The sequence below is a fragment of the Humulus lupulus genome, chromosome 1, assembly GCF_963169125.1.
Source record: "Humulus lupulus chromosome 1, drHumLupu1.1, whole genome shotgun sequence".
Classification (NCBI taxonomy): domain Eukaryota; kingdom Viridiplantae; phylum Streptophyta; class Magnoliopsida; order Rosales; family Cannabaceae; genus Humulus; species Humulus lupulus.
In genome coordinates, this window is record NC_084793.1 from 150,394,887 (window position 1) to 150,466,975 (window position 72,089).

Here is a 72,089-nt window from a genome sequence, read left to right on the forward strand (position 1 = left end):
TTTTGCTGTTTGGGGAATTGATTTGGTAGGATCCCTCCCGACCAGGAAGGATGGATTGAAATATGCCATTGTAGCCATTGACTATTACACCAAGTGGGTCGAGGCAAAACAATGAAAACACTCACCTCGAAAAAGGCCCTGGACTTTGTCATCAAAAATATTGTGTGCCGATACGGCCTCCCTCACAAAATTGTTTCCGACAACAGGAAGCAGTTTGATATCTTCCACTTCATCGACTTCTGTGAATCACATGTAATCGTCAAAAGCTTCTCCGCAATTGCAAGGCTTCAAGAAATGGGCAAACAGAGGTCATGAACAAGATTTTGAAAGGGACACTGGAGAAAAAGCTCCAAGCCTGCCAGAGCAAGTGGTCGGAAGAGTTTCCCTATGTCCTATAGGCATACCAAACTACAGAAAGAACTTCGACCGGACATACTCCCTACTCAATGGTTTACGGATGTGAAGTATTCATCCTAGTAAAAACTGCAGTCCTATCCCACAGGTGAGACACATACGATCCCGTCAAGAATCATGCCTTGCTCCAGGAATCCCTGGATATCATCGAAGATATCCGGGAAGACAAGTGCAACTGAAGATGTATCAGGGAAATATCGCAAGGCACTTTAATTCTAAAGTTAAGAGCCGAAGGTTCAGGACAGGTGGTCTGGTCCTAAGAAGAGTTTTCCCTACATCTCAAGATTCGAGAGTGGGGTTCTAGGACCTAACTGGGAAGGACCATATGAGATCAAAAATGAAGTCTATCCAGGAACATATCACATAAAGCGTCTAGATGGAACAAAGGCCCCAAGGGCCTGGAACGGTGAACACCTCCACAAGTACTACTAGTGGTCGGGAGGATTTAGTCGTATCTTGTCTTTTTAACATTTTTATTTTCATGTAATGTATGCCCCATTGGAATTTCTTATTTAATGAAAATGGTGTGAACAAAACACCATAAAGAAATGTTTTAAGAAAATAAACAGTTCATGTCCATCTTTAATTTTTATACGAACAAGTTATGTAAGACTACACTCTTTGGTCACTTGGGGGGTAGGACCATCTACATATTCTAGGATAAAAAAGGATGCAAGGTCAAAGCTTAGTCCTAATCTAGATTCGTATGGACTAGGGGATTCAAAACCCAACTCCCAAAAAAATTAGTCCAGACCTAACATGGTCCGGGATAGTATAATCCTTATTTATTGTTTCCCTGTAACGATCTAGGACCGTTGAACTTGAATCTTAGGTTCAGAACCTTAGGATCCAGACAAATTAATCAAATTCTATATGATAATTCCTTAATGGTCCAGGTAGTTGGAACCTAAACCTTGGGTTCGGGATAAGTTAATTAACTAATTTCTACCTAAGAACTCTTTAATGGTCCAGACTGTTGGAATTTGAACCTTAGATTTAGGACAAAGCATTTAAATTCCATATGAAGTCCATAACGGTCCAGGGTGTTGAAACCTGAAACATAGATTGGGGATAAATCAATTAAATTATATCTGGTAAGTCACAAACGGTCCAGGCCTTTGAAACTTGAACCTTGGTTTCAGGATAAATTAATTAACTTCCAAAAATTTTCCCCTAATGGTCCTGGCCATTAGAACCAAGATTCCACGTTTAAAAAATTCATGCATAGTGGTAAAACACTTATTGAATTCTTAAAGAAATAAATGAGTATAAAGCGGGAAATAAAGATGTGTAAGGAAAGAAACTGATATGATAACTAGATAATAAGATAAATAATTGTCTTAAGCGCATCCGCGCCCATAAAAAAGATTACAAAAAAATTATGTTCTGCCAACTGAAGGCAAATCAAATAGTGGTATTCCTGGTTCATGTAGATGATATCTTATTCATTGGAAACAATGTTAAGAAATTATCAGATGTGAATAATTGGCTGAGCACTCAATTCCAGATGAAGGAATTGGGTGAAGAAAGTTATGTTCTAGGTATCCAGATCATCAGGGATAGAAAGAACAGACTTTTAGCTCTTTCTCAAGCAACTTACATAGATAAAGTGCTTGAACGTTTCTCAATGAAAAAATCCAAGAAAGGACGTTTACCGTCCTGCCATGGAATTCATCTTTCAAAGAAGCAGTCTCCCCAGACTCATGAAGAGGAAGATGCAATGAGAAAAGTTCCTTACGCATTTGCAGTTGGAAGTCTGATGTATGCCATGTTGTGTACTAGACCAAATATTTGCTATGTAGTGGGAGTAGTGAGCAGATATCATTCAAACCCAGGACTGGAACATTGGATAGCAGTTAAGCATATCTTGAAGTATTTAAGACGGGCTAGGGATTATATGTTAGTCTACAAGGGTGGTGTTCTGAACCCTGTCGGCTACACCGATTTTCAGACTCATGTCGATGACAAGAAGTCTACTTCTGGAATGGTTTTTACTCTTGGGGGTGGAGCTGTGATATGGAGAAGCGTAAAGCTATTTGCAATCTCAGATTCCACCATGGAGGCTGAGTACATAGCCGTGTCAGAAGCAGCTAAGGAAATAGTCTAGATAAATAAATTATATTCGGATCTTGGTGTTATTCCAGAAATGGATAAACCGCTTGTGTTGTTTTGTGACAATACAGGAGCGATAGCCAACTCAAATGAACCTCGTAGTCACAAGAGGAGTAAACATATAGAAAGGAAGTATCACATTATTTGAGAATATGTGGTCAGGGAAGATGTGAAGGTTATGAAGATTGCATCTGAAGACAATCTTGCAGATCCGTTTACGAAGACACTACCAGAAGCTACATTTGATAAGCATATCAAGGAAATGAGATCAGTACAATTCAGACATTAGTTTCAATTAGTGCAAGTGAGAGTTTGTTAGGGTTTTATGCCCTAATTAAAACTCAATTTCTTTGTAATCTCATTTATTATCAATAAAAGAATAGAAATTATTTTTTGACTTGGTCAATCACTTTGCTCACATGTGTTTATTTTCATGATTGTTTGTTTAATATAAACTTCTATTTAATCGCTAGCATATAGCTTGTACACCCTAAATATCCACGGGTTATTAGCGAGCTAGAAAAGGGCATAATTCTATCAGCCACGTGGAAGCCACCTACCCGGAGCTGTTGTTACGGGTCTCTACCTCTCTAGCTCGAGATAGCCAAAGGTTTAGTGAGATTACTAAGGCATTCGATCAGCAGCGTGGACACCACGAGCTAAGATTACATCAAGCTCGGGGTACGAGCTTGAGTTGACACCTCCGTCCCTTTATAAAGTCAACCACGCAATGTAAACGTGCATATATCAGACATCACGTGTCTACTCCATTCTTGAATTCTCGGACACGCGGCATAAACGTGTGTGTTCAGACACCCCACGACTGGTTTGGGCCATGCGGCCCATTATCCCCCTTACCTATTGATTAGACCACACTTCATTGTCAGGTTTTAGGAATTAATCATGAATGTCGCAGAAGTGACATGATGGGTAAGAAGGTCACGGGATGACCTCCTTTGCCAACACCCAGGTGTCCTCTCCCTATAAATATGGAAACCCTGGGAGTTGCAAAGGGTTGGCTTCTAATTTGTAAAGAAACACCCTGTAAGGAATATCAGAGATATATCAATAATATTGACTGGTGGACTAGAAGGATTTTAACCTTTGAACCACCTAAAAAAAGTATTGGTGTTATAGTCTTCCTTTGAGATCATTCATCTATTACGGTTCATCATTTAGCACTAATCCCTCTCCTTATTTATATAATTATCTGTTGCCGAAGAACCGCGTCAACAGTTTGGTGCTTTCATTGAGAGCTTTTAGATTGGTGCTATCGCAAATACCTGATAAGTATATTTTTGTATATAGTTTACCTTTCTACTTATCAGATTTTGTGTTCATAAGTAGTGTGTTTGGGGATAGTTAGAATCGTTTTGTTAATTTGTTTCATTTAATCTAAATCATTATTTTTAAGGATAATTGTATATTTTTGATGATTTTTGGTTGAATGATGATTTTGTAGGATTCTAACCATTGGAGTAAAGTGTTAAAGAGAAGAAAAATCGAGAAAAGAACAAAAGTACGAGAAATCTGAGAGCTTGCCGCTACAGGGAAAAGTCCCTGCCGCTACGAGGCAAGTCAGAGAGTCTCGTGCCGCGGCAAGGAAAGTTGCATACCGCGGCACGCAAAGCCCATATCGCATATCTGAAGCCTCGTGCCGCGGCAAGGAAATATGGCTGCCGCGGCACGCGTTTGAATTCAGAATTAAATTCGATTTTTCTTAATTTTTGGACGGGAAATAAAAGGGGGATTAGGTCATATTCGTAAAAAAGTTGGAGATACACGATTTTAGAGAGAGGAACACAGAGAGAGCGCAGGAGAAGAAGGACGATCGCATTCAACTTTTTCAATAGTTTTCTTCTTCTCTAAACTCTTTTATTCTTTGATTCTGGTTATGTTTTTCATCATGATTGTTGGCTAAGTTTCTTTTAGGTTAAGGGTTATTCAAAACCCAGACATGAATGTTTGATTTCAGATGTGAATATTGTTCTTGATTTCCATAATGTTAAATTGCTTCTATTCTTCTATGCCTATTGTATGAAATATTGTGATTCCTTGTTAGGGTGTACAACTAATTAGGGCTTGCATTATTTTACTGTCATCTTAGAATTTCTATTCACCTAATAGTTTAGGATTCTAAGTGTTTGTGATAAATTGCAATTGATGATGTGGTCAAAAGCATTGTTGATTGTGATGAAGAATAGAACCTAGGTTAAATGAATTAAATGCTTCATTGATTTATTGCCTAGATTAACCTATCTCCACTGTTGTTAATGCTTTTCCTAAATTGAATGAATCGTATGCTTAATAGGTTTGTTGTTTGGTAAAAAGAATTGATTATTGAGCGCTTAGCCGTAATTGATTGTGATAGGGAGATTGGGATAATTGACTGCTTAAGCGTTATCTACAGGGTTAATAGTTTAATTGGGAATCGGAATAATATTCATTATTGATATTCATGCATGATTGTCTGAGGTGGAGAATAATTCTTAACCATCTTTAAAATCGTTGTTAATCTCTTCTTGCTATCATTTGTTTTCTTAATTCTTGCTTTTACTTTTACTTTCCAAAACCCCCCTTTCCAATTTAACTTTGTTAAGCTTTTGTGAATAATAAACTGAATATAGTTCCCTTGGGTTCGACCTCTATTTGCCGTTATACTAAATAATTGGTTTTAGAGTAAATAAAATATTTGTTAAATTTGGTACGCAATACGACACGCATCAAATTTTTGGCGCCGTTGCCGGGGAACTATTTAATTCTTTTTATTATTCATATTGGTTTACGCTTACTAACTTGATTTCTCTTGGCATCTCAGAGTTATATGTCTGGCGAAGACACTCAGAATAGGTTGGAGGCAATCAAACAGTATCTTGCTACTTCATCTTCTTCTCGGACTTCGCGGACTATTACTGATAATCCACTCTTTCAACGTCTTACTCATCAAGTGGATCCTGTGAAAGTGCCCTTATTGTCTCACGACTCAGATTCAGACGATTCTATTACATCTTACAGAGATATGGCACAAAATAGGACGTTGAAAGAGTTGGCTGCACCGGATATTGATCAACAACCACTATGCATTCAATATGCACCTCTTGATGTGAATTTTGAGCTTAAATCGGGCCTCATTCATCTATTGCCATCGTTCCATGGGCTGCCTGGTGAGGATCCGAATAATCATCTCAAGGAGTTCCATATTGTATGCTTCAGTATGAAGCCAGCCTCAGTGACAGAAGAACAGATAAAACTCCGAGCTTTTCCTTTCTCTCTAAAGGATTCAGCAAAGGAGTGGCTGTATTATCTCCCCCCTGGTACTGTGGAGACCTGGAACACTATGAAGACCTTGTTTTTGGAGCGGTATTTTCCAGCGTCTAAAGTGGGGAGTATAAGGAAAGAAATTTGTGGCATCAGGCAGGCTGTGGGAGAATCACTCTATGATTACTGGGAGCACTTTAAGCGGTTGTGTGCTAGTTGTCCTCACCATCAGATCAGTGAGCAACTATTGATTCAATATTTCTATGAGGGATTACTGTCGTTGGACAGAAGTATGATTGATGCAGCCAGTGGAGGGGCACTAGTGGACAAGACTCCTGCAGCAGCCAGGAGCTTGATTTCTAATATGGCAGCTAATTCCCAACAGTTTCGTACTCGCCAGGAGCATATGTCATCTTCAAGAAGGGTTAACGAGGTGCAAACTACTGTTGATAATCAACTTGGTCAACAGATAGCTCAACTGACTTCAGTGGTACAACAATTAGCTTTGGGCCAACAGGTGCGGCCATGTGGAATCTGTCAAGTAGTGGGGCACCCTACTGATACGTGCCCCATTCTAGTAGAGGGAGAAACTGAGGGTGTTAACGCTGTAGGAAATTTTCCTGGTCAATTACGTCAGATGTATTATGAACCATTTTCACAAACCTATAATCCTGGCTGGCGTGATCATCCAAACCTTCGATATGGGAATCAACAACAACTAGCTCCACAACCAACAGCAGCAAGACCACCTGGTTTCACTACACAACAGAGGTCTCAAAATAATTATGTACCTAGACCATCACAACCACCGCAGGCTGCTCCACCACCAAATGCTAAACCTTCTACTGAGGATTTAATCAATGCCCTTGCCACAAATACTCTTCAATTTCAGCAAACCACCCAAGCTTCCATCAAGAGTTTGGAGAATCAGGTGGGACAATTAGCGGCATCATATAACCGGTTGGAGGCTCATCTATCAAATAAATTGCCTTCACAACCTGAGATGAATCCCAAAGAGAATGCTAGTGCAGTAACTTTGCGTAGTGGGATGCAATATGATCCACCTAATCCTCCAATGCCCAGTAAATTGCCATCCAAGCCCCAAGTTGATTGCTCAGTTAATGAAGATGTTCCTCCAAATCCAACCACCCCTACACAACTCAACCCTAAGCCTACTATTGTCATTCCACCTCCATTCCCAAGCAGACTGAAAAAGACTAAAAAGGAAGAGGTTGACAAGGAGATTCTTGATACATTCCGAAAGGTAGAAGTGAATATTCCTCTTCTTGACGCTATTAAACAAGTGACGCGCTATGCCAAGTTTCTGAAAGAGTTGTGCACTAATAAGCGTAAGTTGAGGGGTAATGAAAAAGTTAGTGTGGGGGAGAATGTTTCCGCAGTTCTACAAAAGAAGCTTCCACCAAAGTGTAAGGATCCTGGTACTTTTACTATCCCTTGCACTATTGGGAATAAAAGAATTGAGCGGTGTATGTTGGATTTGGGAGCCTCTATCAATGTCATGCCATTCTCCATTTATGCTTCATTGAATCTCGGTCCACTTGAAAAAACAGGGGTGATTATTCAACTTGCTGATAGGTCGAATGCTTATCCCAGGGGTGTAATAGAAGATGTTTTAGTTCAAGTAAATGAATTGGTGTTTCCGGCTGATTTTTATGTTCTCGATATGGAAGATGAATCTATTCCATGCTCCACTCCAATTTTGTTGGGGAGACCATTCATGAAGACTGCAAGAACTAAGATTGATGTGCATGACGATACGTTGACCATGGAATTTGATGGGGAGACCATTCGATTTAATATTTTTGAGGCTATGAGGTATCCAAGTGATGTACATGCTGTTTACTCTCTTGATGTGTTGGATAGTCTTTCTCAACGAGTTTTAGATTTGCATAGTGAAGATGATTTGGAGGTTGTGTTGAGAGAGCATCTTGTGTTGACCGATGAAGATTTGTCTCATGAGATCATGGATGTCATAACCACACTCAATAGTGGTTTTGACAAGACTTTTAAGAAGGTTGCATTTCTTAATTTGCCGATTTCTAATGAGAAATTGCAGCCATCAATTATTGAAGCTCCTACACTTGAATTGAAGCCTCTCCCGGAGCATCTCAAATATGTTTACTTGGGGAAGAACGAGACACTTCCTGTTATAATTGCAAGAAATCTTAACCAAGGTCAAGAAGAAAAATTAATGAGAGTACTCCGAGAGTATAAAACAGCCATTGGTTGGTCTATTGCGGATATTAAGGGGATTAGCCCTTCCATGTGCATGCACCGAATTTTACTTGAAGAAGGGTTTAAACCAACACGTGAGGCGCAACGGAGATTAAACCCACCAATGATGGAAGTTGTGAAGAAGGAGATTCTGAAGCTCCTTAGTGTGGGTGTGATTTACCCAATCTCTGACAGTAAATGGGTGAGTCCAGTTCAAGTGGTACCCAAGAAGTCTGGCATTACTGTGGTGAAGAATAATGAGAATGAGCTAGTTCCAACTCGAGTTCAAACAGGGTGGCGGGTATGTATTGATTACCGCAAGCTAAATTCGACAACTCGGAAGGATCACTTCCCCCTACCATTCATTGATCAGATTCTCGAGAGATTGGCTGGCCACTCCTATTACTGTTTCTTAGATGGTTATTCGGGGTATAATCAGATTGTCATAGCCCCAGAAGACCAGGAGAAGACGACCTTCACATGTCCCTTTGGCACATTTGCTTTTCGGAGAATGCCATTCGGTTTATGCAACGCTCCTGCTACATTTCAGAGATGTATGGTTAGTATCTTTTCAGATTACATTGAGAGCATTATTGAGGTGTTCATGGATGATTTCAGTGTATATGGCGATTCATTTGATAAATGCCTGCATAATCTTACTTTGGTTCTCAAACGCTGCATTGAGACCAATCTCGTTTTGAATTGGGAGAAATGCCATTTTATGGTACAGCAGGGGATTGTTTTGGGACATGTTATCTCGGAAAAAGGAATTGAAGTGGACAAGGCCAAAGTTGATCTCATTCGGTCTTTACCACCTCCATCTAGTGTCAAGGAAATACGGTCGTTTCTTGGTCATGCGGGTTTCTATCGAAGATTTATAAAGGACTTCTCTAAAATATCTACACCACTGTGCAAGCTCCTCCAAAAAGATGTTAAGTTCGAGTTTGATGAGAAGTGTCTACTGGCCTTTAACATATTAAAAGAATCTTTGACTACAGCGCCTATTATCCAGCCACCGAATTGGGAGTTGCCTTTTGAGCTTACGTGTGACGCTAGTGATTATGCAGTGGGTGCAGTCCTAGGGCAACGAGTTGACAAGCTTCCTCATGTGATTTACTATGCTTCTAGAACTCTAAATGATGCACAGTTAAATTACTCTACCACTGAGAAGGAACTATTGGCGGTTATCTTTGCTTTGGAGAAGTTTCGTTCTTATTTGATTGGGACGAAAGTAATCATATATACCGACCATGCTGCTCTTAAATATTTGCTAGCAAAGAAGGAGGCAAAACCAAGACTTATTCGGTGGATTTTATTGTTACAAGAGTTTGACTTGGAGATAAAAGATAAAAGCGGCTCGGAAAATCTAGTGGCTGATCACTTGAGTCGGTTGATTCGGGAGGAGGAGTTCTTACCATTGCATGAGCGGTTTCCAGATGAGCAACTCCTTGCCATGCAAGAAGTTATTCCTTGGTATGCCGACATTGTAAACTACCTTGCTTCAAAGGAGTTACCAAGTGATCTCACACAAGCACAACGGAACAAGATTAAGCATGATGCTCGCCACTATATATGGGATGAACCTTATCTTTGGAAGTATTGTACTGATCAAATCATTCGTAGGTGTGTACCGGAATCTGAATTTCGTTCCATCCTTGCTTTTTTTCATGCTTATGCTTGTGGTGGACACTTTGGACCTAAGAGGACAGCTCGTAAGATATTTGACAGCGGTTTCTATTGGCCCACAATTTTCAAAGATGCTTATGCTTATTGTAAGGCATGTGATCGTTGTCAACGAGTTGGTAACATAACGGCCAAGGATCAAATGCCTCAAACTCCCATTTTAATTCTTGAGATCTTTGATGTTTGGGGTATGGATTTCATGGGACCATTCCCATCCTCTTTCGGCTATGAATATATTTTATTGGCGGTAGACTACGTGTCTAAATGGGTGGAAGCAATTGCAACTAGAACGAATAATTCAAAAACAGTAGTGGATTTCATTCGCTCCAACATTTTTGTGCGTTTTGGTACACCTAAGGCTATACTTAGTGATCGAGGCACTCATTTTTGTAACAAGAGTATAGAAGCATTGTTTGACGCTATAGGGTAACTCACAAGGTGACAGTTGCTTATCATCCACAAGCCAACGGGCAAGCGGAGGTTTCTAATCGTGAAATCAAATTGATCCTTGAGAAAACTGTAAATTCAAACCGGAAAGATTGGAGTACAAGGCTTGATGATGCCTTGTGGGCGTATCGAACGGCATATAAAACACCTATCGGTATGTCACCTTATCGGTTGGTGTATGGTAAACCTTGCCATCTACCGGTGGAGCTAGAGCATAAGGCGTGGTGGGCTGTAAAGAAGTGTAACTTGGACACGGTTGCTGTAGGACAACAAAGAATGCTTCAATTGCATGAGTTAGAAGATATACGCAATGAAGCATATGAGAGCTCGAAAATCTATAAGGAGAAAACCAAAGCTTTTCATGACAAACATATTCTTCGGAAGAGCTTTGTGGAAGGTCAGAAAGTTCTCATGTATCACTCTCGCCTTAAACTCTTTCTTGGGAAGTTGAAGTCTCGCTGGTTAGGTCCGTTCATTGTTACCAAGGTTTTTCCTCATGGAGCGGTCGAAGTTGTAAGCCCAAGCACGGGGAAGTCTTTCAAGGTGAATGGCCAGAGACTGAAGCCTTATTATGAGTCAATGGCGGCGGATGAGCAGGTTCATGTGATGTACCTTGAAGACCCAATTTATGTTGATGAAGATTGAAGTTCTGAGTCGAGCTAGCGACGTTAAACGTAGCCATCTTTATTGTTTTCAGTTTTAGTTATTTTCTTTATTTTTTTTTATTTTTTATTTTATTTTTAAGTTGAACATTTAGTATTTCAATTTTATGTACTCTGATTCTCTCTTTAAACCGTGAAAAACGTGGAAAAAGAAAGAGGCACTCTTGCCGCGGCACATAAAAGCCTTGCCGCGGCACGTACCAAAACCCCGCAACCCGAGAGCCTCTCGACGCGGCAGCAATAAAGACCTGCCGCGGCACGAGGGGAATTCCCCAGGACAGGAAGGAGTTTGCCGCGGCACATAAAAGCCCTGCCGCGGCACGTGAAGAACCCCAGAACCCGAAGCTTACCTGCCGCGGCACGTAAATATGCGTGCCGCGGCACGTGCCCAAAAATCCCTAAAACCCCTTTTTCTTTCATTTTTCCCATTCACTCACCCATCTCTCAAAACACAAACCTATCTTACAATCCCCACTCTCTTCTTCTTCTCCTCAACCCTAAACATCACTCCCATCTCCATTAAACCTCATCACCCTCTACTCTAATCCTCATCCTCCTCAAACCTCATCACCTTCATAAAACCATTATCATTGCCTCACCCCACCATACCCATCATCCATTCCCATTCCTCAAGTTCATCATCATTTGCCACCTACTCTTCTTCTCTTCAATTCATGCTCATTTGGAAGTCTTTGCAAGGGATCAAGGAGTAATCAAGCACATTATCACAGTGTTTAACTGGATTCAAGGTAATATTCTCATTTGCCCCCCCTTTGTTTGAGACTTGGCATCATTCAAACCCATTATTAGAGTGGATGGGTTTTGTTGGATCTCTTTTGTGATAATACTTCCTGTGGTGAAACTGCTTATCTGTTGATTCAATCTGTATCTGGGGGTAATTGTTCAAGCTATAATTTTGTGATCCTTGGAGTTTTGAAGTGTGCACACCACCTGTTCGACGAAATGCATCAGTGAGTTGCATAGTCACATTTGAAGGTTATACATTGTCTGCTCTGTGCTATAATGTCAAGCAAGCGATCACGAACCGAAGCAGGGCCGTCGAACACAGCCAAAGTCAAATATGATAACAAGAAATTCACCTCCAAAGAAGCTTTCGAAAGTTATAAAGAGGCAATTGATAAGAAGAAAGCTTGGGTGGCTGAGAGGGGCTTCGATCTAGACATGCATCACCCTTATCCGAGGTTGATGAGTATAATTGAACAGAGGGGCTGGCAAAAACTATGTGCTCAACCACAGCCTGCAGTAGTATCCGTAGTTCGTGAGTTTTATGCCAATGCCATTGATCGCAAGAACTTACAGGTGGTGGTTCGGGGTGTTCCTGTTGCTTATTCAGCTTCTGCTATAAACTGTTACTACGGTTTGTAGGACATTCCAGATGATGAATTCAATGCCTCTGAACATAACTTGGATCCTGATGCCATTATTCAGGCTATTGGCATTCGAGGAGCACGGTGGAGGACGACAGAGAATGCCTTGTCACACAAACTGGAGTCCAAGTATATGGACTATGAACTTAAGGCATGGCATCGTTTTGTTGGGGCAAAACTATTCCCAACAAAACACTTTGGGACAGTGGACATGGCGTATGGGAACTTGTTGTATGCCATTGTCACCAACAAGTCTATTGACGTTGGCAAGATCATTCACGCCTCTATTCTGAAGAGTATGGCTAGCACACAGTACGGGTTCTACCATCCTTCATTAATCACAGACCTATGCAAGAAAGCCGGTGTGCGCTGGAATGATAATGAAGAGGTCTTAAACCCAATGCACATTATTGACAGAAATACTATTCAGAGATTTGACAAGCCCACCGCCACATCATCCGCACAACCCGATAATGTTCCTAATGTACCTGTGCAGCCTCACACAGGCCGATCCAGGTCACTTACTGATCGGGTTGCCGCCATGGAGACGGAACTTTACCGAGCTCGCATTGACATGCGAGCATATCATGAAGAGATGGTGGCCCACAATCAAAGAATGATGGAGTTGGCTAGCTATCAAGACCTATGCTTCAGGATGCAGCAAACCCATCTAGGGGCAGATATGTCTGCATTCCCACCGGCTCCAATGTGGCTGCCACCGTATCCTCCAGCTGTTTCAGTGCCGCCGAGTCACACTCAGGAATATGGAGATGCTGATGAAGCAGCTGGCACAGAGGAGTTCAACTATGACGAGGATGACACATTTAGTCGCAACTGATGAGGGAGTTTTCTTTTTTCTTATTTTTCTTTTATTTACTGTTTTTGTCTCAATTTGTACTTATCTCCATTGCGGACAATGTTCAATTTAAGTGTGGGGGACGGGTAACAAATTGTTTGTGTGTGTGTTGTTTTGTTTTGTGTCTTGGGTGGTCTTATTGAATGCAATGGTCGGTGATGAGTTTATGAGTGACACTAAACTTTAATGCTAGAAGATGATGGATAGATTATGATTCGTGTGATTGACTCCTGTTTTGATGACTACTTGAATTTGTGATTTAAATAGCGATTTATTACAGTTAGATTTGCTACTCACTTGTTTTAGGAATAGTTTATGCATGTCGGAAAAAAAAAATAAGAAAGAAATATAGATATATACAACTTAGCCCCCGCCACTCTAGAACACACTAGTTAATTGCTTGAGGCGAAATCATAAGTGCACAGAATTAGGAAAATGATAAAGGCAATTTCTTTGGATCGTTTGAGCCTTTCAAGCCTACCTTATTAATAATGTATCATTAGTTCCCTGTTTTTGAGCCTTATTGACCATATATTTTTTCGATGAAAACTCATTACTTAACCCTAAACTTCTTTCTTTTTCTTTATCTGTGTTGATGACCCATTGTACCATGGCTTAGCTAGTTAAATTTCTACTATGGGATGAGAGGTTATATGAAAAAAAAAAAGAGAAGAAAGAAAGAAAAAAGAGAAGTATAGTAAGAGTTTCTGTATATGATGTGGTTATAAGTGTAAAGATCTCCTATTTATCCCCAAGAAATATGTTAAAAGCAAAAAAAAAAAAAGAGAAAAAGAAAAGAAATTTTTTTTCTTGCATGAAAATAAGTGTGGGGGAAAATAGAGAGATCAACAATGTATGAAATTTATGAGGGAATTGTTGAAGAAGATCCAAAGTAGAAATAGAAAAAGTATATATATTAGGTAGGCTATGGTGCAATATGAGCCTAAAATGTATCCTTCTCATCTACCCTGTACCCTAGCCATACATTATAAGCTAATAAAGACCTTTTGATTCTTGATTCTGTGTGTTTATATTAGTGGAGAGTAATTGGTTATTGTCTATGGAGTGGTTGTCCTTTATATATATATACTCATTTTCTGATGAGGGGCTAGTTTGCTAAAAAAAAAAATATGAATAAAACGACATGTATAAATTCATCTTGATTCAAGTGAGCTGGTAAGTATGACTGTTATAACTCGTGGTTCAAGACAAATTTCAAGTGGTTCATCGATTTGGGAGTTGAAAATCTGATGGTTATGAAATTCAAAGTCACTATAGCATAATATTTTAGTGAAATTCTCTGAGACAATCATCATATTCAGTGAGACCGCCTTTGTTTTAGTTTTTAGTTTTGTTTAGAGTCTAGTGGGTTTTCTAAGGGACTAGCAAAGTTCAAGTGTGGGGGAATTTGATAAGTATATTTTTGTATATAGTTTACCTTTCTACTTATCAGATTTTGTGTTCATAAGTAGTGTGTTTGGGGATAGTTAGAATCGTTTTGTTAATTTGTTTCATTTAATCTAAATCATTATTTTTAAGGATAATTGTATATTTTTGATGATTTTTGGTTGAATGATGATTTTGTAGGATTCTAACCATTGGAGTAAAGTGTTAAAGAGAAGAAAAATCGAGAAAAGAACAAAAGTACGAGAAATCTGAGAGCTTGCCGCTACAGGGAAAAGTCCCTGCCGCTACGAGGCAAGTCAGAAAAGTCCTTGCCGCTACAGGGAAAAGTCCCTGCCGCTACGAGGAAAGTCAGAGAGTCTCGTGCCGCGGCAAGGAAAGTTGCATACCGCGGCACGCAAAGCCCATATCGCATATCTGAAGCCTCTTGCCGCGGCAAGGAAATATGGCTGCCGCGGCGTGCGTTTGAATTCAGAATTAAATTCGATTTTTCTTAATTTTTGGACGGGAAATAAAAGGGGGATTAGGTCATATTCGTAAAAAAATTGGAGATACACAATTTTAGAGAGAGGAACACAGAGAGAGCGCAGGAGAAGAAGGACGATCGCATTCAACTTTTTCAATAGTTTTCTTCTTCTCTAAACTCTTCTATTCTTTGATTCTGGTTATGTTTTTCATCATGATTGTTGGCTAAGTTTCTTTTAGGTTAAGGGTTATTCAAAACCCAGACATGAATGTTTGATTTCAGATGTGAATATTGTTCTTGATTTCCATAATGTTAAATTGCTTCTATTCTTCTATGCCTATTGTATGAAATATTGTGATTCCTTGTTAGGGTGTACAACTAATTAGGGCTTGCATTATTTTACTGTCATCTTAGAATTTCTATTCACCTAATAGTTTAGGATTCTAAGTGTTTGTGATAAATTGCAATTGATGATGTGGTCAAAAGCATTGTTGATTGTGATGAAGAATAGAACCTAGGTTAAATGAATTAAATGCTTCATTGATTTATTGCCTAGATTAACCTATCTCCACTGTTGTTAATGCTTTTCCTAAATTGAATGAATCGTATGCTTAATAGGTTTGTTGTTTGGTAAAAAGAATTGATTATTGAGCGCTTAGCCGTAATTGATTGTGATGGGGAGATTGGGATAATTGACTGCTTAAGCGTTATCTACAGGGTTAATAGTTTAATTGGGAATCGGAATAATATTCATTATTGATATTCATGCATGATTGTCTGAGGTGGAGAATAATTCTTAACCATCTTTAAAATTGTTGTTAATCTCTTCTTGCTATCAATTGTTTTCTTAATTCTTGCTTTTACTTTTACTTTCCAAAACCCCCCTTTCTAATTTAACTTTGTTAAGCTTTTGTGAATAATAAACTGAATATAGTTCCCTTGGGTTCGACCTCTATTTGTCGTTATACTAAATAATTGGTTTTAGAGTAAATAAAATATTTGTTAAATTTGGTACGCAATACGACATGCATCAATACCCAACCATGGTAGTCACTCGCTCAAGACATGGTAACGAGGCGGACCAATGTTATGGGCAGGAGGCCCACCATGCCGCCATATCCGATGATCAGAACCCTGAGGTTCAGCAGCGGCCGGGCAAGCAGCCAATGGGCCAAGACGACACTGGAAGTTCGGCTCCCCGGCCGCCCAATCCGAACCCGGATTTCTACATGGCGGTAGAAATGGAAAATGCACAGTTAAGGAGTTAGCTGGCGAAAGCAAACCAGCAGATTCAAGAGGTTTTGGCCCGATTACCCCCTCTTACAACTAACGCTAACGTGGGAAAGAGGCATGGTGAGACTCATAAGTCCCGCCGGGGTAACCGGTCCAGGCCCAGTTGGTCGGTCAGACCCCCGACATCAAATTCTACTCCCACGTCGCACCACCGGGAAACCACATTTGAGGAACTTCCTAGGGCCGAGCAGCAATTCAGCCGATCGGTCCGGACCTCAACTCCTAGCTCACTTCCGCCAGAAGGGCTCAAGGAAGCTCGCAAAGGAGACTCCTAGCAATTCGAGTGCACCTAGAAGGGCTCAAGGAAGCTCGCAAAGGAGATCCGGGGAGGGCTCGCGACGATAGCCCGCCCCGGCCAGCCGTCCTGCACCCTGCTCAGACTGCCAAGCACAAGACGCGAAGGATGGTAGAGCGGAGCGGCCGTGACCTAGCTTGATCCGCCCTGACGGGACTTGGATCGCATCCCCGGTCAGGCATCCTCCACCAATAAGATACCCATCTCCTCCCCAGCCAGTCCGAGACATTCCGGCTCATGGGAGCAGCAGGAGAAATCCTCCTTCCGCCGGACATTCCCATCGTAGCCGAGCGCCCAGGGAAGTCCCGGATCCTCACCCCCAGCGGCGGGCTCCGACCATTTCAAATGGAAGTTACTAGATCGGGAGTCATCGAAGTGACATCTCCGACGGAGCCCTGCACCATCGCTTGAGCTCGGCGCAAAGCCCTCAGGCCACTCCAAGGGGCAACCTACGAGATCGCCTAAACTCTCAAAGAGGAGACCCAGTTGGAAATGGCAGTCATGCTCGCCAAGGGGAAGGCATGTCTGAAGTACGTGACAGCGGGAACGTGCCATATAACCTATATCAAGATAGGAGGGACAATAACCCGCCTAACGTGTACCATGGAACCGGAGCTGTTGAACAGCCCCGGAACAACCATGGAAGTCAGGACCAAACCCTTGAGCGTCTGGCTCAGATGGAGGAGCTGATGAGGAAGCTCTTATCAGAAAAAGAAAAAGATGAGTACGACTCGGGGGACGAACTCAAGCTCTTCACCCCCAGCATAGCAGCTACGGTGTATCCACCTAGTTTATGTATGCCTCACTTGTCCAAGTTCAATGGGGACGGGGACCCGTCAGATCATCTGGGTATGTTCAACACCCTGATGATGGCCCACAACATCGGTCCCGAGCTGAGATGTTTAATATTTCCTTCCACCTTGACTGGGCCGGCCAGGCAATGGTTCAAGCAGAGTAAAAAGCAATCCATCAGCTCGTGGAAAACCTTTTCTGCCGACTTTAATAGGGCATTCCGAGCTTCTTAGGCTGCCCGCGTCAAGGCCGACACCCTGGCGAACATAAGACAGCAGCCCGACGAGCCTCTGAAAGCTTACCTGAGCAGATTCGCGAACGTCGCTGCTCGAGCCAGGGATGCAGACGACAGCTCCAAGCTCATGGCCTTGAGGACTGGGATCCTCGTCGGAGGCAGACTCTGGGAAGAGATACAGAGAAAGGGAGTCAGCACCGTAAACAAATTCCTAAATAGGGCCCAGGGATGGATAAACCTGGAGGAGGCACGAGCATCGGCCGCGGGAACCAGCCAGGCCCCTGAACAGCCCGCTGGAGTGGGAACGGATGTCATGACAGCGACATAAACCATTACACAAAATAACCAGTTTGGTGGAGGCAAGAGAAAAGGGAGCAGCGAGGGAGACCAGCACAGCCCAAAGAAGAACAAGTCCATAGAAAAATGTAAGCCGGTCTACGCGACTTATACCGAGCTCACACACACTAGGGAGAACATTTTCATAGCAAACTCTGCTCACCTCCCATGGAAGAAGCCGGAACCGTTGAAGCACCAGAAGGGTAAACGAGACCCTTCCAAGTTTTGTCGTTTCCACAACAACATTGGCCACAACGCCGATGATTGTAGGCACCTGAAGGATGAGATCGAGACTCTCATCAGAGCCGGACCCTTGGCTCAGTATGCACGGAATAGAGTTCCCGCCGGCCATCCAGCTCTGGAAGTTCTGATAAGTCAACCCGGGTCTCGGATAGATCAGGACATCCCTCCTCCTGTGATAGGAGGAGAGATCTCCACAATCTCCGATGGCCCCCATCTGGCTGGCATGAGCAGAGGTGCCCAGAAGAGATACGTCAACGAACTTAAGGCTCATAATGGAGTGGAGTTCGTCGCTGAGCAGCATCTACCCAAACAGCAACGATTGGAGAGGCAACCAATCATATTCACCAAGGAAGATGCCAGCCACGTCCAGTTCCCTCATAACGACCCTCTGGTCGTAGCCGTTCAGCTCGCTAATCGGAGGGTTAGGAGAGTACTGGTCTATAATGGGAGCTCGGTAAACCTATTGTTCCTATCTACGCTGGAAAAGATGGGTTTATCTGTCACCGAACTGAAAGCCACCTCCATGATGTTATACGGATTCTCTGGAGAAGGGTCGGCAGTAATAGGAACGATCAAGTTTGTGGTCATCGATTGTCCCGCCGCGTACAATGTTATTTTGGGCCGACCTACATTGATAGCGTTTGAAGCCATAACCTCCATCCGCCACCTCGTGCTAAAATTCCCCTCTTCCTCGGGGATATGCACGGTCCGAGGTGATCAACTTGCTGCCAGGGAATGCTACAGCATTTCTATGAAGGGAAAATTAAAACCCGGGCAGTTAACGATGACCGTCCAGGGCGGGAATGAGGAATCTCAGGAGCTTGTGCCTAGTCCTGAGATTGAAAAACCTCAGAGTGCCAAAGGGGAGAATACCATCTTAAATAATGATATCGACCCCAGAATAGGCGAGGATAGATCCAAGCTCCAGGCCATCGAAGAGCTCGAAGAGGTAAACATCGATCCACAAGATCCCTCGAGGGTGGTGAAGCTCGGGAAAAATCTATGTAGCGAAAGGAAGGCGGAGCTGATTAAGTTTCTACAGGAGAATCTAGACGTGTTCGCCTAGTCTCATGAAGTCATGGTAGGGATCAGTCCGAGCATCATCATGCACACCCTCCACTTGGATAAAAGCATGCTTGCGAAATCCCAGAAACAAAGGCGCCTAGGAATAACCCGAGCTGAGGCCCTAGAAGAGGAAGTAGCCCGGCTCCTAAAGTGCGGCTTTATCCGCAAGGCAAAGTTCTCGATCTGGGTCGCCAATCCTGTATTGGTCCCGAAGCCCAACGGGAAATGGCGGACCTGCATTGACTTCTTCGATCTGAACAAAGTCTGCCCCAAAGATTGCCTCCCCTTGCCAAGGATCGACCAATTGGTAGACGCCACGGTGGGGCACGAGCTCATGTCCTTTATGGATGCATACTCGGGCTATAATCAGATCGCCATGAATCCAACAGGCCAGGAACACACTAGCTTCATTACCCTGACTAACGTTTATTGTTACAGGGTCATACCCTTCGGGTTGAAGAACGCCGGAGCTACATACCAGAGGTTGGTAAATAGGATGTTTGCCAACCAGATCGGGAAGAACATGGAAGTGTATGTTGACGACATGCTGGTCAAGTCAAAAACTGCCAATAACCATGTTTCCAATCTGGAGGAATGCTTTAAGATATTGAGAGAATACGGCATGAGGCTTAACCCCCAAAAATGTACTTTCGGGGTCGCATCAGGAAAACTCCTGGGTTTCATTGTCAATACCAGGGGAATAGAAGCAAACCTCGATAAGATCAGGTCACTACTCGAGATTCCCTCACCTCGGTCGCGAAAGGACATTCAAAGTCTGACAGGAAGGGTGGCGGTCCTTAATCGATTTATTTCTAAATCTACCGACAAGTGTTTGCCATTCTACAACCTGCTCCGGGGGAATAAGAAATTCGAGTGGACCGAGGAATGCGAACGTGCCTTCCTTGACCTGAAAGCACATTTAGTCGAGCCCCCCGTATTATCCAAACCAACGACAGGAGAGCCTCTTTTCCTTTACCTAGCTGTCACAAAAGATGCAGCTAGCGCCGTATTAGTCCGAGAAGAGGACCGATCTCAAAAGCCAGTCTATTACATCAGCAAGAGGCTTCTCGGAGCTGAATCCCGATATCCGTTGATGGATAAGATGGCTTTCTGTCTCATTACGGCCTCCAGAAATCTCAGGCCGTATTTCCAGTCCCACTCAATACACGTCATAACCGATCAGCCTTTAAGGCAAGTTTTGCAAAAACCTGAAGCATCGAGACGTCTACTGAAGTGGGCTGTTGAACTCAGCCAATTTGAGATTTTGTACATACCGCGAATTGCAATAAAAATTCAAGCCCTGGCTGATTTTGTAGCAGAGTGCACATGATTCCGAGTAGATCCTGTAGAAGATTCAGCCCAGGCCTCCTTAGCCCAGGCCTCCTTAGCCCAGGCCTCATGGAAGGTCTTCGTAGATGGATTGTCTAATGAGAACGGCTCCAGGGCTGGAATCATATTGATATCCCCGAAGGACATCGATTCCACTCGGCGTTGCAATTCGGATTCAAAGCGTCCAACAACGAGGCTGAGTACGAAGCTTTACTGAGAGGGCTAAGGGTGGCCCAGGAGCTGAAGGCCAGCTCTGTCCAATGTTACAGCGATTCCCAGCTCGTGGTAAACCAAGTGTTAGGGGAATACCAAGCACAGGGAACCAAGATGGCTGCTTACCTGGCCAAGGTAAAGAAAGAACTATCCGCATTCGAGCGCGGATCAATCGAGCAGATACCTCAGGAACAGAATGCCAATGCGGACGCCCTGGCAAAGCTCGCTACCTCTGGGGAGGCGGAGACTTTGGGGTTAGTTCTGGTAGAGTTCTTGGAAAGACCAAGCATAGAGGAAGTCGATGCGGAGGTCGAGATGATCGGCGCCAGACCGACCTGGGTGACTCCCATCCTCGAGGATCTCACAGCAAGAAAGTTACCCGAGGAGAGAAATGACGCAAGGCGGGTACTTTACCAGGCACCAAGGTATACAGTGATAGATGGGATATTATACTGGCGTGGACACTCTTTACCTCTCCTACGGTGTGTTCTGCCAGGCGAGGCGAAGACCATTTTGTAAGAGGTGCACGAGGGTTTCTGCGGAGATCACACTGGGGGCAAAGCCTGGCCCTGAAGATATTAAGGCAGGGGTATTACTGGCCCACTCTATCAAAGGACTCGATCTCCTACATCAAAAAATGTGACAAGTGCCAGTGATTTTCCACAGTTGCCCGAGCTCCCCCGGTCGAGCTGAAGATGATCTCGTCCCCGTGGCCATTCGCGATCTGGGGGATTGACTTGGTTGGTGCCCTCCCTACTGGAAAGGGAGGAGTTCGTTACGCGGTGGTGGCTATCGACTACTTCACCAAGTGGGTAGAAGCAGAGCCCCTGGAAACGATCACTTCAAAAAGAGTCCTCGACTTCGTGGTCAAGAGCATTATCTGCCAATTCGGGCTGCCAAAGAAGATCGTGTCAGATAATGGAACGCAGTTCGATAGCGACCTCTTCACCGAATTCTGCGAGAGGCATGGCATTGTCAAAATCTTCTCCTCTATGGCCTATCCCCAGGCCAATGGGCAGGTCAAGGCCGTAAATAAGACGCTAAAGGCAAGCCTTAAGAAGAGACTGGACGAAGCCAAGGGAATCTGGCCAAAACAGCTCCCCCAGGTACTATGGGCTTACCGGACCTCACATCGAACGCCGACGGGTCATACTCCTTTCTCCCTGGCTTTCGGGAGTGAGGCAGTCCTTTCTGTCGAAGTAAAGGTAGCCTCGCATAGGGTCCAGGCGTTTGACCAAGACCGAAATGACGAATTGCTCTGCACGTCCCTCGACCTGATTGACGAAAAACGAGAAAATTCACAGATGCAGCTCGCTCATTATCAACAAAAGGTCACTCATTATTTCAACTCAAACGTCAAGAAACGCGTCTTTAGCGTTGGCGACCTGGTGCTCAGAAGAGTCTTCCTAGCCAGTAAAGATCCCAAGGATGGAGTGTTGGGACCAAACTGGGAAGGGCCCTACCAAATAACCGAGGTCGTGAAAGAAGGAACCTACAAGCTAGCTCGGCTTAATGGAGAAGTAGTTCCACGGACTTGGAACACTATCCACTTGAAGAAATATTATCAATAATATCTTTGTAAGGCTTAATTGGAAAGGCCATCTTTTGTTTATTAAGTAATAACAGCTAATCTTTCACATTATTGTATATGTTTGTCGGTGTAAACTCAAGTTACCATGAAAGACCCTTTCCTGATTACTTAGGGGGGGGGCATATATCCTGGATGTAACTAGGTCCTAAAACTTAGAAGTTAGTTCAAATTGATTGATCGATGTTTTTCTTGAAAAGCACGAGATATCGATAAAGAATTGACACGAACTAAGTTTTCAAATTAATATCTTGGATATAACCAAGTCCTAAAACTTAGAAGTTAGTTCAAATTGATTGATCGATGTTTTTCTTAAAAAGCACAAGATATCAATAAAGAACTGACGCGAACTAAGTTTTCAAATTAATATCTTGGATATAACCAAGTCCTAAAACTTAGAAGTTAGTTCAAATTGATTGATCGATGTTTTTCTTAAAAAGCACGAGATATCGATCAAGAATTGACGCGAACTAAGTTTTCAAATGAATATCCTGGATACAACCAGGTCCTAAATCTTAGAAGTTGGTTCAATTTTTTTCCTAAAATCCATAAGATGTCAATCACAACACCAACAAAAACTAAGTTATCACCAAGTGCATTGAAGAGAAGTAACCATAAGGTCGGGGCAAAAATATGTAAATAAATTGAAATAAAGTTGGGGATACCAATTGTTTCGAGGATAAAAACCTCATGATGAAAAATTACAAAAAAAAAAGTAAATGATAAAAGGAAAGGAGAAAAATCCTAAGCCCCGCCAGGCCGCTCTGATGAAGTCACCCCCTTGCCATCCTGCTCGGTGGTAGTGAAAGTCTCCCCGATCTCGGAGGGCGCCTCTTGTTGAAGGCGAGCTTTAAACTTCTCCACAAAGGACCCCCACACGTCCGGCCCCAAGAAGGAAAAGTCACCATCTTGGTTGAAGGCCCAGCAGTGGTACAGCATGGCCTCCATGGAGGAGCTGGAAGCTTCCTTCTCCGCCACCAGAGCAGCCTTGGCCTCCTCGACCTCGACCTTCGCGGCGTCTAGGGTGGCCCGGGCATCCTTGGCCTCCTCGACCTCGATCTTCACGGTGTCTAGGGCGACCCTGGTGGCCTCGGCCTCCTGCAGCTTGGCCCGAGATGCCTCCAGCTCGGTCTGCGCAGCAACCGAAGCGGCCTGGGCGACCCTCTCATTTTCTCGGGCAGCTTCCAGGGCCGCCTTGGCATCCCGCTCCTGTTGTTGAGCAGACGCAAGGGCAACCTGAGCAGCCTGGTGCTCGCCCCTGATCTCCTCGATCCTGGCCCTGGATCGAGATATGCTCCGGTGGAGGGCCAAAGCCACCTGCAAGACCAAAAGATAATAAGGCAAGTGCCTTAGAAAAAAAAAAAAGAAAAACAAACAAACAGGAAGAACCAGTGGCAAAGCCAACTTACTGTGAGGGTCATCCCCAATGAAGACTCCATCACGTTCTCGGGGCTCCTTGTCTCGATCTCTAGCAAATCTCTCGGGGTGGCATTGTAGCAGTGGTCCACCATGTAGGTCGCGGTTTCGTAGACCGTCCCCCTAAAGACCTCGGGGACTTTCTCCAAGGCCTGGGGGTTAACCAAGACGCGCACACCGGGGGTCGGAGCTGACAAGGTCCCAGTGGGCACCTCCTGTTCCCTAGTAGGGACAGGAGGTCGCGGTGGAGGTGGAGCCATCTTCTCCATTGCAGGAGGAGGTGGAGGCACTTTCTCTATGGCAGAAGGGCCTTGGTTTTTCCCCTTGGCAGGAGACTTGGAAGAAGTCCTAGTGGTCTTCTTGGCCAGCCGGAGCCTCTTCACCAAAGGCCCGGAGGAGGGGTTTCCTCCCTGGAACATAGACCGCAGAACGTTGTCCCCGGACTGCGACATCTCCTCATTTGAAACGAAGACAGCAAAGCATTAATATGCATGTAAAAATATTTGTGCAAAAAAAAAAAAGAGAAAGCAGAGCTTAAGTATGTATTGAAAAGGGTCTTACCCTCCGAGCTAGAGGAGGAATCTATTGTCACGACCTCTGGCCCCGAAGCTTCTACGGGGGAGTCTAAGATAATGACTTCGCGGGTGAGAGGAGGCTCTGGCTCCAGTCAACCTCAGGACTGGACTCCTCTACATACTGCCTAAGACCCGGAGCTACTACGCCCTCCAGGAGGGAGGACCAGAATCTAAGATTGCTTCCGTACTCCTCAAAGAAGGCCGACCTAAAGGCCAGGGTATTATCTACTACTACGGTACCCCTAGGGCGACTCATGTCATGACACAGCACAAGCTGGTCAACACATTGGAGTAGGGTGATGTCGCAGTCTGGGTCGTTTTGGTGGTGGTGAACGAGTTGGCCGGGGTTAAACCTAGCAAGTCGTAGGTCTACAGTGGCCCTGTCTAAGTCCCTAAATAAATAAGGGTTACCTTGGCCGGAGGGGCCGGCTACTGCCCCGGACTAGGTCCTCTCTGCATTGACTTCCTGGGCGACCTCCAGAGCCCGCTTCTGGTGCACGAGGGGCACCTCGTCCTCCTCGTCCTCGTCCTCGTCCGCGGCCTCCTCCTCGGGGATGGGCGCCATCTCGTGAGCAGCGGGGATGGTCTGTGGTCCCCTCAAGGCCAGAGTCTGGCCTGGGGAAATTAACTTACACGCCAGCATCGTCTCATCAGACACGAGATGGCGGTAATATTTTTCACTTGGGGGGAGCCCCGCCAAGGTTTCGTATTGACCCCCAAGGGTCACTGACTTAGCCGTCCTCGCGAAAATAGCTGCATGATAGTTTTTAAGTCAGCAACGAATGGAAAGAGACTAATCAGCGACAAGCTAGCGAGCTAAAGTTAGAAGGGACTTACGAGGACGGTTGAAATAATGGTATTCGTAGTTGCGAAACCCCTTTGACATGAAGAATTGATCCTTGAAGTCATTGGGGTGGCTGGGCAGCTCGATGATCGCAGCCAAATTGGGAAAACAGGTCAAGTAGTAGAACTCGTCACCTTTCCCCCGTTGCTCCGGACTGGCTTTGAGGCAAAAGAAGTCAAGAATGTCCGCCGGCATGGGGACCTCCCATTCCTGCTTCAGGAACAAATACTTCAACCCTGCTAACAGACGATAGGAGTTAGGGGGGAGCTGGAAGGGAGCCAGTTTCACGTAATTTAAGAAGTCCGCGAAATACTGGTCCAGGGGAAGAAAGGCCCCAGCCTTGAGATGTTCATCGCTCCAGGCCGCGTACTCCTCGTCGAGCGGCGCGCAGCTCCGCTCCCCCTCAAGGGGAGGCCGGGCGTCCAAGGCGCCCTTCCCAATCTCTATATTGTGGGACAGCATTATCTTGATAACTTTCCCCTGGGTGGTGACCTTCGAGACAATCCTCTCGGCCTCGAAAAAGTCATCGGGCCCCACCTCGACCTCCTTCTTCACGGTGGGACCAAAGTTGGGGATCGGGGAGTCTGTTGCCACCTCTTTACCTTTGCTGGCTTGCTGGGAAGACGAGCTGCCAGCACTTTTCTTGGATGCGCTCTTCTTGGGTGCCATCTGGTCGCCTAACGAACAAAGAAGAAAGTTTAGAAAAGGCAACCTAAGCATAAGAAAGAATCTAGCGCGAAGGGTTTCCTTTACACGGGCTGAGGTAATCTCAGCCCGCGGCGAGTGAGACCACGCGGTTCTATGAACACGCGCCTGTGCTCCCAACGGGTCCCCGATTGCTCGGGATCCGTGTGTCAGGAGGGTCAGGATAAATTTTTCCTTGGAAGGAAAGTTTCGAAAGGAAAAACCACCTGTGAAGCGTGTCCCCTAAACTACCCAGTTTTTGCACCCTAGAAACTTGTTGTTCCAAACAGGCATGAAAAATTTTACCCAAAAAATCACCCCAGAACTTTTTCCTATGAGTCATGTTCCTAAGCATTCTCTTTCCTACGATCGATACCCCTAGGATAAAAGCCTACGCACAAAATACCAGCAAAGAAAAACAAAATACAAACAACCTACTGCATGCGACAAAGAAGAAAGTTTACCTAAGCAAGGAAAAGGAAAAACGTTTAAAGCATACAACAAACGGAGGACTTACAGAAATTTTTGCTGCATAATGACTGAAAAGAGCGTCGGAGTTGGAATCCTGTTAAAATCGTTGGCACCGGAGTCACGAAAGAACCCTCGTGTCTGAAACTCAGGAATGTCGGGAATGGTGACCGGAAGAGAGAAAAGGGTTTTGAGATTGAGAAGGAAGAAGAAAGAAGATGAGAAAATTTTCAAATAAAAGGGTAGCTCATGCGAAGGGTGGCCAAACTTATATATACGTAAAAGGCCAAAGGATGAGGGTCATTCGATTGTCTTGATGTGGGATACGAGGATCACTACTCAAAAGATGAAACGACAGCCGAAGATAGGCTAGGCCATTTAATGCGGTTCTCGGAAGACGGACCATCACCAACCACGATGCTCCACGTATCCGATACCAGTGTAATGGGTGGGATATGAAGAGTCCACAAAGAAGCCTAAAATCCCCCACTGTGGCCCCAGGTGACGTCATGTGCCACGAGCAGGGGCTTGGGGGGCAAATGTACGCCCTAAATATCCACGGGTTATTAGCGAGCTAGAAAAGGGCATAATTCTATCAGCCACGTGGAAGCCACCTTCCCGGAGCTGTTGTTACGAGTCTCTACCTCTCTAGCTCGAGATAGCCAAAGGTTTAGTGAGATTACTAAGGCATCAGATCAGCAGCGTGGACACCACGAGCTGAGATTACATCAAGCTCGGGGTACGAGCTTGAGTTAACACCTCCGACCCTTTATAAAGTCAACCACGCAATGTAAACGTGCATATATCAGACATCACATGTCTACTCCATTCTTGAATTCTCGGAAACGCAGCATAAACGTGCGTGTTCAGACACCCCACGACTATTTTGAGTCATGCGGCCCATTATCCCCCTTACCTATTGATTAGACCACACTTCATTGTCAGGTTTTAGGAATTAATCATGAATGTCGCAGAAGTGACATGATGGGTAAGAAGGTCATGGGATGACCTCCTTTGCCAACACCCAGGTGTCCTCTCCCTATAAATATGGAAACCCTGGGAGTTGCAAAGGGTTGGCTTCTAATTTGTAAAGAAACATCCTGTAAGGAATATCTGAGATATATCAATAATATTGACTGGTGGACTAGAAGGATTTTAACCTTTGAACCACCTAAAAAAAGTATTGGTGTTATAGTCTTCCTTTGAGATCATTCATCTGTTACGGTTCATCATTTAGCACTAATCCCTCTCCTTATTTATATAATTATATGTTGCCGAAGAACCGCGTCAACATAGCTAATCGTATTTTTAGTGACGTAATCACAGTGGAATATAAATATGATTATATGTTCAAGATAAGTTAGTCCTAAGATTAGTCAGTGCACATGATTTACATTGACTTGCCAATCACGATATGTTCTACTTACACATCACAGTGTTATGTTCTTTCCAGAACATTAGCAAAGTAGATAAGATCGGATGTATTTGTTACATCGGACTGGATATATATTGACAGTTGATAGGATAAGTAAACATACTGTTATTATCTATTCTAGTCATATCATATAGATGACCATAGGTCAATTCAATCTCAATTTTAAGTGGTTAGTGTTCTAACTGATTGTATTATTTGAGTTCTTTGACTTGTTCGTTACCATCTTACCCTGTGGACTAACCCATACTTGCATCTTGGGAACTCGGTAGTATAATTGAGTGGTAGTGTTAATCATAGATATGAACATCTATAGCTTCTGATGAAGAAGTTAAACGATGGTTTAAGAATTTCCCACCCTAGTCTAAGTGATTCTAAGGATACTTGGGAAGGTTGTAAAGAAAATTGAAGATCGGTTCAGTTTCTTGGTAATACTCTGCGACAAAAAGGATACAAGGGTTAGAGAAACTAAAGGAAGGACTCATTCATTCCGATGCGTATAATGTAAGTATTCTTATCATTATTTCTCTTTGAATTCAATTTTAGAAACATGTTCTAAGTTATCTCATATTAATTTGTTTAATATTAGATCCACATGAAAATAAATAAAGATCATATATGAGTTTCCCAACAAGTCGTCCATTCACACGACCATCGAGTCAGTTTACCCCTCGCACGAGCCAATCTTCATGTTCTCCTTCCTAGCCACGCCGGTTGTGGCTAAGGCTTCTGAGTTAACCGCTTTCATTCGGCCATAGTCTTTCTCCCATTTCAATCCCAGACGTTTAGCTTCGATCTCAAAAATGAAGTTGTGAGTGGCGCCCTTGTCAATCGTCACGCTTCTGGCCATTTTACCGTTTAGAGTGGCATCCACATACATCAATCCTTTTCCAAGGGTTTTCCTTACTTTCGCACCATGTTTCTTGAGAGCATTTACCATCCTGAGGGCACCCATGTGCGTATATTCTTCATCCTCCTCTTCGTTGGCTTGCTCCCCTTGGGAAAATGATGCCTGGAGGTCACTCATCTTGGATTTGTGAGGACATTATGTTGACTTATGCGGTCTGGTATAGATCCAACATGTAAGAGGCTTCTTGAATGGGGGGCTACTACCTTTGTTAGGAGAGTTAGACTCCACACTCCTCTTCTCTCCTCCCCCACTCTTGCTTTACCAAGACTTTCCCAACTTCTTACCCCCAACGTTGCTTCCGATAGGTGAAGGATTAGTCTTCTTCGATTGAATGTTCCCTGATGAGTAATCAGTAAGTCGTTCGGCAGCAGCTAGAGCAGTGGCCAGGTCAGCTACTCACTGTCTCTTGAGCTCTTACTTTGCGCAAGGCTTCAAACCTTCCAAAAAGGCCAAGAGCTTGTCCACTTCGATATCAAGCATCAACCTAGAGAATTTCTTCACGTATTCTCAGATTGTTCCAGTGTGCTTCAGCTCTCTCAATTGGCGTCGAGCTATGTATGCAACATTTTCAGGGAGAAACTACGTCTTCAATTCTCTCTTTAGATCTTCCCATGTTGCTATGGTTCATCTGCCGTTCTGAATGTCATCGTACTTCGTCCTCCACCACACTTTTGCATCGCGCGGACAAGTACATTGTTGCTACGACGACCTTGCCATCTTCTGATCCAGCTCTCACGGCTCTAAAGTAATGCTCCATGTCAAAGAGGAAGTTTGCGTCTCTAGCCCCGCCACAGGGCCTCGGCTCAGGTACTTTTACTCTTTCGTATTCCATGCCGATGGGTCCAGTTGCTGGCTGATTCCCAACTACCCTCATGGTAAGGTCCAGCTTAGTGTTCATCTCCAACATCTCGTCCTTCAACGCCTCAACTAACCCCCTACAATTCTCTACGAGGTCATTTAGTGTATCTTGTAGGTCTTTCACTGCTCGTTCCACTACCTCAATACGCTCCTCCCTCTGAGGACTATTGGATGTACTTGAAAGGTTCTCCATTTGCTCGATTGCAGTTATGCGGGCTAGTAGATTGGTCGTGTCCTACTCTAACATAGCCACGCGGTTTTGTGTGTTGTCCGAATCTGGTTCCAGCCTAACAGAGCTAAGATCCCTGACCCTCTCGTCCAGACCATCTAGCTCTCCAACGCGCCTCTCCAGCGCTTCGATCATTTGAGTGTTGCTCACCATCATGCAGGGTCACCAAGCTTTCTCTAACCTGGCTCTGATACCAACTGTCACGGGCCGCCAACTTGACTCCTCGAATTGACGGAACGTGCGACACTTGTTAGCACCCTCAGCCAGCAAGTCAGCCTAAAACTCACACCTGCGGCAAACAAACTCAATGGTTAGCCATGATACAAGTCTCGCACATGTAAGGGCAATGACGAAGCATGAACAAGCACAAAGTAAGCCATCCAAAGACAACATCCCACACAACAATTAGAGCATAAAATATAGGCAAGTGGCACGCGATGGCCCAACCAAGGTAACAAACAAGCAACACATAGATCATAAAGAAAGCATACACAACAAAACATGGATAAACATTATTTTATTCATATATGGCATTGATAGGGCAAGGGAGTACACAGCTTAAGCCCCTATCTACTGATGGCCATGGTGCTTCCCTAAGTCACCAGGTCACCTCCCCCTAAGGAACATTCTAAGGAAATAAAGTCTTTCTAGGAACATATGGGAGACATATACATAATTACAAAAGTGTCATCCCTTACCCCTGAGGTTACTTGGTGGAAGGTTTGACTAATGATCAAGCACTAAAGCATGCTCATACATACAAAATGACCCTTTGGAGGTGTCATGTTGCAGTACGTCACACTCAACACACAAGAAAGTGGCGTATCGTTATTGGTACAATTCAATACTGGATCCAACATATTTGAATTTAATAAGTATTATGAGGTATCGCTAACTAATTATTAGGTATAATCTCATGTGGTGTTGGACATATTAAGATGTCAAATAACAAATCTATATGTAAAATTTGAAGATTAGGGTAATAATAAATGGGAGAATTTCATAAAATTCTTGCGCAAGAAGGAAAATAGAGAGACATTCAAAATTGCCTCGATATGCACAATATCAATAAAGCACAGTAAAAAATTTATATAAAAAAAAAACGGGAAATAGGTTTTTTTTGTCAGAAAAAAGGTACTTTTTACCCAAAAAAAAAAAAAAAGGTCAAATAGTTGAACCATCATTAAGATGAATATCCATTCTTGTGCATACTGTTGCACATCCAACAAATCCAAACATACTCTCGATGTTATGTGCCAAGTCCTTAACGTCGACAAGGATCCAAACCTAGGGTCCCTTAGTCCAAAGCCCTAAATATTAAATTTTAATAGGAAAACACATAACTAAGTATAATTAAAATTACACAAGTATGAAAATAAATTACTAGATTATGGAACTCATATATACGAAAAAAGAAAATCTGAACAGCCTTTGAATTTATTATTGACAAAATTTAAGTTGAGCATATTTTACCAATTTACAATATTAAAAGTCTACTTTAATTGTTTAAAACTGAATTTTCAAATTAATATTAAAAAAATAAACCCAAAATCACATGAACCGTAAAAAAAAGCTTTAAATTATAAGAACATTATTTCTCTTGCTTGTCGATTCCAAAAGACTCTTTTCGATATTCGAATATCCACATGCTTCTATAAATGACAAGAATAATTAATTTTATTTATACAAAAATATAACAAAAATAATATTTCTAAGTTCTTGCATAAAAAAGGAAAAAGTCTAGTAGTAGATATAAAGTAAATAAAATGGGACCTGTCCCATATGCGAATATTTTGAACCAAGTAATGTTAAAGATAAATATACAATTTAAAGTCGAGTATTAAAAAAATCTTTACTTTCATTATGGTAAATGTACAATGTCAACCTACATTTTATTTCTTTTGGAGAAGGAATTGTAAAATATTAATTTCCCTTGTGTTAAAATTTTATTATTTGGTAGACTTTATCAAAAGGGCGACATGGATTACCGTTCGGTTCAAAAGAGTGCAGTAAAATATTAAAACCGTATGATTATAGTGAAGAAAAAGCCGTTAATATTTCATGAAACAAAGTAACGAGATAGAACATCTATTTTCAACGAGCAGCAACATAGGACCCATCGATCAAAAATAGAGCGAACCAAACAGAACAAAAACACAAACGTTTCCAACCCCAAACCCTAACTCAACAAGAGTAGCACAAAACTCTAAAATCTAACTTCTCCAGTTGCCTTCAGCGGCACCACCACCACTTGCTCTGCTGGAGTACCGAGAGCCCCCACCATCTCCGTAGCCACCACCTTCACGTCGGCCACCATAGCCGCCACCATCACCACCGTATCCGCCTCCCTCACGTCGGGCACCACCACCGTATCCACCTCCACCGCCGCCGCGGCTGTAGCCACCACCGCCTCCGTAACCTCCACCGCCACCTCCGCGGCTGTAACCGCCGCCGCCGCCGCCCCCGCTTCCGCGTGATTGGGCCTCGTTTACGGTGATGTTACGTCCATCAAGATCTTGGCCGTTCATGCCCTCGATGGCATCTCTCATCGCCTTTTCGTTATTGAAAGTGACGAATCCAAATCCCCTTGACCTTCCGGTCTCACGATCATTGATGATCTGGAACAAAATCAAATTTCTTGTTAGATCTAGACCAGAACAAAATTAAAATTAAATAAAATAAATATTAATGATAACAAAAATAAAATAAATAAACCCATCGGATCTTCGTCTTTAGATAAAAGTTGACGATGAACGTACCGATATATAGTTTGAGAAAAATATGTATCATTATAGTAACAGAATAGATCAAGTAGCAGTAGTAGAGTAACAAAACACAGATGAGATGAGATGACAGAGCAGAAGAGAACACAGATCAGATGGGATCGACAAATCCGAATCGGGTCAGATCCGATCTCTGCAACAAACCGACCTTCGATTCAACGATATCGCCAAAGGTAGAGAAAGCGTCCTCGAGAGACTTGCTGTCGGTGGCCCATGCGAGCCCTCCGACGAAACATCTGTACTCGGCATCAGAAGAAGCCATTTGGAGAAGGAAAAAGAAAACGAAACCCTAAAAAATAAACTGAGCTAAGTAGAAGATGATAGAATTGGCTATGTAAGAATACCTCTACTACGATGACCTTTATAATGGTGGGCAAGTAGTGAACTGCGGTAGAGGAACGCGGTACTGAAGGCGTGGTTAGGTTAGGGTAGGGTCCACCATCACGTGGCGCCGATAGATATTACAGAAGAAGATATTTTTCAGCGAAGAAAATATCTCGTATTTGAAATGACGGACCTGCCCTCTACTTTAATAAAATTCCTTATATAACCCTTCAGCCTTATGATTTTTTCTTTTTTCCTTTTTGATATTTGTTACCTACTCCTCAGTCCTTCTTACTCTTGTCGGTGGGTCCACCATCTTTTCTATGGGATTTTTTTGTATGTATACAATTTTTTTGGTTTATTACATATAATTAAAAAACTAAAGCTGACCACGATTGTTCGAGGTCCGGGTATTGAGGTTTTTTTCTAATTTTTTAGACTTTATTGCATATACAGTTTGAGTTTGAGCAATTTTTAAAATCATAATCTACATTCTATAGACCTCAAATTGCACCCTAATAATGTAGCGTAGTCTGATGTGTGGGTGATTTATACCTGGTCAAATAATTTAGCAATTTAATATTATAATTAAAAAATATTTATAATAAATTTCAGAATATTTAACAAAATAATTTAATATACAACAAATTAATAAATTTTTAGTAAACAATAACAATACAACAAACTAATAACAAAAAAAATTAATATAAAAGTAAAGATTTTAATTAAGAAGGAATATCTTTAGGTTGAAGTATAATATGTGTTAGTATTTTATGAAACATTATTTTTTTTCTAGATATTGTGTATATTATACTATATAAATATATATATATTAAGTTTAAATATAGTAAAATTGAAAAAAAAATACATAAAAAATTAAAATATATAACGATGCGATGCAGTGTGGTTTGAAACGTATTTATAAAATTTAAAATCGTAAATCGTACCACACTGCATGATTTGGCAAAAATGCAAACTGTAACCACACCACGCAAGGTTCCAAACTGCAAATTGCAATGCAATGTGGTGCGGTGTGTGCGGTTTTATGAACACCCCTAAAGCTAACTCTATAATTATGTGAGACTATATTTCCATCTCATATATATTAAGACTAGTGAAAATTAGTTCAAGGATGAGACTGAAATTCTTAAAATAAGAGATTTACAGTGATGGCAGTCTAACTCAAAGCTTTTCAACATCAAGAATAGAGCTTTCAAGAAGGAGTGCAACGACATAACATTCATGGAAATTGAAGCAAGGTGAGTCCACCATCCACACAACGATGCTCTTGTTGTCATGGTAAAAATTAGTTCGAGTAATATTTTTCGTATATTGGTAGATAATGGAAGCTCTGTGAATCTTATCAGGTTTTCAGCATTTCTAAATATGGGGTTGAACGAGAAGGACTTGCAACTAGTTACGTTTGTTCCAGGCCTTTTTCGGCCTACCGTCCACATCAGCACCTAACGACACATGGACATACGCGAGATATGCTTCCTGAGAAGTTCTCGAATGGGAGACTACCTGACGACATATGAACAACACACTATTTGTTGGAAATACTTATACATGATCTTATTTGTTTTCATGTAAATCATATTTTAAACAAATTAATATAAGAAAACCTAGAACATGTTTCTATAATTGAATTTAAACAAAGATAATGATAAGAACACTTACATTATATGATGCGGAATGAATAAGGCATTCCTTCTGTTTCTCTAACCCTTGTATCCTTTCTGTCGCAGGGTATCACCAAGAAACCGAACTGATCTTCAAATTTCTTCACAGCCTTCCACAGTATCCTTAGAATCACCTAGACTAGAGTGATCAATTCTCAACACATGAGATAGATACAGAGAGAATAAGAGAAGAGAATATATAGGCTTAGTGTTACACCCAGATTTCGAGATAAGAAGTTATGACCTAGAAAAATGGGCTCGTTAGGAGTGAGCTCGAAATACATGCGGTCATCATATGGTCCAACCATCGAACCTCTTTGAAGTAAACAACGACCTCGAGGATGTGTAGCCTCGAGTATTATCTGAGCTCGCAACGGCATGACACTTAATTATATTTTTCACCGATTGCCTTCAGGCGAGATAGCTTGAGCTCGGGAAGTGCAAGCTTGGATGCGATAGCCTCGTCAGCATCTACTTGTCCCGAGCATAGCGCGAAGTTGGATGGCGAGCTCATGTTTGACTCATGGCCTCGGCAAGTTTAATACCAATTGCTGATCTCAAAGATTTAATGAATCATTTGGGATAACCCATTACGTGTGAACATGTTTATTATTGTACAATCCCAATATTTAAGGGATATCATTTAATCTATTATCCGTTCCCGATCTTCATGGGACGTTTCCATGTATGTAGGAGATAATGCATTTAATAGCATTATGTTAATTGATTTACAGAATATCTTCCTGAAATATGTGGGAATGAATTCTGCAACCTTCCCTATAAATAGAGAAGGAAACACCATTTGTAGAGAACTTCTGATTTCTTGAGAGAAAACTTTAGGTAACTTATCTCTGAAAAGTTTCCAGAAAACTCCCAAGTCTTAATAATATAGACTCGTGGACTAGGCAGAGTTAACTGCTGAACCACGTAAAAATTCTCTTGCTTTCCTCTTTATTCATTTGCTACAGTATTTTATTATTTAATTGCTCTACTATTTAAGTTGACGAAAAGCGATGTCAACAGTTTGGTGCTTTCATTGAGAGCCATTAAACAGTATATGCGTGAGTCTGTTCAATCAAAGAACCTCCCGAATCAACAATGGCAGCAAATGATCCCAATGTTCCTACGGAGGAAATTTTAGATGAAGCTGACTACCCTCGACGCCTTGGAAAATAGCCCATGGTGAACTCGGACCCTGATGAGAGGAGTGGTTCATTCGACTCTTGGGGACCACCAACCCCCAGGGACAACGAGGACATGTACTACAATCCTAAACGATATGTCCCGATAGTGGAGCTCAAAAATCGTCAACTGCGAAAGCACTTGGCAGAGCCCAAGAAGAGCAATGAAGAGCTAGCAAGACTAGTTGCTGAGGCGCAGACGACTCAGGCCCCACCTCCGCCAGAGGCCCAGGCTCTGCCTCCGCGAGACGTTCATATTCCACCACGTAGGCCTCGAGGGCGGCCGCGCAAAAGCGCTGCCACCCGAAGGGCATAGCAACCTCCACCGCCAGCAGAACAGCCTACTCCACCGAGACCCCGGAGAAGTAACCGAACTGGAGGTCCTGCCAACCCAACTGCGGAGGCACCAGCCGGACTAGGGAATAACCGAGCCCCCTCGGAGGCTCGGACCCAAAATCCTGGTAACGCACAGAACGCTATAGAGCCTGATCAAGCAAACTCAGGGCCTTCTAGGCCCCGTAATGGATGGCAGCCACCATCACCAATAAGGCACCCACCATTGCCAATAAGGTATCCCTCACTAACTCAGAGGAACACACAACCGACCCATGGTGATAGGGAAAGGCGAGCTGGGCGAAGGCGTGGAAATGGGGAGACTGCTAGGGAGCATAGGGGTCCCCAACCCACGAGAAGCCAAATGTCTCGGTCTCACACTATTGAGACGAGGCAACTGGCAAGAAACCCGTCTCGAAACAACCATGCAACGAGCCATGTCAATGAAGGCTCAAGAGACACCAGATCAGTCAGTATATATGACCAAGAACGTAGAAACATTGGGAATCGAGGAAATCACCCAAATTTACGAGAACACCTGAACCATAATCGGGGGAATGATAATCCATCGAACCCAGATCTGAGGGATCATCTCAATCGGTGCAAGAACCATGTGCCGAGGCGCGAAACTGGAGTTGTAATCAACGTTAACCAGTTCCAACTGCTTCAAGTCAGACCCCCCGTAGATCCAGTCCAAGAAAGGATTGAACAGTTGGAAAGAGCGTTCAGGCTCTTACAAAATGAACGAGGTAGGGAACGGGACAAAGAGTTTGATGAAGAACTCGAGCCCTTCGCCCCACATATTTCTAGCACCCCGTTTCCTCAAGGATTCAGAATTCATCATGTCCCACCATTTGATGGGAATCCGGATCCGCACAGTCATTTAAGCACGTTCAACATAATCATGCGAGCTAGTAATGTGGGCTACAAGCTCAGATGCATGCTGTTCCTAGCCTCGCTCACGGGACCAGCGAAGAACTGGTTTGAGAAGAATAAGAGACATTTGATTGCTTCTTGGGATCAATTATCAAGAGATTTCAAGAAACAGTTCAAGGCCATGGTCGGCATTAGGCCCGAGGCGTCTGCCTTGACCAATGTTCGACAACAGCAGAATGAATCACTGAAAAGTTACCTCATGAGGTTTAATTTGGAAGTCGCCCGATGTAATGCCCTGGTTACCCCAAAACAGTTACGGTGAATTGGAAATTTGACTCGCTACCCGAGTCCTTTGGTTAAAACGTGCTTCTAAGTGTTATTAACAGGCTAAGGTGAAAAACCAATAAAAAGGAAAGGATATATTTTATTAAGTACATAAAACTGTTCATGGGCCCATAAAATATTTTACAAGCTATTTACAACTCAAAACAGTCATTATTATTTCAAATTTACAAACCCGCCGACCTAAGCGGCAAAAATAGGGTAAACCTCCTAGTTCCTTTGAGAACTCCTTGGCCGTGGTGGTAAAGCGGCTGCATATGTACACATCACCACCTAAGCTCTCCACTCAAGGCTGGGTGAGCTTTTCTTTCCCATTACTTGCACCACATAGCACCCATGAGCCAAAGCCTAGCAAGAAAACACAGTAATGCATATCAATATTAACAAATGATTATTATTATAATCACACAGAGCTTATAGCTCTTAAACAGATGAGTGATTCAACACTTGAGGTTCTGGTAAATCATAATGAGTGACTGACAAGCAAGTCACTAGCCTTAACAGATGAGTGACTGCTGGGTAAGTCACTAGCTTAAACAGATGAGAGACTGATGGGTAAGTCTCACGGGCTCAACACCCATAGTCATGCGACAAAATAGTCACTATGGCTCCAAATGACTAGCCTTTGGCTAGACAAGCGCTTATAGTATTCATCGAACTTGAGGTCGGTCCGACATTAATGCTCTTTGAGTCATCCAATGCAGATATCGATTAGATATAATCTTTATTGGCTTGCGTTGAACTCGCTAAGGTCGTTCCTGACTTATGAGTCAGCACTGTGTGATCAATGCCCAGTATCACTGCCGAACTTGACTAATAAGTCCCAGCTTCACAGTTGATACTGACACCTTTGCCAATTCTGACTAATTAGTCAGTACCATGCACAAGTGAGCAAGATTTACTAAGCATTCAATAATCAATCCATGTCCACATTTAAACATTCAACATGCCTCATGAATAACCATGCATGTCACATATGGGGTGTAGTTTTCTTACCTCTAGTTCGAGTGAGAAATAATATAAGAACGACCCTTGAGAATGATCAACCTTTAGATTCCTTAGCGGTTACCTAATCATAACCAATTAGAAACCATCAATAAAGTAAATCAATGAATGGTTCACAATCTAAACCACACTCCCGGGATCAATCCCTCACTCTCGGGACTCTCAAACTACTTAAAAGGGGTAAAGGAACCAACCCCCGAGCCTTAAAAACCATCCCAAGCCCTAAAAATAACATTCCCTGAAACTGACCTAGCGCCTAGGCGCTGCCAACTAGCGCTAGGGCGTTGCCCCAGAAACAGAGAGGGCTATTCTCTGCCCTGCATAGCGCTGGGGTGCTAGGACTGGTACTGGGGCGCCAGCTTCAAACCAGCAACTCCTCTGATTTTCCCTCCTTGCGATTCCCCTTGAAACCAACCTTCCAAACCAATCCCAAACCTTACCAAAACATCCAATTCAACCCCTAAACTTCATCTACATCACCCCCTCACCAAAACCCAATCAATCTTACACAAAAACTCCCATTGATTCCAACTATCCACATCAAAATCTATAGGCTGAAAACCAAAAGAAAAACAGAGTAATACTTGGAATTCATGGACAATTTCTTACCTCAAGCTGGTTTTGAATCCTCCTTAATAAATGAACTAAGTCTATAACCTCCAAGCTTTGATTTCCTAGCTTGATTCTTCAATTTGGGACCAAAAACTTCAAAGGAAGATAGAGGGAAGGTGATGTACGGGAAGAAGAAGTGAGGCTCTGTTTTTGTTCTGTATGTTTCTACAGCCAACCTAAATCATGTATATCTCAAGCCAAATGACCCTAATGCCCCTAGGTCATTTAAAGCTTCTAAAGTCTCCGCAAGGGTAAAATCGTCATTTTTCACCTATTTCGTTAATCATAATTAATGATAACTCTACAAAATAGAGTTATTTTACCACTTTTTATGTGTTAATTGTTGCTTAGTTCTTGAGTTTTTAATTGATTTATTAAGTTTTTAAGTAATTTTGAATTTATTAGGCTTATTTTAATTTTATAGATTTTTGTGTGTTTTTATAGTTATTTTGTTGTAAAATGTTGTAGTTAATTATTTGAATTATTATTGTTAAGTTAGTGGTAAAAAAACGTTGTATTATTGAACTCAAATATAAAATATAAATTAAGTTATAATTAATATTTTCAAAGAATTAAATTGATTTATTTTATAGTTGAAAATATTGTATTATGATTTATTTTATATTTATTTTGTAGGGAATTTATGCTCTTGAAAAACAAGAAAAATGATGAAAAAAAAGTGGCATTTTTGTGAAATATAGTAAAGAAATTTTGGCATTTGAGCAAGGGCCCAAGCATCCCCTTCAAGCCCAGCTGCCTTGCTTCCTTCGGCCCAGTCCAGCAGGCCCAACACCAACGCCAGCTGTCAACGCCAGATTGCGCCACCTGTCCCTGCCTTCACTTCACGTTTAGCCTCCAAAGCAGCCAAATTCAGCAAGTCTTCAGCATATATCACCATTTCCTTCAGCTGCCCCACTCTTCAGCAAACCATTTGCCATCACCGTGGGCCTGCTTGCTTCCAACCCAAGTCCTTCTCCCATCATCTTCAAGCCCATATGCCACTGCCAACACAGTCACAAAAAGACCCCAAAAATCACATTTTCATTCCCAATATTTTTCACTCAAATATCAATTCACTCTTCCCTATTTTTCTTACCTAAATAAACATTCTTAATGTATTTTTTTACCCTAACTTTTCACTAATCTTTTACCCAACCAAACATTTCATCTTTCCAATACTCTTACACTTACTCCATTTATCCTACCACTTTCCAACACAATTAAATTAATCAATTTATTTATTTTAATTTGATTAATTTAATCTCCACATTTTGCCTATAAATAGAGTCTTGTAAGACCATTTGGGGAGCTCTTCTTCTTCATCTTTTTTTCAACATCTTCTACACATATTTTTCTCTCTTTTCTCTACCATTTTCATCTTTTGAAGAGCATGTCAAGTATGTTATTTTGTAATTTTTATCTAGTTATGAGCTTCTAATCTTTTTCAAAGGTTATTAAGATGATGATGAAGCAAAATGTAACTAGATAGTATTTTTTTATTGTATGTTGATTTCCCATTTGTGTAACATTGTTTATGGATTTTTCTATCAAAGATATGCATTTTTCATCTATTATTGAGTGTTAAAGCATATTACACTTAGTTCTTCATTATGCAAAAATATGATATTCTTTGATTAAATGTTTTTCATTAAATTGTTCACATCTAATTCTTAGAGCATAAGTATCATATTTTGCCTAAACATAATCTCTTTGATTTCTTGTAGTTTCATTAGGTTGTAACACAACTAAAGCTTAGAAATTATATCTTGTATAAGTGAAGAAAAATCCTACCTTTTTGAAAGAGTAACTTGTGCTTGAATAGAAAATATATTTTGAAAAAAATATATAGTGTGATTTATTTCAACTATATTAAAACTTGGGAATCAATATACTTATAAATACTACTGAACTTGCATTTTGTGGATTCTAAAATCTTAATAATCTTATTTTACATATCTCATTTGAAAACCATTTTTATCATTAATATTTTTATTACTTGTTTTTTATTTTTCTAAAACAAAATCTCATCAAATATTTGGAACTAGGTTAGAATATTCTTGCTTTGTTTGAAATAGTTTCTTTTGATGTTAGTCAACTCCCATGGGTTCGACCTCGTACTTACATGAACATTATATTCCGAAACGATTTGTGCACTTGCGAGTTTAAATATTAAAACACCCTCTTTTGGGATCAACAAGTTTTTGGCGCCGTTGCCGGGGAGTTGCAAGAAAGAAACGATCTTTCTACAAGGTAAGTAAAAAAAAATATATCTATAAAAAAAGAGTAAAAAATCGAAAAAGAAAAAAAGAAAGTTATACATATATTTATTTATATTGTTATATATTATATTATATATATTTCTTGGTAGTTGATGGCATTTAGTGCCTCCTACTTACTTATTAGTTGAGTGCATTAGTGCCTCCTAACCCTTTTTTCTTTTTTTTCTTTTACTTTTTATGTTTTTATTTAGTTGAGTGCATTTGTGCCTCCTACATGCTTGATAGTTGAGTGCATTTTTGCCTCCTACATACTTGAACAATCTATCTCCTCTAGTTGATGGCATTAGTGCCTCCTAACTTTTATTTTTGTTTATTATCTTAGTTGATGGCATTAGTGCCTCCTAAGTTTTATTATTATTATCATTAGTGATGGTTGATGGCATTAGTGCCTCCTTGCTTTTATTCATTCATTTATTTAGTTATTTTGTTGATCATTTAGTTGATGACACTTGTGCCTCCTAATTTTTACCTTAATTTTGCTATGGTTGATGGCATGCTATGCCTCCCTACTCTTGCCTAATTTTGATAAACTTACTTAATTTTATCTTATTTTTATTTATTTATTTATTTATTTTTAATCATATTATCATGTAATTGTTTAATATCTCTTAACATTGTTCTCTTAATTTTATTTTATTCTTCTTTTTACCTTAATTGTCATTTAAAAAAAAAAAATAGTTTGTCATTTAGTTTACCATATGGATCATTTTAATTATAGTTGGAATTCTGAGTACAACTATTATGAGCACTCAAATTTAAATTATGGAGAAACTAATGATATATATAATATGCATGAATATTTTGATATCCATTTTGCCCCCACCTATAATCCAAATTTTTCATGGAGTCATACCCAGTCTCCAATAGGGCATGAATTCAACATGCATAATCAAAGTCATGCCCAATCCGACCTATCATATCCCATTGAACAAGAAACGAGCCCATCTTTAGAGGATACCCTACAACAGTTTATGCAATCAACCTACCAAATCTTACTAGCACAATCTCAGTCAATCTCAAAAATTGAGACAATAGTAGGACAACTTGCAACTGTTATAGAGTCGGAAAAACAAGTTTATTCCAACCAACCCATTCCCAATCCAAATAGTCAAATTGAAAATGAAAAGGAGAATGAAGTTGTTGAAGAACTTGTAATATGCATCCAACCCCCTAATAAAACAAAAGAGTTGGATGAAATAATTTTCGAGGCTCATAAGGAAAACGAAAAAGATATAATTACATTTCAAGAGTCCATAATTGAACAAATTTATATATTTACTCAAAATGAAAAAGAGTCTAATATAGATATGCAATTTTCTTATTTTATTAATATTCCATTAAAATTGCATATTTCTAATTTTCTTATAGGTGTGATGTTATCAATTATTATTTATGGCATTTGCATCAAAGTTATAACTCATCCTATTAATGAAATTTTACGCCATCGATTGGGTGTAGGCTAAAAGAAAAAAAAAAAATTAGTCGAGCTAAAGACTATAAACTAAAGCGCTTTGTGGGAGGCAACTCATATTTTTATGTTTCATTTTATATGTCACTTTTGTTGTGTGTTTTATTTATGTTTTAGGTTAACTCCTTGTTTTGATTTTTGTTTCCTTTTTGTTGCACTCTTGACAATGCTCTATGATGAGGTACGACCATTCTAAACTCTAAACTCTTTCACGCTTCAATTTATATTTGTATTTTGATACATTGAGGACAATACATAAATTAAGTTTGGGGGTAGTGGGTTTATATGGTTACTTCTTTCATGTGTTTGAAAATGGTAGAATTTCTTTTAAAAAAAAAAACAAAAAAAAAATTGGATGGTAGAGTATCTATTTTATATATTAATTATAAAATAAAATGAAAAAAAAAACAAATTTTTTTTTCTTTATTTGTTTTTTTATTTATATCTACTTTCCTTATTTTGTTTGAAAAGAAAATATTGGTGATTGTCATAAGAATTATGATTGAAATTGTTTTTAGTTCTTAGAAAAATATAATTAAATCTTAAGCTTTGTTTTTAATTTTTGAGTTAGAATTTTTTTTTATGACACTTTTCTATTCTATTTGAATTATTGTGATATTTGGACAATGTTTATTTAAACATTAAATTCTTTAAATCTCTAAAAAAAAAAAAAAATTTGAAAAATCATAGAATTGCTTGATCATCTCTTGAGATTTAATTTATTTTTGTGTCCATAAGTTTGTCTAATGTTCACATGATGATGATAGATTTGTGTTTGCATGTTGAATATCTATTTTGAAAACAAATTTTAACATTTTAATTAATTACATAAGCTTTATTTTTATTTGTGATTTTCTTGGAACTATTTCCATCATGTAATTTTTGAGTTAAACATTTGACATCACCAATTAAAAAAAAAGTGTGTGTTTTTAATTTTTCTTTTGCTTGAGGACTAGCAAAACTTTAAGTTTGGGGGTGTGATAACTCTACAAAATAGAGTTATTTTACCACTTTTTATGTGTTAATTGTTGCTTAGTTCTTGAGTTTTTAATTGATTTATTAAGTTTTTAAGTAATTTTGAATTTATTAGGCTTATTTTAATTTTATAGATTTTTGTGTGTTTTTATAGTTATTTTGTTGTAAAATGTTGTAGTTAATTATTTGAATTATTATTGTTAAGTTAGTGGTAAAAAAACGTTGTATTATTGAACTCAAATATAAAATATAAATTAAGTTATAATTAATATTTTCAAAGAATTAAATTGATTTATTTTATAGTTGAAAATATTGTATTATGATTTATTTTATATTTATTTTGTAGGGAATTTATGCTCTTGAAAAACAAGAAAAATGATGAAAAAAAAGTGGCATTTTTGTGAAATATAGTAAAGAAATTTTGGCATTTGAGCAAGGGCCCAAGCATCCCCTTCAAGCCCAGCTGCCTTGCTTCCTTCGGCCCAGTCCAGCAGGCCCAACACCAACGCCAGCTGTCAACGCCAGATTGCGCCACCTGTCCCTGCCTTCACTTCACGTTTAGCCTCCAAAGCAGCCAAATTCAGCAAGTCTTCAGCATATATCACCATTTCCTTCAGCTGCCCCACTCTTCAGCAAACCATTTGCCATCACCGTGGGCCTGCTTGCTTCCAACCCAAGTCCTTCTCCCATCAGCTTCAAGCCCATATGCCACTGCCAACACAGCCACAAAAAGACCCCAAAAATCACATTTTCATTCCCAATATTTTTCACTCAAATATCAATTCACTCTTCCCTATTTTTCATACCTAAATAAACATTCCTAATGTATTTTTTTACCCTAACTTTTCACTAATCTTTTACCCAACCAAACATTTCATCTTTCCAATACTCTTACACTTACTCCATTTATCCTACCACTTTCCAACACAATTAAATTAATCAATTTATTTATTTTAATTTGATTAATTTAATCTCCACATTTTGCCTATAAATAGAGTCTTGTAAGACCATTTGGGGAGCTCTTCTTCTTCATCTTTTTTTCAACATCTTCTACACATATTTTTCTCTCTTTTCTCTACCATTTTCATCTTTTGAAGAGCATGTCAAGTATGTTATTTTGTAATTTTTATCTAGTTATGAGCTTCTAATCTTTTTCAAAGGTTATTAAGATGATGATGAAGCAAAATGTAACTAGATAGTATTTTTTAATTGTATGTTGATTTCCCATTTGTGTAACATTGTTTATGGATTTTTCTATCAAAGATATGCATTTTTCATCTATTATTGAGTGTTAAAGCATATTACACTTAGTTCTTCATTATGCAAAAATATGATATTCTTTGATTAAATATTTTTCATTAAATTGTTCACATCTAATTCTTAGAGCATAAGTATCATATTTTGCCTAAACATAATCTCTTTGATTTCTTGTAGTTTCATTAGGTTGTAACACAACTAATGCTTAGAAATTATATCTTGTATAAGTGAAGAAAAATCCTACCTTTTTGAAAGAGTAACTTGTGCTTGAATAGAAAATATATTTTGAAAAAAATATATAGTGTGATTTATTTCAACTATATTAAAACTTGGGAATCAATATACTTATAAATACTACTGAACTTGCATTTTGTGGATTCTAAAATCTTAATAATCTTATTTTACATATCTCATTTGAAAACCATTTTTATCATTAATATTTTTATTACTTGTCTTTTATTTTTCTAAAACAAAATCTCATCAAATATTTGGAACTAGGTTAGAATATTCTTGCTTTGTTTGAAATAGTTTCTTTTGATGTTAGTCAACTCCCATGGGTTCGACCTCGTACTTACATGAACATTATATTCCGAAACGATTCGTGCACTTGCGAGTTTAAATATTAAAACACCATCTTTTGGGATCAACAATTAACATTCTCCAATTCCCGCTATTCTCGATATTCTCAAATACCAATAATTCATATCCCGTTATGACTAAACTGCTACTTAATATTCAAAGATCGTCTCATGCCGAATAGCTCGAACAAATCCACATTATAATGTGGCCTCAACAATATATCACTGACATGCATACAAATATACAATTATGCCCCCAACGGCCAAATTACCAAAATACCCCTGTCATGAAATGTGGACCCACATGCATGCATTTAACATCATATTATAATATAATTCACATAAGCATGCATATTATCATTTAATGGCATAATTAAACAGTTATGGCCCTCCCGACCTACTAATCCAGCCATTAAACCGCATTAGGGATTTCAGGACATTACACCCGAGCTCGTGACGTCAACGACAGTGGCCATTTAATGGTTGTCCAAGCCGGAGTAATGCCTGGAGGTCCTCTCAGGGAGGATATGCAGAGGAAGCCTGTAAGGTCCCTAACCGAGTTCAATCGACGAGCTCAGAGAATTTTTAATGTAGAAGAGGCGAGGTCAAGACTAAATATGACCTCTCAGCCCATAACTACAACAACAAACGTAAACTCTGCCTCGACCTCGGCGGATCCTATGACCTCAAAATCCCCTGGGGACAATCCTTCTAAAAGGAAGAAGAATGAAGGGAATAATCCCGAGGCGGAAGGGGGAAAGAAGAAGAAAGGAGAAAGATATTTCTCCGTATAAAAAGTGTATACCGATCTCAATGAGTCTCGGTAGAATATCTACCTGGAAAATGAAAACTAGGCCCCTTTCAGACGGCCCAACCCCATGAGGAACCAAAAGGCAAAAAAAGACTCCAACAAGTACTGCAGATTTCATAGAGATATCGGACATACAACCGATGAATGCAGGCAATTAAAAGATGAGATCGAAGGATTGATCTCGAGAGGATATTTTAGACAATATGTTAGGAACCAAAACCTCAATCAGGCTTCCATCAGCCAGAGGGCAGCAGCAGCACCACATGCCCAGAATAACAACTCCCGAGCAAGGGAGGATGAACGACCCCCTCCGATTGATGGAGAAGATGTCATAACCATTTCGAGGGGACCACATATTGCAGGATCGGGCAAGAATGCTCATAAACGATATGTGAATGAACTGAAAACTGGTGACAGGTCTCCCTACGAACCCGAACCCAGAGCTCCAAAACAACAAAGGGTTGAATCTCAACCCATAACTTTTACTGAGGATGATGCGTCTCATGTATAGTTTCCTCACAACGACCCGCTGGTCATCACCCTTAAGCTCACGAACAAGAGGGTACACCAAGTCCTGGTTGATAACGAGAGCTCAGTAAATATCCTCTATAAGGCTACCTTAGAAAAGATGGGACTCGCGCTTCGCGACCTAAAGGCCTGTCTAACGACGTTGTACGACTTTTCAGGAGAAGGGATTGCCTATATGGGATCCATCGAACTCCCCGTAACCTTGGGTGACTTCCCAGTCTCGATAACCAAGATGATGGAGTTTGTAGTAATGGATCTTCCATCGGCCTACAACGTACTGCTCGGGAAACCCGCCCTAGTAGGGCTGGGGGCAGTTACATTTGTAAGGCATCTGGCCATCAAGTTCCCAACTTCTAGTGGCATCACGACTCTGAAAAGGGACCAGCTCACAGGAAGGGAATGCTATAGCATTTCCATTAGAGGAAAGAAGCAGACAAGTGCACAAACACTTGTCGTAATTCAGAATAAGGATGGGACAGTCTTCGAAATAGACGAAGAGATCGATCCAAGAGTAGAAGAAAGGACTGATCTCGAGCCGCTAAAAGAACTCAAAGAAATTAAGCTCGAAGAGGTCGATCCCCCAAAAACTGTGAAGATAGGGAAAAACCTGTCGGAGGAAACAAAGTAGCAATTAATCTGCTTCCTGAGGAAGAACCAGGACGTCTTCGCATGGTCGCATTCGGACATGGTGGGGATAAGCCCGAATGTGATAAGCCATGCCCTCAACATTGACAAGAGCTTCCCCCCAAAGCAACAAAAACGAACACTTCTGGACGATGACAGGAAGAAAGCCCTGAAGGAAGAGGTCGATAGGTTAAAGGCGAATCGATTCATACGAGACACCTTCTACCCTGATTAGGTCGCCAACCCAGTCCTAGTTCCAAAACCTAACAGAACATGGTGGACTTGTATCGACTACTCAGACCTCAATAAAGAATGTCCTAAGGACTACTTTCCCTTACCTCGGATCGACCAGCTCGTAGATGCCACAGCCGGGCATGGACTTATGTCGTTCATGGATGCTTATTCTAGATATAACCAGATTGCCATGCATGCTTCGGACCAAGAGCATACGAGTTTTGTGACTGACAAAGGATTGTAATGCTACAATGTCATGTCGTTCGGGCTCAAGAATGTTGGAGCCACATACCAACGGCTCGTAAACATGATGTTCTCCAAACAGATAGGTAATAACATGGAAGTTTATGTTGATGATATGTTAGTTAAATCTAAACATAACAATAGCCATGTGGACGACCTTGAAGAATGCTTCGCCGTGCTACGAAAGTACAACATGAAGCTCAACCCCCAGAAATGCTCTTTTGGAGTATCGTCAGGGAAGTTCTTGGGTTTCATTGTGAACGCACAGGGAATAGAGGCTAATCCTGACAAGATCCAGGCATTAATTGATATGCCCTCACCTTGAAAGCATAAAGATGTCCAGAGTTTGACTGGACGGATGGCGGCATTAAGTAGGTTTATCTCGAAATCTATAGACCGCTGTCTTCCATTTTTCAACCTGTTGAGAGGGGGCAAAAAATTCGAGTGGACAGAGGAATGCGAACTAGCATTTCAGGAGCTCAAGAAGCACCTCGCGAAGCCTCCTATCTTGTTGAAACCTATCATAGGAGAAATTTTGTACCTATATCTCACTACAACCAAGCACGCCATTAGCGTTGTGCTAGTCCGAGAAGACCAAAAGGTGCAAAAGCCAGTATACTAGGTTAGCAAAAGGTTACTGGGGGCAGAATCGAGGTACCCCTTAATGGAGAAATTGGCTCTTAGCCTAATTCACTCGTCTCGAAAGCTCCGACCTTACTTTCAAGCACACCCCATCCATGTGCTGACTGACCAACCACTACGACAAGTCTTATCAAAACCAGAAGCCTCGGGCCGATTACTAAAATGAGCTGTTGGGCTTGGACAATTCGAGATCACTTATCACCCGAGGACAACCATAAGAGGACAGGCCCTGGCAGACTTCATAGTGGAATGTACTAGAATGACTGACGTCGAAGTTTCAACCCCAACCCGCGAGTTATGGAAACTTTATGTCGATGGGTCTTCCAACAAAAATGGATCGGGGGCAGGAATCATATTGATCACTCCAACTGGAAGCCGATTTCACTCAGCCTTGAAATTTAACTTCGAAGCATCTAACAACGAGGCTGAATACGAAGCTCTACTGGCAGGACTTCGAATAACCAAGGAACTCAAGGCTAAGGTTATACATTGCTACAATGACTCGTAGTTGGTGGTCAACCAAATTTTATGGGAATACCAGGCTCACGGAACAAAAATGGCTACATACTTAGAAAAAGCAAAAACAGCACTCGAACATTTTGAGTTCTACACAATAGAGCAGGTTCCCCGAGAACAAAATTCGAACGCAGACGCCCTAGCCAAGCTCGCCACATCTACTGAGGTCGACGAGCTGAATGTTGTGCCAATTGAGCATCCATCGACACCCAGTATCCGCGAGGCGGAACAGGAAGATGTCTGCATGATCAACTCTGAGCCAACCTGGATGACCCCAATAGTTGAGTACCTTGAAACTGACATTCTCCCAGCAGAATGGAACAAGGCTCGAAAACTGATGTATCAGATCCCCAGATACACTATTGTGGAAGGAAGGCTATATCGAAAAGGATACTCTATGCCACTACTCCGATGTGTGACTCCACCCGAGGCCAAGAAGATCCTAGAAGAGATACATGAAGGATTCTGTGGGGACCACACTGGGGGGCATAGCTTATCAAGGAAAATTATACGCCAAGGATACTTCTAGCCCACTATCAAAGCATACTCATTTGATTACATCAAGAGATTCGATAAGTGTCAATGGTTCACCACAATCCCACGAGCTCCACCTTCCGAGCTAACTATGATGACCTCCCCATGGAAATTTGCGGTCTGGGGAATTGACCTCATAGGCCCACTGCCAACTGGCAAAGGCGGAGTCAAGTACACAGTAGTCGTGGTAGATTATTTCACGAAGTGGACCGAGGCCAAACCTCTGACAATAATTACCTCAAAGAAAGTTTTGGACTTTGTGGTAAAAAAATATAATCTGCCGATATGGAATGCCAAGGAAGATAGTATTGGATAACGGTACTCAGTTCGATAGTGAACTATTTACCAATTTTTGTGAGAAAAATGGGATAATAAAGAGCTTCTCCTCTGTGGCTCATCCCCAAGCGAATGGCCAAGTCGAAGCTATGAATAAAACCCTAAAGAGTTCCATGAAGAAGAAATTGGAAGAAGCTAAGGAAAAATGGCCTGAGAAGTTTCCACAAGTTTTGTGGGGATATTGGACCACAGCTCGCACTTCAACAGGACATACCCCCTTTTCTCTAGCATATGGATGTGAGGCTATGCTACCAATCGAGGTCGGAGTACCCACTATTCGTAGCCATGCTTTTGACCAAACCTTGAACCAATCCCAGCTCGAAGTAAGTCTGGACCTGATTGAAGAAAGACAGGATGGGGCTCAGATAAAAAATGCAGCATACCAGCAGCGAGCTACTTGATATTTCAATAAAAAGGTCCGGGACAGGAAATTCAGATTGGGAGACTTGGTGCTAAGGCGTGTGTTCCTAGCCACGCGAGACCCAACCGCTGGCATGCTCGGGCCTAATTGGGAAGGGCCTTATCAAATCGAGTTAGTTATTCGACCTGGCATCTACAAATTGGCAAGATTAAACAGGGAATTAGTACCATGAGCATGGAATGGCGAACATCTACGACCTTACTATCAATAGTGTAGGAATGATGTCACCTGTAACCGTGCTTGTTTATCTTTACTATGCTTCTGTTAATAAATTGTTCAATTCTGAATAAAGTTCATCTTCGTTTCAGTATGCTGTATTTTTTGCAAACTCTCTTAATTTAATAACCTATGGTCACACTCATAGGATATTAAGGGGGCATTAGTGGTATATATACTGTAAGCTTGAAAAAAAAATACCATACACGAAACGAATAAAAGTGTTTGGAGATAACCAAATACGTGAGCTAAGATAATTTGAACATAGCCAGATTATTAAAAGTAAAGTGTTTGGATGTAACCAAATACGCGAGCTAAGATAATTTGGACATAACCAGATTATTAAAAGTAAAGTGTTTGGATGTAACCAAATGTACGAACTAAAATAACCAGATTCTTAAAAGTAAAGTATTTGGATGTAACCGAATGCGAGAGCTAAAATAATTTGGACATTAAAAGTAAAGTGTTTGGACATAACCAAATGCGCGAGCCAAGGTAATTTGGATATAACCAAATGCGTGATCTAGATATAACTAGATCAAAAATATATGTGTATGGATTACGAACCAAAAACATGACCTAAATAGGTTTGGAACAAACCAACTAAAACTAACCGACAGAAAGATGGGATATAGATAAACCCACCTCAAATTAAGTCGAGATCGAGGCTGGAATATCTTGCAAAAAGGTAGTTTTGACCTCATAACCTCGGGGAGCTACCCGAGGTTGAGGAAAAGTAACTAGAAAAGCAGGATATAACTAAACTACCCGCCTTACACGCCATATAAGTACTTTCTAGTGCATGGTAAAAGTAAGTTCCGACCTTGACAAATAACGAGATCGGACACGGATACATCGAGTAAACTGTGCATGAATGTATTGAAACTCAAGCTTAAATCCACCATGTGTTTGTATAAATAAACAAACATAAGGACAAAATTTTAATATAAGTTGCTTAAAATATTTCAATTTAAGAGATGTAAAGAAAAAATGTTAAAGTAAAGTCAAATATGGTATTTTAAATATCATAAGAAAATAGCTCTTTTGCGAGCCATAAATTGTCTTAGCCCCAAGGGCATAAAAAGAAAAAAATAATAAAAACTATTACAAAAGTCTCAAAGGGACGCAACCCAGGATCGAGATTCAGGAGGAAGGAGCACCGCCCTTAGCCTTCTCGGCATCCTCCTTAGCCTTTTCTGCATCCTCCCGAGTAGCCTCCTCCGCTTCAAGCCGAGCTTGCCATTTGGCCACAAGCTCCTCCTCAAAAGAGCCTAGGAAGCTGGTATCGAGATCAGCATTGCCGGCCCAGATCCTGTACATGGCCAGGTCAACTTCTCGGTCCTTCCTCTTCTTGAACTCTTCGAGAAGACGAGCCATTTCACCCTCCATTTTCTCGAAGGTGGCCTTTTTCTCCTCCAAAAGCTTGGCATTGATCTTCTCAAGCTCCTCAAGCCTGGCATTCAGCTTCTCGAGCTCTGCTATCCTGGACTTCATCTGCTCGGCCTCAGCCTCTAGTTTTGATTTTTAAGCCTTAAACTCGTCTGCGAGCTTGAGCTGGAGATCCTTCGCCTCTTGAGCATATGGCATGCTCGAGTGGACCTCGTTGTTCAACTTGTAATTTAGCTGAGCAAATGCAGTAAGAGACTGACACACAAACAAACCAAGTTAGAACATACACCAAGCACAACAACAACGAATAATAAGGTGAGAGAAGTTACCGCAACGGTGAGCTCGACACTCTTGTCATAAAGGGTGTTGCAGTCCTGAGCATTGTTCAAGAACTGCCACAGGGGAGCCTCAAAGCTGCTAATGCTTTGGCCTACCCGAGACAGGACGTCCGAGCCAAGTGTAGCCCCATGGGTCCCGGCAGCATTGTCGACGACATACTCATCAACATGGTGGAAATTGACAACAAACGCCCTTTGGACTCTGGTTTCTTCGGAGGAGGGCCGAGCGTGGGGAGGATCTTGACGGCAGGAAGCGGAGGAGGAGCATTTGGGGTGGACACATTTACTTGGGAGGCGGGATCCGCGGCAGGGCTCGCAACAATGGGAGATGGGGGAGGAAGAGTCTTCTCGATCCTCTTAGAGACCTTAGCAAGCCGATCAGACTTCTGCAAGGCTCTCAGGCGCTTACTCTTCTTAGCCCCCTCACCCCTGGCGAGCACGGTCTCGAGATCAGAATCCATAGTGCCTACATAGCCACACCACATTATAAGAAATTTCAAGACACAGAAGTTAGCATAATGCAGACAGTCAAGGAATAAAAGGACAAGTAACGAGGAACCTAACTTGAACTCTCCCCCGAGCTCGTGCTCGGTGACCACTTAATTCCTCCATCTTCGGAAGAGGCAGGGGGAGTCCCTTCCCTATATGTGGAAGTCAACCTTGAAAGGTCTCTATAATCATTTTTCCCGTATTGGACGACTATTCCATTCTAGACCTCATTCAGACTATACATAGTATCATAGTTCCCTAACCAGCTATCAAACCTATGTACCTTCTCATCTACCCAGGACCATACATAAAAATTGTCCCTATCATCTGGGCATAAGATTAGGGTGTCGAGTTTATGCTTAAGTAGTAAAGGAGACCATAAAGCCGAGCTAAGGATGACCGTACCTCTGTCACTTGAGCTCGAAGCCTTATCATTGGCCTCGTTCCCCGAGCACGGACTCTTGCGACAGCGAGCTGTGGATCGTGCCTTAGAGCTTTGCCTCGGAGGAAGGCTACTGGTTGGGAGAGGCACAAACTCCCACTTGGTGTACTTCTTGTTGGAGCAGTCGTTTGTGGATTGATCCTTCTCTAAGAGACCACAAGCCCAAAGCTTATCTTCATGAAGAAGATAAGACAGGGAGCGTCTGCCATAAGGGAGTTGAAGTAAAGTCTCCTTATGCTCCTTCATCTCATCAGTGGGAGCAGGATGTTGATAGTTGGCTGAAGAAGTGAATGTATTATGAGTGGTTCGAGCCAAGCAAAAGTTCGAGCATAAAAAGAAAAAAAAATTGTATACTTACAGATTCGCCTGAACGAATAGTGTCTGGAGGGAGCCAAGCTGTCCGTCCAAAAGAACGCCACCTTGAAGTTGGGAGGATGGTTCGGCAGGTCCTCGAAGATTTTCTTCTCATGGGGATAGCTTAAGAGATAGTAGAAGCCATCTCCTCCCCGAGCTCGGGAGGGGTTGCTTTTCAAACAAAAGAGATACAAAATCTCTTTTGGTGAAGGTCCTTCCCACTTTAGCTCGTGGTAAAGCGACCTCAGGGCTGACAAAATCCTGTATGAGTTGGTGTTGAGTTGGAAGGGGGCGAGCCCGACAAAATCCAAAAAGTCCTTAAAAAAGGACTTCAAGGGCAATAAGGCCTCTGCCCTCATATGCTCATGGCTCCAAGCCGCATATTTTAATTTATTGTCAGGATTACCATCTCCCAGGGCGCGACAGCTTTGCTCGTGGGAGGTGGGAGCTCGACACCTCAGCGAGCCTGATAATCCAATTCCGTGGAGGGCCAAGATGTCAGAGATTTTCCCTAGTGAAGAAATCGAGCTCCAATAATGCTCGGCCTCGAAAAATTCTCCCCTCGAGGCGGGAATAGTGGTTGGCTGTGAGGTAAATGGGGGATTTGATGGTTCTTCCATCAGTGAAAATTTGAGATCGCCCAGTTTGAATGCGACCGTCACTTTAAGAGTAGGATCGAGAGGGATTGGTCTAGGCTTAGGGTCGGGGTCTGGATAGATTGCGACCCTAAGTCTCTTCCTTTTTCTCTCTTCGACCTCTTCGATTTGGCGTTGAAAGTGAGCTCAGGTGTCTTCTTGCTCACACCTTAGTTCATGCTCCCGAATCAAGCACTGATTCCAAGTAAAAGGTGACTCTGGGCTCGGATTTGCCGGTGAGTAAGGAATCGCGAGTTTTGACCCCCACCGCTTTTCCAAGTTCTGCGACATCTAGCAAGAAAGAAAAAGGGTGAGGGCCATACGAACAAGAGATTAAGAATAAAAATCAAGACGGTCTGAGCTCGAATGCTTGAGACTATGGAACGAGCTCAGTCAAAAGAGCGAGATTAGGCTTGGGGCGTGTATGCCACGTAAAGGGGAAAAGTGGATTCATTTTTTAGAATCCTGGATTTTTAGGGAAAAAAGTTGGCGGTTACTCAAAAAGTAACATTTTTGGGAAACGTGCTATTTGAAAACCCTAATCTTATACCCAGTTTCTTGGTCTACACGATACGATAGTCGAAATCAAGATAACCCAGTAAAAGCCATATTTGCATCATTCATGAAAAATCTGGGTTTGGAAAATCTTAACAACAGAAGAACCTAACAACTACACGGTGTTGACTAGAGCATTCTAATACAAAACTAGTAAATGTGCCTAAATGCCACTACAACAATAAACATGCATGGAAAAAAAGAATGTACATGAACATAGAACAGATACTTACACAGTGTGGCTGGTGGGTACAAAGAAATCGATGACCGAAGGAGAGGTTGCAAAAATGACCTCACGGAGTCGAACAAGCCAACAGTGCTTTGTTTCCTCGGCTTGGAGAACATACAACAGTAGAACGAGTTTTAAGTTCTGGGTTTTTGTTCTTCCCTTTTCTTCAAAAACTTGAAAACATAAAGTTGAAATGAGGAAGACGATGGCGTATTTATAGACCCAAAGGATGCCAAACGACGGAATGATTTGGACCATTGGCCAATTTCAATATCCGATCGAACAGTCAGGGATAAATAGAAGGATGGCGCCATAAAATTAGCAGGCAGATGGACGTGCGCATGGTGTAAAAGACACTCAAGTACTCTGACCATCCAATACCTAACTGATGCGTGTCTACACTCGAGTGCAATTGATGGTATAGTTTCCAAGAAGGGCAGTTCAAAAGTTTCCTTCTCATGGGATTCGAACTGATACTTTTGAGGGGGCAAAATGTTACACCCAGATTTTGAGATAAGAAGTTATGACCTCGAAAAATGGGCTCGTCAGGAGTGAGCTCAAAATACATGCAGTCATCATATGGTCCAACCATCGAACCTCTTTGAAGTAAACAACGACCTTGAGGATGTGTAGTCTCGAGTATTCTCTGAGCTCGCACGACATGACACTTAATTATATTTTTCACCGATTGCCTTCAGGCGAGATAGCTCGAGCTCGAGAAGTGCAAGCTCGGATGCAATAGCCTCGTCAGCATCTACTTGTCCCGAGCATAGCGCGAAGTTGGATGGCGAGCTCATGTTTGACTCATGGCCTCAGCAAGTTTAATGCCAATTGTTGATCTCGAAGATTTAATGAATCATTTGGGATAACCCATTACGTGTGAACATGTTTATTGTTGTACAATCCCAATATTTAAGGGATATCGTTTAATCTGTTATCCGTTCCCATTCTTCATGGGACGTTTCCATGTGTGTAAGAGATAATGCATTTAATAACATTATGTTAATTGATTTAGAGAATATCTTCTCGAAATATGTGGGAATGAATTCTGCAACCTTCCCTATAAATAGAGAAGGAAACACCATTTGTAGAGGATCGATTTCTGATTTCTTGAGAGAAAACTCTGGGTAACTTATCTCTGAAAAGTTTCCAGAAAACTCCCAAGTCTTAATAATATAGACTCATGGACTAGGCAGAGTTAACTGCTGAACCATGTAAAATTCTCTTATTTTCCTCTTTATTCATTTGCTACAATATTTTATTGTTTAATTGCTCTACTATTTAAGTTGATGAAAAACGGCGTCAACACTTAGAAAAGGACTTTTGTTGTAGAGAGAGTCTAAAACTCTAAAGCATCAAAACTAGATCTTTTGATCATTTGTTTTCAACTCTCACTTAGCATTCCTTTTAAATACTCAATTAGGTCACTTATTTAATTAAAAAATCAATAAAATAATAGGCAATTACAACCCTTAGGTCGAAATTCTCATGGGCTATAGGCCTGTGAAATTTCCTATTTAATTATAAGCTCGTTGGACTTAAATTCAAGGCCCGTATTATTTTCTATTGCTTAATTAATTAAATAATTATTTAAATCATTTATGAAATTAATTATTCATAATTTGAACCTTGATTTAAACTTATTTATAAATTTAGACACCAATTTGTCTTGATTAATAATCTGCCCTAAAATATATTTTCTTCTCTAAATTGCATAACTCTGTGAAATTATCCAAAATTGACATGGTCAACTTTGATAATTCTAATTGATCATTAAATCAATTAATTGAGACTATCTAGATGATTTTATCTAAGGTACATTGGGGGCCTATGAAATCAAGCTCCAATAAGTTATCATAAATTTAACAAATAAATTTACTAACTTATTAATTCCTCATGACTCAACTAAAGACTCAGAATTGCACTCTTGAAGTCATATAATACTTTATAAGCAATATAGATATGTTATTAGTTATCCATTGGTACAACCATAATTACCACTCAATCCTCTATAGATGGTCGACAATGAGATGGGACTAAAATACCATTTTACCCCTCATTGTATTTTATCCTTAAATCCCTTAGTTCCTTGTAAATGATATTTCAGTAAACTAATACTAATTACTGAAATGAGATCTCTATCATTCAACACCTCGAACCAAACTAAAAGGAAACCATCGTTTTACTTCTTCATCAGAAGCTGTAGATGTTCATATCTATGATTAACACTCCCACTCAATTGTACTACCGAGTTCCCAAGATGTAAATATGGGCAAATCCATAGGGTAAGCTGGTAACGAACAAATCAAAGAACTCAAATAATACAATCAGTTAGAATGCTAACCACTTATAATTGAGATTGAATTGACCTATGGTCAACTATATGATATGAATAGAATAGATAATAACGTTATGTCTTCTTATCTTATCTACTATAAATATTGGTCCAGTCTGATGTAACAAATACATCTGATCTTATCTTCTTTGTTAATGTTCTGGAAAGAACATAACACTACAATGTGTAAGTAGATTATATCGTAGATTGGCAAGTCAGTGTAAATCCTGTGCACTGACAAATCTTAAGACTAACTTATTTTTGAACATATAATCATATTTATATTCCACTGTGATTACATCACTAAATATGATTTGCTATATGCTCGGGATTTATTAGAAGTTTATATTAAACAAATAATCATGAAAATAAACATATGAGCAAAATGATTGACCAAGTCAAAATTGATTTCTATTCGTTTATTGATAATAAAATGAGATTACAAAGAATTTTGGTTTTAATTAGGGCATAAAACTCCAACACTATTTTCCAAGTCCCCGAGGAGAGGTCTCGGGACCCTTCGAGGGCTCTTGATGCATACACCTCAAGGGAGTATTGAGGTCAAACCCCTCTGTGGGAACTCTTCGAAGGGTTGAGAAGTCTCCATAACAGCTTCACGAGATTCTCGAAGATTTGGGGGACCACTTTTCCAGGGAGTGGTCCCAAGCATCCTTTCCATTAGGATTTCGAGACCACCTACTTTTTAGGCTAGGAAACTACTTTGTTAGGCTTATGGCCAAGCGACATGTGTAATATGCCTATCGTGTAATGAATATTCCTCCAAAGAATGTGCAAATAGAATGCAATGTAATAAAGGCCGACAGCCCCTTTGTCTCCCCTTTTGTTGCCTATAAATAGGTCATGAGGGGGGTCATTTGTAAGGATCCGAAAACCCGTGTTTTTTTTACTCCTAATTACCTTGGAGAAAGACAATCCTCTGTCCAAGCTGTAAACCCTAAAAAGCTTGTAATTTTGGCAAGCTCTCTATGATACAAGTGATTCATGGACTATGCCTCGTTAATGACTGAACCACGTAAAAATATATTGTGTCATAATTTCTTTTTATCAGCTCTTGTTCTTATTTTATTGAGTTGACAAAGTCAACATTTGGGTGCTTTCATTGAGAGCTATAGAAAGCTAGAAAGGAGCCTCGACCATGGTTGATACGCGAAACCGGTCTCGAGCGAATTTTGAGGCGCCTCCACATCATGAGAGGCCAGAGGACCTTCCTCCCGTCGCAGATCCATCAGTGGAGGAAGAAAATGAAATACCAACTAAGGATGAGTACTATAAGGATGATGAGTATGATGGTAGCGACCCAGAAGATGATTTTGCGGCTGACGATGATTATGTCCCGTAGGACGACATTTCCAGCACTGTGTGTCCTCAGGACTCGGAGGTGATCGACCTTCGAAACCAAGTGGCAGCACAACAAGAAAATCAAGAGACCCAACAAACCAATATGGTCGCGATGATGGAAAATCTTAATGCCATGCACGCTGCCCTGGCCACACAAGGACTCCAGTAGATCCACCAGGTACCCCTTGTGGTCCCTCCGGTGGTTAGTGCTAGGGGAAGTTGTGCTAAAATACTCTTAGCTTAATGTTTGTTAAGGCAAGAGTTTTTTAGAGAAGGAAGAGTCGATAATAGAGTTGGCTATCTCTGTGGCATCGATTGTACAAGTTCGTGAAGAAGTATGGACGAGTGGAATGAGGGAAAGTGACTCGATCGACAAAAAAGAAGAGTAGCAAAGTAACTCTCAATGAATTCCAGAGCAATCAGTTCTCCTCACATTCCATCTTCAGCAGTCTTAGAAGCCCTAAACTAGCTAAGCTAAATACGTACGCAATAAGGTAAGGGGCTCAGGGAGGCATCCAACTGACAATCCAAGTGTAACATTGTAACGACCCAAATTTCCTAATAAGGCTTAGAGCCTTGATTAGGGGGCCAGGATGGCGAATTATGAAATTATGTGATTATATGATATTTATGTGTATCATTATGTGATTATGTGAGTTATATAATAATATGACTTGATATGCATGTTAAGGTGTATTAAATATACATGTGCGCCCATTTCTGTTTAATTGGGTTGTTTTCATAATTTGGCCCGTTATGGGTATATTTGGCATATATGTGGCATGTGTGTGGTACTTTATTATTGTTTGGTTATGCTTGGGTTACTCAGCACGAGATGATCCTAGGAGGCAAGCAGTGGGAAAGTCACAATGGGATCCTGTTGACGCAGTTCTTCGCCAACAGGTAATTATACGAATTAACGGGATGGATTAGTGCTAAATAGTGAACCGTAATGTGTAAATAATTATATTCCAAACTGGTGAAATTAGTATGGTGGGAAGGTTATCACTCCTTCTTTTTTAGGTGGTTCAAAGGTTAAAATCCCTCTAGTCCACCAGTCAATATTATAGATATCTCTTGAGTATTCCTTACAGGGTGTCTCTTTACAATCAAAATGCCAACCCCTTGCAATGCCCAGGGTCTCCATATTTATAGAGAGAGGACATCTGGGTGTTGGTAAAGGGGGTCATCCCGTGACCTTCTTACCCATCATGTCACCTCTGTGACACTTATGATTAATTCCAAAAACCTGACAATGAAGTGTTGTCTAATCAATAGGTAAGGGGGATAATGGGTCGCAAGGCCCAAACCAGTTGTGGGGTGCCTGAACATGCACGTTTATGTTGTGTGTCTGAGAATTCAGGAATGGAGCAGACACGTGATGTCTGATATGCGCACGTTTACATTGCGTGGTTGACTTCACAAATGGTCGGGGGTGCCAGATCTATGTCGCACCTCGAGCTTGATGTAGCGCCAGCTCGTGATATTTATACTGCTGACCCGATGTCTTCGAGCATACTTGCTAGCCCTTTGATTAACTTGAGCTAAAGAGGTGGAGACTCGTAACAGCAGCTCCAGGTAGAAGGTTTTCACGTGGCGGACTGAATTATGCCCTTTTCCAGCTCGCTAATAACTCGTGGATATTTAGGGCCGCCACCCTTCCTGTCAGACTTTGAACGTCTTTTTGCAACCGGGGCGAAGGAATCTTGAGTAGCGACCTGATCTTATCGGGGTTCACTTCTATTCCTCTGGTATTGACAATGAAACCCAGAAATTTTCCTGACGCAACCCCGAAAGGACACTTTTGGGGGTTTAGCCTCATGCCGTATTCTCTCAAAATCTTAAAGCATTCCTCCAGATTGGAGACATGGTTATCGGTAGTTTTTGACTTGACCAACACGTCGTCAACATACACTTCCATATTTTTCTTGATCTGATTGGTAAACATCCTATTTACCAACCTCTGGTACATAGCTCCTGCGTTTTTCAGCCCGAAAGGCATGACCTTGTAACAATAAATGTTAGTTAGGGTCATGAAGCTAGTGTGTTCCTGGTCTGCCGGATTCATGGCAATCTGGTTATAGCCGAGTACGCATCCATAAAATAAATGAGCTCGTGCCCCGCCGTGGCATCTACCAATTGGTCAATCCTTGGCAAAGGGAAGCAATCTTTGGGGCAGGCTTTGTTCAGATCGGAAAAGTCGATGCAGGTCCGCCATTTCCCATTGGGCTTCGGGACCAACACAGAATTGGCGACCCAGATCAGGAACTTTGCCTCGTGGATAAAGCCGCACTTTAAGAGCCGGGCTACTTCCTCCTCTAGGGCCTCAGCTCGAGTCGTTCGTAGGTGCCTTTGTTTCTGGGACTGTTGCAGGCATGTTTTTATCCAAGTGGAGGGTGTGCATGATGACGCTCGGGCTGATCCCTACCATGTCTCCATGAGACCAGGCGAACACATCTAGATTTTCTTGCAGAAACCTAATCAGCTCCGCCTTCCTTTTGTTACATAGGTTTTTCCCGAGCTTTACCACCTTTGAGGGGTCTTGTGGGTCGATATTCACCTCCTCGAGCTCTTTGATGGCCTGGAGCTCGGATCTATCCTCGCCTATTCTGGGGTTGATATCATTATTTAAGATGATACCCTCCCCTCTGGCATTCTGAGGTTTTTCTATCTCAGGAATAGGTACAATTTCCTGAGATTCCTCACTCCCGCCATGGATGGTCATCGTCTGCTGCCCGGGTTTTGATTTTCCCTTCATAGAAATCCTATAGCATTCCCTGGCAGCGAGCTAATCACCTCGGATCGTGCATATCCCCATGGAAGAGGGGAATTTTAGCGCGAGGTGGCAGATGGAGGTTATGGCTTCAAATGCTATCAATGTAGGTCGGCCCAAAATAACATTGTATGCGGCGGGACAATCGATGACCACAAACTCGAGGAGTTTTGAGACAGTCCGGGGTCCCTCTCCCAAGGTAATCACCAGCTCGATTGTTCCTATTGTTGCCGACTCTTCTCCAGAAAATCCATATAGCATCATGGAGGTGGCTTTCAACTCGGTGATAGATAAACCCATCATTTCCAGCGTAGACCGGAATAGCAGGTTCACCGAGCTCCCATTATCGACCAGTATCCTTCTAACTCTCCGGTTGGCGAGCTGGGTGGCTATGACCAGAGGGTCATTATGGGGGAACTGGACGTGACTGGCATCTTCCTCAGTGAATATGATTGGTTGCCTCTCCAGTCGTTGCTGTTTGGGTAGACGTTGCTCTGGGATGAACTCCACTCCGTTATGAGCCTTCAATTCATTGACATATCTCTTCTGGGCACCTCTGCTCGTGCTTGCCAGACAGGGGCCTCCGGAGATCATGGAGATCTCTCCTCCTATCACAGGAGGAGGGGTGTCCTGATTTATCCGAGGCCCGGGCTGACTTATCGGAGCTTCTAGATCCGGCTGACCGGCGAGAACTCTATTCCTTGCATACTGAGCCAAGGGTACGGCTCTGATGAGAGTCTCGATCTCATCCTTCAAATGCCTACAATCGTCAGTGTTGTGGCCAATGTCATTGTGGAATCGGCAAAACTTGGAGGGGTCCCGCTTAGCCTTCTGGTGCTTCAAAGGCTCCGGCTTCTTCCAGGGAAGGCGAGCAGAATTTGCTGGGAAAATGTTCTCCATAGTGTTTGTGAGCTCGGTGTAAGTCACGTAGACTGGTTGAAATTTTTCCACGGGTTTGTTCTTCTTTGGGCCATGCTGGCTGCCCTCATTGCTCCCTTTTCTCTTGCCTCCACCCAATTGGTTATTCTGTGTAACGGTTTGGGTCGTTTTCACGACATCCGTTCCTATTCTGTGTAATGGTTTGGGTCGTTTTCACGACATCCGTTCCCACTCCAGCAGGCTAATCAGGGGCTTGGCTGGTTCCCGCGGTCGATGCTCGCGCCTCCTCCAGGTTTATCCATCCCTGGGCCTTATTTAAGAATTCGTTCACGGTGCTGACACCTTTTCTCTGTATCTCTTCCCAGAGTCTGCCTCCAACGAGGATCCCAGTCCTCAAGGCCATAAGCTTGGAACTATCATCTGCGTCCCTGGCTCGAGCCGCGTGTTTGCGAATCTGCTCAGGTAAGCTTTCAAAGGTTCCTCGGGCTACTGCTTTACATTTGCCAGGGTGTCGGCTTTGACGCGGGCAGCCTGAGAAGCTCGGAATGCCCTCTTGAAGTTGGCAGAAAAGGTTTTCCACGAGCTGATGGACTACTTTTTACTCTACTTGTACCATTGCCTGGCTGGCCCAGTCAAGGTGGAAGGAAATATCAAACACCTTAGCTCGGGACCGATGTTGTGGGCCATCATCAGGGTGTTGAACATACCCAAATGATCTGACGGGTCTCCGTCCCCATCAAATTTGGACAAGTGGGGCATACGGAAACCATGTGGATATGCCGTGGCTGCTATGCTGGGGGCGAAGAGCTCGAGTTCATTCCCCGAGTCGTACTCATCTTTTTCCTTTTCCGATAAGAGCTTCCTCATCAGCTCCTCCATCTGAGCTAGACGCTCTAGGGTTTGGTCCTTACTTCCTTGGTTATTCTGGGGCTGTTCAACAGCTCCAATTCCATTGTAAGCGTTAGGCGGGTTATTGTCCCTCCAAGCTTGAGCTAGGTTAGGCGGGACATTCCCGCTGTCACGTACTTCCGACAGACCCTCCCCTTGGTGAGCATGACTACCATTTCTAGCTGGGTCTCCTCTCTGGGAGTTGAGGCGATCTCGGAGGTCGGCCCTCAAGGTGGCCTGAGGGCTTTGAGCCGAACTCAAACGATGGCGCAGGTCTTCGCCGGACATGCCACTTCGATGACTCCCGGTCCAGTAACTTCTGTTTGAAAAACTCGGAGCCCGCCGCTGAGGGTGAGGATCCGGGACTTCCCCGTGCGTTTGGCTGCGATGGGAAGGCCCGGCAGAAGGAGGATTTCTCCTACTGCTCCCATGAGCTGGAATGTCTCAAACTGGACGGGGAGGAGATGGGTATCTTATTGGTGACCGGGGATGCCTAACTGGTGATGCGATCCTAGTCCCGTCAGGGCAGATTAAGCTAGGTCGCGGCCACTCTTCTCTACCATTCCCCGCGTCCTACGCTCGGTGGTTTGACTGTGGTGTAGGACGGCTGGCCGGGGCAGGCTGTTGTCACGAGCCCTCCCTGAATCTCCTTCGCGAGTTGCCTCGGGCCCTCCTGGGTGCCCTTGAGGATGGAATCGAGCTGGGAGTTGAGGTCCAGACCGATCGGCTGAATTGCTGATCGGCCCTAGGAAGTTCCTCAAACACAGTTTCCTGGTGGTGTGACGTGGGAGTAGAATTCGGAGTCGAGGTTCTGACCGACCGGCTGGGCCTGGACCGGTTATCCCGGCGGGACTTATGAGTCTCACTATGCCTTTTTCTGACGCTAGCGTCGGTTGTAAGAGGGGGGAATCGGGCCAAGACCTCTTCGATTTGCTTGTTTGCTTTTGACAGCTGACTTCTCAATTGTGCGTTTTCCATCTCTATCCCTGTGTAGAAATCTGGGTTCGGATTTGGCGGCCGGGGAGCCGAACTTCCGGCGTCGCCTAGCCCATTGGCTGCTTTCCCGGTCGCTGCTGAACCTCGGGTGATAACTCTACAAATTAGAGTTATTTTACCATATTTTATATGCTAATTGTTGCTTAGTTCTTGAGTTTTTAATTAACTTATTAAGTTTTTAAGTAATTTTAAATTTATTAATCTTATTTTGATTTTATATAATTTTGTGTGTTTTTATAGTTATTTTGTTGTAAAATGTTGTAGTTAATTATTTGAATTAATATTGTTTAGTTTGAGGTATAAAAAAAAATGTTGTATTATTGAACTTAAATGTAAAATATAAATTAAGTTATAATTAATATTTTCAAAGAATTAAATTGATTTATTTTATAGTTGAAAATATTGTATTATGATTTATTTTATATTTATTTTGTAGGGAATTTATGCTCTTGAAAAGTAAAGAAAAATGAAAGAAAGGTGGCATTTTCAAGAATTTAAGCTGAAAGAAATAAGGATATTATGGCATTTTTGAAAAGCTTAAAGCCCACCAAAAGCAGGCCCAAGTCCAAAGGCCCAAATCATCAACATTTGCTTCTTTTTTTTCTCCCAGCCACAAGCTCACATCACGTGTGATACTTCCTTGAGCATTTCTCCTCCAAGCAATCAACTCCTTTCACACTCCAACAAATGCCATCATCCCAGCCATCATCACACTCCAACAAATGCCACTGTGCATCTCCCACGCCACTCTTCAGCAAGCATTACCAACCAGCCCAATTGGGCCTCCTAACCACACATCTGCCAGGCCCATTCGGCCCAGTCACAGCCCAGCCGAAACCACCTGCCGCCAACACCATCAGCCACCTCTTGAGCCCATCATTTTGCATTTTGTCCCCTATGACAAAATTGCCAACTTTTTACCCTTTTGTCTACACATTTTCACCACAACATCATCATTACATCCTATATTTTACCTCTACATATCATATTTATTTTATTTAATTAATTTAATCAATTTAATTAATTTAAATTGATTATTTTAACAATCTCATTTAATTAAATTGATTATTTTAGCAATCTCATTTTGGCTATAAATATGGTATTTCAAGACCATTTTAGGGTGCTTAATTTTGGGGTTACCATATTTTTTCTCCCATTTTCTCTCTACCATTCTCTCTTCCATTTGGGTTTTTCAAGAGCATTTTGCAAGTATGTATGTCATTTATTTTGTAATTTCTACTCTAGTTATGTGCTTCTAATCTTTTTCATAAGATTATTAAGATCATGATGAAGCAACTTGTAACTAGGTAATATTTATGTTGTATGTTGATTTCCCTTGTAATGCAACAAAGTCTATGGATTTTTCTTCTTCATATATTTCTTTCATCTTAAATATCTTGTATTTTAGATTGTTAGAACATATTTACACTTTGTTCTTCATTAGTGCATAAACATAATATTCTTTGTGTAAGATGTGTCATTAAATTGTACACATCCATGCTTAGAACAAAAATATTATGTTTTTCCTTATAAATAATGTTCATTGATTTATTTGTTATTTCATTAGATTGATTTACACTAAATGCTTTGAAATTATAAATTTCAAAAGTGAAGAAAAATCCTATCTTTTTATAAGAAATTTGTGTTTAAAATTATAAATCTTTTTGGAAAATGATAGTTTAAATTATTTTAACTATCACTAAAACTTGGGAATCAATATACTAATAAATATTATTAAACTTACATTTTGTGGATTCTAGTATCTTAATAATCTTTTCTTTTAACACTTATTGTCAAATCATTATTGGTTTATTTTCATTCTCTTAAATAGCTTTATTTTTCAATCTTTTATTTTATGTTCATAATATTAAAACTCATCAATCTTTGGAACTAGGTTAGAATTTATTACTTTTGATTTAAAATAGTTTTCTTTTTGATTTTAGACAACTCATTTGGGTTCGACCTCGTGCTTACACGAAAACTATTCTATAAATACGATTCGTGCGCTTGCGAGTATAAATATTTAAACATACCCGTTTTGGGTCCATCATCGGGGTTTTGTTCATCGGATATGGCGGCATGGTGGGCCTCCTGCCCATCACGTTGATCCGCTTCATTACCATGCCTCGAACGAGTAACCACCATGGTTAGGCTTCTGCAATAGCACCAATCTAAATCCTCTCAACGAAAGCACCAAACTGTTGACGCGGTTCTTCGCCAACAGGTAATTATACGAATAAATGGGATGGATTAGTGCTAAATAGTGAACCGTAATGTGTAAATAATTATATTCCAAACTGGCGAAATTAGTATGGTGGGAAGGTTATCACTCCTTCTTTTTTAGGTGGTTCAAAGGTTAAATCCCCTCTAGTCCACCAGTCAATATTATAGATATCTCTTGAGTATTCCTTACAAGGTGTTTCTTTACAATACAAATGCCAACCCCTTGCAACGCCCAGGGTCTCCATATTTATAGGGAGAGGACATCTGGGTGTTGGTAAAGGGGGTCATCCCGTGACCTTCTTACCCATCATGTCACCTCTGTGACACTTATGACTAATTCCTAAAACCTGACAATGAAGTGTTATCTAATCAATAGGTAAGGGGGATAATGGGCCGCATGGCCCAAACCAGTCGTGGGGTGCCTGAACACGCATGTTTACGCTGCGTGTCCGAGAATTCAGGAATGGAGCAGACACGTGATGTCTGATATGCGCACGTTTACATTGTGTGGTTGACTTCACAAATGGTCGGGGGTGCCAGATCTATGTCGCACCTCGAGCTTGATGTAGCGCTAGCTCGTGATATCTATACTGCTGACCCGATGCCTTCGAGCATACTTGCGAGCCCTTTGATTAGCTCGGGCTAAAGAGGTGGAGATTCGTAACAGCAGCTCCGGGTAGACGGTTTTCACGTGGCGAACTAAATTATGCCCTTTTCCAGCTCGCTAATAACTCGTGGATATTTAGGGCATACAGATCCATACTTGACTTTGAGTGAGTCAAGGGGTATTTTGGGTATTTAGCACATTACCGGGATATTAGGTAATGGGAATAAATATTTGATGAGAAATTGGGAGTTAGTGAGATCAGGAGGGAATCTTGGGAATTTTGACTATTTTACCCCGGGGGGCATTTTTGGGACCCCAAGCATTAGGATTTGCTTGAGGTTACATAAGCTCGAAGTAACCTGACAAAAAATAAAAAGAACGTTCAGAATGTTCTTTCTCTCTCTCTCTCTCTCTCTCTCTCGTACCCTTTTCGACACCCGATCGCATTTTAAAAGAAAACTCAAGTTTTATGACTCAAATTCAAGCAAGGATCGAGACATAGCAATTCTAGGAAAGATTAGAAGCTTATTAGCTGGAGGAGTTAGTTGGGAAATGACTTAATCGAAGGTAATCCAAGTTTTAAGTTTTCAAGCTTTGATTGTATTTTATGTAATGGTGAGTTTTTGGATAGTTTCAGACTTGGGTTTTAATGGTTTTGGATAAATGGGATGTGTTGGGAACTTTGATTTTGGGATTTGGATTTGTTTAGTTAGGTTTTTAGAAGGTTTTAAATGGGAGAAAATGCAGGTTATGGCTGGGTTTGTGATCGGGTCGTGGCTCTGTTCTTGGGTGTCGCGGCCCAGGATTGACAAAGAACGTGAAGTTGGCTGATGGGCAGTTAGGGCCACGGTGCTAGGCACAGGCAGAGAAGGGGCTCGACCTCTATTTGGAGGCGGGATGTGGCTCAAAGCTAGAGGGGCTGCGATGCTTAAGGGCAATTTTGCCTAGACTTGGTTTTTAGTCATGGGAACTTAACTCTAAGAGCTCAGGATCGATCCCACTACCCAGTTGGGTAGGATTCGACGTCCCGGAGGCTAGGTTTTGGCCCAAAAGTATTTATTTACTCATTTTTTATGAGGTTTTATATTATGGTTGTGACTAGGTTATCACTAAGGTTTCAAAATTAGGATCGTGCTTGAGGGTCGTTTATTGGTAATCTGTGCTTGGACTAAAGGTAAGAAAACTGCACCCAGTATGTGATGCATGCAATACATGTGATTATGGCATGACATGAATGTGAAATATGAAATTTGCCAGAGCTTGAGTCTCTGTATTTGTGCATGATTATAATTATAATTATGCTTATGATTATTTATTAAGCATGTTGAATGCCTTATATCTGCATATTTGACATATGATATATGTCTGTTTGCATTACTTCATTGAGGAAGCACTGACTTTTTAGTCAGGGAACGACATTGGTGTCAGTATCGATTGTGAAGCTGTGATTTATCAGTCAAGATCGACAGTAGTACTGAGCACTGGTCGTATGGTATTGGCTTATGAGTCATGAATGGTATTAGTGTGTTTAACACAAGCCAAAATGATTAGATCTAATCAACATGAGCATCGAATGCTTGACCAACCCAAAGGTTGAAGAAAATTAAAAGTGCTTGTCTAGTCTAAAGGCTAGTTATTTAGAGCCAGGGCCAAAAGGCTCAGGTGACTGTAACGTCACAGGGCTTAGGGTGCAGAGCCTCGGAGAGTGACTTATTAGTCATCTATATAGAGATAGACTTATTAGTCATTTGCCTCAGAGTGCAGGACTCCACAATCATTTATTTGTATCTGCCTACATGCATGAATAGGGCTATTATTGCTAGGCATGCTTATTATGATTTAGTGACATGTTATTATCTGCTTATAAGCATGTGTTTGAGTTTTCTTCCTGAGCCTCGGCTGACAGGTGTTATGTGGTGCAGGTAAAGGCAAAAGAAAGCTAAACCAGCCTTGAGTTGGAGAGTTAGGTGACGATGTGTACATATGCAGCTGCTCGACCACCACGGCCGAGGGTTTAAAGAGGAACTAGGGTTAAACCCTATTTTGCTGCTTAGGTCGGCTGGTTGTAAATCTTTTATTGTAATTAACCTTTAAAATATATTTTGGGATCCCAATGTATACAATATACGTTTTAGTGAAACGTTGTATCTTTGACCAAAATTTTTAACCCTAAACTGTTAATAGCACTTAGTTACACGATTATGGCCAAATGACTCGATTAGCGATTTTAGCACTGTTTAAAATGCACATCGTAACGATCCCTGGGTAGTAGGGCGTTACAACTTGGTATCAGAGTGAGCCAAGGTTAAGGGTTCCTGTAGACAAGCTGGGCATGTACACTCATCACTAAAGACAAGCTTCACTCAGGGTATTGTAATTATTTTTGTGGTTATGTGCTTAACTGCTTAAATAGAATGTAAATGCTTTACTTACATATTTTACTAGGGAGCATGAGATTCTGTTAGGGCTTAGCCCTTGATTATTGATATGATTATATGATTACCTGCTCAGTGATTATATGAATGTGTTATTTGCATGCTGGAGTTGAGAGCATGGTATGTATGTTGGAAGAGCAAGAGTTATGATTTATGTACGAATGTTGTGGGCATGTTTTTAGCACTGCAATGGTTTATGAATGTAGTGTGGTATGATTGTTCCCGTGGGGAAGGCTTTCGAATATGCTCATCATGTTTAATGGATCAAGTTATTGACTGCAGATTAATCAGAGATTATGTATCCAAGGCAGTTAATGAGACCTGGTGGTGGTTATACCTAGGCTGGGGATTACAGTAAGGTTTGAGTTCTTACCTGCCCCTCATAATTTCCAGCAAGTGTTTACAGATATGCAATTAAGATTGCAGAGGCAAGAGGAAGAGATTAGGTGTTTGAAACAGCATCAAGTTTTATCAGGGAACACCTCTTCTGTAATGACCCAAAATCACTAATATGATTTAAGGGCCTTGATTAGTGTGTCGGGAGGGCATAATTGGTTTATGTGTGAATTTATTGATTTAATGCATGATTATATCATAAGCATGCTTGTATGATTATATGAATGTAAATGTGGTATGATTATATGAATGTAAATGTGGTTAAATGTTATATTTGTGAGAACCACATTATTATGTGGGTAAGTCTGCAGCGTGCGACTTGAGGCGATCTTAGGGAGCCAGTTAGCGGGAAAGTCACAACGGGGCTTAATTTTTGACTTGGGGCAAGTCAAGGGGTATTTCGGGAATTAGATGATTATTTGGGTTATCGGGTTATGAAAATAAATATATGGAGATATATTTGAGGTTAGGAAGCTTAGGCGGGAATATTGGGGAATTTTACCATTTTGCCCTCGGGGACGTTTCCGGCACCCCAAGCCTCGGGATTGACTTAATTAACCAAAGTTAGACTTAGCCAAAACAAAAACCAGTGGAACAAAAGAGAGAAATCGACCCTTTATTGTTCATCTCCTCTTTTCTCTTCTCTCTCAAGAAAACTAGTGAAAACTAAGGTGAATTCAGCTGGGAATCTTGTGATTTGAGCTGAAGTTTGAGGAATTAGCTCAGCTCTAACTAAGGAACACTCAACCAAGGCCAAGGTAAGAATTAAGTTTTGTTTTTGGGTGTTAGAATTCAAGGTTTGACTGAATATTAAGGGTGTTTATGGTTTGAATATTTAAGGACTGGATTGGAGCCGAGAAGCTTGGGTTTTGGCTTAGAAGTTGTTAAGGAGGTGGTGCATCAAAGAAGGTAAGCTTTAATTCGTAATTTAGAGGTTAAAATCTAAGTTTGCATGACTGGTTTTTGTGTTTTGAGTTGCTGGGTTTCAGAAATCAAAATGGGATTATAATGGGTTTTTAGGCTGGATTTCTGTTGGATTATGCTATTAGAATCATGCTAAAAGTCTTGTGATTAATGGGTTTTGGAATTAGGGTGCTTTGGGATGATTTTGATTAAGGTTAGGATGTTAGAAATGGTGGATTTTCTGGGCATGAAGGGTAGGGCCGCAGCTCTGTTCTAGAGCGCTGCGGCCCTACGAAGCAAATGAGCCAGGGAGGCTCTGCCGAAGGGGAGCGCCGCGGCGCTAGGTCCTAGGGCCGCGACTCAAAAGGGAAAATTTGGCTAAATGGAGGTTTTGAGTGTGGGAACCTAACCTAGGGTTCTCGGGATCGATCCCACCACCGTGTTTGGTGGAATTCGATGTCCCGGAAGCTAGAACTTTATCCAGGAACCTTTGTTTGAGTATTAATGGAATCCATTATCTTGGTTGTGACTAGGTGCTAAGCTAGGGCTCGGGGATCGGATCATGCTCAGGAGGCATTGCTCGTAATCAGTACACTTGAGAACTAAAGGTAAGAAAGCTGCACCCGGTTGTGGGTTTATAATGAGACTAAGGGTTCCCTATCTTGTATGCTTTGAAAGGATGGTATTATGCCATGTAAACTGTAAACCAACGGCCTAAGAGTGCCGAAGTTTGCACTAGCGCCAGGGTGCGGCTCGGCCACTGGTAGCTGAGGACAGCTTATTATGCACTGAGCTTGGTTTAAGCGGGCCGGAGTCAGTGGGGTAAACAGAGGGTGCGACCTCAGGTGTCGACCCTAGTTATTGTGTGATTTGTTGTTATTATTGGTTGATGGATTGTTATACTGTGTAGCTGAGTGATGATTAGCTGATGCCTGGACTGTGACTTTATGCTCTGTGATTATTGTGGTATGATAAGTATATGAACATGCTTAAAGGGGTGACCAAATGTTATTATTGCTTTTTATGTAGTGTGATATGTTTTCTTGCTGGGCCTTGGCTCACGGGTGCAGGTAAAGGCAAGGGCAAACTTGAGCAACCCTGACTTAGAGAGTTATGAGAGGATAATGTACATGACCAGCTGCTCAGCCACCATGGTTGAGGGGAAGACAGGAACAGGGGAACCAGAAACGTCTGTTTTGCCTTAGAATGGCTAATGGTTGTTTAAACTTTGGAAATTTTGTAAACTGACTTCTGAATGCTGTTCCTTTTTGGGATCCCATTTGTAAAATTGTTTAAATTTATGGAATGTACCTTTTTGAGGCCAAAACTCTTTT

At 41.6% G+C, this 72,089-nt stretch overlaps 2 protein-coding genes across 3 annotated transcripts; both read right to left on the bottom strand.

The window, feature by feature from the left end:
• Positions 1 to 22,912: 22,912 nt before the first annotated feature.
• Positions 22,913 to 31,579, bottom strand: LOC133799037 (uncharacterized). 2 transcript variants are annotated; one of them, XM_062237274.1, is made up of 3 exons: positions 26,351 to 31,579; positions 23,724 to 25,826; positions 22,913 to 23,631 (listed from the first exon to the last, which is right to left on the bottom strand). In XM_062237274.1, the coding sequence occupies exons 2-3, from the start codon at positions 24,180 to 24,182 to the stop codon at positions 23,059 to 23,061; spliced, it is 1,032 nt and encodes a 343-aa protein (XP_062093258.1). In that variant the 5' UTR covers positions 24,183 to 25,826; positions 26,351 to 31,579; the 3' UTR covers positions 22,913 to 23,058. The 2 variants fall into 2 exon arrangements, with proteins under 2 accessions (XP_062093258.1, XP_062093257.1); XM_062237273.1 differs by having other exon boundaries at positions 23,724 to 31,579.
• Positions 31,580 to 31,761: 182 nt separating this feature from the next.
• Positions 31,762 to 32,860, bottom strand: LOC133799063 (glycine-rich RNA-binding protein-like). The gene is made up of 2 exons (XM_062237275.1): positions 32,662 to 32,860; positions 31,762 to 32,348 (listed from the first exon to the last, which is right to left on the bottom strand). The coding sequence occupies exons 1-2, from the start codon at positions 32,773 to 32,775 to the stop codon at positions 31,944 to 31,946; spliced, it is 519 nt and encodes a 172-aa protein (XP_062093259.1). The 5' UTR covers positions 32,776 to 32,860; the 3' UTR covers positions 31,762 to 31,943.
• Between the last annotated feature and the right edge of the window lie 39,229 nt (positions 32,861 to 72,089).

Bases quoted from the DNA above. Each gene is read 5' to 3' on its own strand.
- LOC133799037 (XM_062237274.1), bottom strand. From the start codon at position 24,182: ATGTCGCAGTCCGGGGACAACGTTCTGCGGTCTATGTTCCAGGGAGGA. The intron at 23,632-23,723 runs GTAAGTTGGCTT...TTGGTCTTGCAG, and splicing joins CATTGGGGATGACCCTCACA to GTGGCTTTGGCCCTCCACCG.
- LOC133799063 (XM_062237275.1), bottom strand. From the start codon at position 32,775: ATGGCTTCTTCTGATGCCGAGTACAGATGTTTCGTCGGAGGGCTCGCA. The intron at 32,349-32,661 runs GTCGGTTTGTTG...ATTTTGTTCCAG, and splicing joins GCGATATCGTTGAATCGAAG to ATCATCAATGATCGTGAGAC.